This window comes from Arachis ipaensis, chromosome B9 (assembly GCF_059453495.1).
Source record: "Arachis ipaensis isolate K30076 ecotype BB chromosome B9, ASM5945349v1, whole genome shotgun sequence".
Classification (NCBI taxonomy): domain Eukaryota; kingdom Viridiplantae; phylum Streptophyta; class Magnoliopsida; order Fabales; family Fabaceae; genus Arachis; species Arachis ipaensis.
In genome coordinates, this window is record NC_142444.1 from 130,015,112 (window position 1) to 130,086,283 (window position 71,172).

Here is a 71,172-nt window from a genome sequence, read left to right on the forward strand (position 1 = left end):
ATGGTTCTAAAAATCGAACTGGACCAGCCGGTCCAACCGGTCTAATCTTGAACCGACAGCAATTACGGTTTAGTTAACCTTTAGAAATTATTTGTTAGAAAATCGTTGAAGAACCGCTAAACTGGACAAAATCTGGCCGGTTGGACCGGATTAGGAACCAGCCGGTTTGAAGTAAACGGTGTCGTTTACTCGTTTTTGGCTTAACACTCGAGCAGCTCTCTTCATCGATGTTCTAAAAACCAAACTGGACCGGTCAGTCAAACCGGTTCAACCGGGAACCGGCATGAAAAACGGTCCGGTCCTCCTCTTAAAATCACCATCCTCCAAACCGTTGGTTAACCGCTGATAGGGCTGGCAATTGGTAAGGTAGGGTAGGGTTTGGACTCTATCCTAACCCTACCTGCGGGTTGAAAATTTTATTAAAACTCTACCCTACCCTACCCGCGGGTTGAGAATCTCTCAACCCTAACCCTACCCGCACCCTAAAGTTCTAAACCCTACCCTACCCTACCATACCCGCAGAAATATCAAATTTTTTCAAAGTAAATATAAAATTCAATCATTTCAAATTTTATACATATTAATAATATAAAAAATAAAAAACTAATGTTCTAAATTATTAAATTAACTAACTAGTTTAGTGGTTGTTCACTTATTGTAAGTCATTACATAACTCTCACTTCCTTCACTATTTACCTAATTTTTATAAAATATGTGTTATATATGAGGTGCGGATAGGGTAGGGTAGAGTACACCCTAAACCCGTACCCTACCCTACCCGCAGGCATACCCGGACCGTACACTACCCTATCCGCTGCGGGTCGGGTAGCCTACCCTACCCGAACGGGTTGGACCGGGTTGGGTACTCGCGAGTAGGGTATAAATTGCCAGCCCTAACCGCTGAACCTTCCGATTATCGGCCGGTTGGACCGGGCCAGAAACCGACCGGTTCTTAAGAAACGCCGTCGTTTTCATTGTTTTAGAAAAAAAAAAAAAAAAAAAACCACCACCATTCCCCCACGCGAGTCCATCCCCACGACCCCACCTCCCAAACACCAAACACTCCTCGTTCGGAAAACACACTCAAGCCCTAAGGTTCCATACCTAAAACCCAGCTTCGTCAACGGAACCGCCGCCGCCGTCCGTGGTTGTCGGCGTCTTCGCGGCCTCCTCCTTCCCCTGTCCCAAAACCATACGGCCAGACCTTCTCTTTGTCTGCTCAGACGCGCTTCCGCCGCCGTTTGTTTGCCGTTCACGTTCGCCTCTTCGTTCAGTCGTCGTCTTCCTTCGCGTTCTTCGCCGTTCACGTTCGCTCGGTGTTAACCGTTCGCGTTCGCATTCGCATTCGCGTTCGTCTGGAAGCCACGTTGCTCTGCTTCAAACTCTGCGACCAACCCGCGCGCTCCACCTAGCCGTCGAACTGCTCTCTTTTGTCGCCGCCGTGAGTTCCCTAAACCCGCCACCAATACTCTACTTCAAACTCTGCAACTTCTGATTTCTATTACAATAAGTAACTATTTGATTTGGTAGTGGTTTGAATTTTTTTTTTCATAGATTATACAATTGCTATGTTCTTTTCTCTATCACATTGATATTAAGTTTTGAATTCTCTTATTTCGTTTTAATTTTACCGCACTCAACATGTTTGATGCAATGCTTTAACCATATTTCTGGTTGGTTTTATAATTTCTAGCTTTTAGAAACTTAGTAAGTTGATTTCATGTGAAATTAAGAATAATTGGATCTTAGTAATTAGGAAAGTTTAGGTGCACAAATAGCATCTTTGCAGAAAAGTGAGAAAACATATTAGCATGATGATTCCACTTGCATTAGTGTTCTTCTGCTAAATTTTAACTGTTATTGTGAACTTGTTAATTTGCTAATTGTTCTTGTGTTGTTGTTCTGTTGTTCTTCTGTTATCTTTAATTTTTTTGTTTTTGTTGTGATTTTCTGTTCTTTGTTTATGTTACTGATTCACTGTTCCTTCATTGCTTTTTTTTTGTTGTTAATCATTGTGACGAGCTTTGTTAAAATTGGGTTGAAAACTGTTAATCTTTCTTCATTTTTCACTGTTCTAACTTCTGTTCTTATTAAAAAATTTGCAATTGGTATCTGAAGTACCCGAACTGGTATTGTGCTGTGGCACTTGACCAAGCAGTTTGCTTGGAGGCTTTCATAGACCCTCCAGTTTATTGTCGAACATGGTACACTTGTAAAGTAGACTTGTCTACTTACTTTCTTTTAGGTTTTGTGTCATGTTTCAGGGATATGATTGGGTGGTTGAATTGTCCAGGCTTTACCTTCATCCCTGGCCAAGTCTAGTGAATCTCCTTTGGTTGGGGTTGATCACATCTTAACAGATCATCAGACCCTTATGGAACTAGCTGATGCTTCTGATTATGCACTGGCTCTGATGCCATCAGCTAAAGGACAGTTTTGAGCAAGTGATCCAAAATTTATTTGGCAGAAGCTTTGATCTAGAATGCAGTATCTGGGATTAAAAAAGGATACCACTCTACTCTAGCAGTAATGAAAAGCCCTCCCCTCCATTCTCCATTGCAGTATCTGATGCCATCAACACATGATTGATCTTTTGATTTATTATATGCTTTATGTTTTCATTGTTCTGTTCTTATGAAGAAAAAATTTGCAATTAGTGATTGTATGATTCATGTTTTGATTGTTCTGTTATATAAAAAAAATTCTGTTTTCATTGTTTTGTTCATTGTTTGGTTGCACTGTCCCTGTTCTTGATCTCCGCAGACTTGCTACCTCTCCTCCGTGTTGGATTCTTTTTGTTTCAGGTTCTGTTGTGTGTTTGTTGTGCAAAACTAGCGTTTGTTGTGCAAAACTATTATTTTTTGTTTTACTTTTTGACTCAGCTACATTAAGACAATATTTTCTATCTTTAACATGCGCATTGTAATTCAATCCAGCTATTTTTAATGAAAGTATAATTATGTTAATTGTCAACAAATTTGCAACAAGTTTTTGCATATTTAGGGTTTTAAATTTGAAAGATATTTAGGATGTTTATTTATAATTTATTTATTATTTTATTATGGAACGGTTTTTCCGGTTGAACCACGGTTAGACCGGTTGGACCAATAAATCAGTGAACCAGTGACTAGAACGGTTTGATGACCGGTCTGGTTTTTAGAACCTTGCTCTTCACATCTCACTCACTCACTCAAACTGCAGAACTCTGAACCATATCAGTCCCCCTTCTCCAACCCTAGCTGCTGCCGCCGCCGGTCCGTCGAGCTTGGTGGCCGTCCATGCTGTAGCCACTGCCCCCAAGTCTCCAACCCCTGCTCTCTTCTTCCGCGAGCTCTCGGCGCATCCCCTGCTCTCTTCATCTTCCTGCCGTCGTCTTCATCTTCTCGCCATCGTCTGGTCGGCGTCGTCCGTCAATCAAGGGCCTGTCGGCGTCGTCTTCGAAGGTCAGTGAATGTCTTGCTCGCTTGTTCTTCACTTGTTCAGTTGTTCTTCGTTTTTTTTTTTTTTTTTTTTTTACTTTTCTATGCTCTGTTTCTGTGATTAGCTCTGGTTTTGTGTGTTGTGATTTTATTGATTAGTGAATGTCTTGTGATTAGCTCTGGTTCTTTACTGATTTTGTATGTTGTGTTTTACTGTTTTGTTTTGTGATTTAATTGTATCTAGATTGTGACTGTGTTGATTATTTGATGGCAATTGTTCCACTATTTCTGACTGACTGCTTGTTTGATTTTAGATTTAATGAAACACCTTTTAGGAGAAGCCTTTAATCACCTTCAGGGTGGAAATCTCCTTGATTCATAAACACATTTCTGTCTAGCCCCAAGATTGATACCGAAATTACAATTGAGGAATTGTTAATTCTGTTGGATAATTAGTTAATTTGAGGTATTCTTTTTATGCTCTGTTCCTGTCTTTCGAAGGTCTGGTTGACTGGTTGTGTTGTTAATTTTTGTTGAACTATTATTGATTGTTGGTTTGCTCTGGTCTGCTGCTGTTTATTAATTATTGATTATTGATTATTTCGAAGGTCTGTGCTGCCGTTTTTGTGTTGTGATTTTAATTTACTGATTGTTGATTTTGAATGTCTTGTGATTGTTGATTAGGGATGTGTTGCTGACTTGTTGTGTTTGTTTGACTCTTTTGTGATTTACATGTGCTTGGATTGTAACTGTTTTGGTGATTTATTGAGTAACACGATGAAGGAGCATTAAAGTGTCAAGTTTAGCTCTGGGTTATTGTGAAATTCTTTTGCTTTTCCTGATTTGTTTTGAGTCTTCTCAAGTGAGTACAATTTTATTGTGAGAACGGAGGCACCTCTCTTGATTAGAAATTTGTGGTATGTTAGGTAGCAGGTTAGGTTAGATTCAGGTGGCGATAGCTTTGAGCCTGCAGCTATGGAAGTTTGACCAGTTGGATCAGCAGTTTGGTTCGGACAATTATGTGCATTAGTATGGACCATGGAGACAGTTGAGTCTTGACCCTGGAATTTAGGAAAGTCGAATCATGTTCATCTCTACTCGCGTTTTGCTCTGCCTTCATTCATCTGCTCGCTTCTACGAAGATCGTTGTTAGTGGCTTGGTGCTTCGTTCTGCCTCTTTCACTAACTTGCTCCTGCTCTCTCCATCTCGGGCTGACCCATGTGCCGGTGCTGCCGCTGCGTACTCACATCAGTTCAGGTAGGCGGCCTCTTCCTTCTGCTTTGTTATTCTGTTTCAGGATTTCTATTGTTCGCTGCCTATTTTTCCTACTTTGTTGTTTTGTTTAGTTTTTAACTTTTTATGTTCTAAATCTGTTAATCTTATCTCATTATTGTTTTATTGAATTATGTTTTTATAGTTTTCTTGTGAAAAGAAATGGTAGGGCACCTATGGCCTGTTGGTGGGGGTGGTGACTTGCAAATAGTCCCAAAAGAACTCGTTATTCTCCTTTTTCATATACTTTTCATATGATTCTAACTTTTAACTATAATAAATAATAATTGTATTTACATCAAGGTTCTGAGAACCGGACCGGTCATCAAACCGCTCTAGTCACTGGTTCACTGATTTACTGATCCAACCGGTTCAATCGGTAGTTCAACCGAAAAAACCGTTTTAGAATAAAATAATAAATAAATTACAAATAAACATCCTAAAATATAATTATAGTATAATATAAATCTTAAAATATCTTCCAAATTTAAAACACTACATAAAATATCATCAACCAAATCCATATGATCTTATCAAAGTACAATTTCAAAAATTAAATAGTAAAAAAAATATTTAAATATTAAATGCCAACATGAAGAACTTGTTTTAGTGTGTTAAACTATTTTGTAGAAGATTTAAAGACAATAAGCTAAAAAAATGGCACTCTAACTAAAATGTTACTAACAACACAATCACTCAGGAACTAAGTAAAATATCCCAGCAGTGTGATAGACTCGTACTCATAAAAGTGGCCGTCATTTTGTCTATTATCAACATACAATATTTTCAAACACTGGCAACTAATTGAGATAATTTCTAACCCATAAAAGGATGATGACAGGAACCACAACACCAGGTGGAATAATAAAACACTGATTAACCCATTTTCTGCTTGAAATGTAAAGCTTGGAAAATGGATTAGATTTCTTTACTGTGAATTTAAAAATAGAAAGTAGGACTATAAAACTGGAAGTACATAAAATATATATGACTTTAGTGAGGCCTTAGAGGAAACATTCCATCATTTGTATCTTGCTGATCCTGTTCACTACGGGTAGAAAAGGAGATGGATCTTAGAATAACAACATTTCTCCCAGGTACAGAATGGGACTTTGAAACCTTGGAACGACCATCTTTCTGCACAAAAGTTAACAACAGCCATTTGAAAATATAAAACAGCATTTGATTTGATTTTCATTTTTAGCATTCAGCAACAAATATTACAAAACGGCAACAAGTAATCCCTAATCACACTAAACCTGAAATTTCAACAGCAGCAAGTAATCCCTAATCACACTAAACCTAAAATTTCAACAAATATTACAAAACAAGTAATCCCTAATCCCGAAACAAAAATTCCAATAATGAAGGAAGATCAGCAGCACATAATCAGCAAAAATTAGCAATTTAACAATTTCACATTAAAAATCAGCAAACAGAGCATAAAAGGAAGAGAAGAACCAAAGAAGTGAAAGCAGTGCCACTAACCTTCGACGGAGACACGGACGGCTACCGAGGAGACGATGGCGAGCGGCGACACGGCGGTGAGCTACTCCAAGCCTCGAACAGAGAAGCCACGGAGGACGGGGACAGGGAGAAGGAGGACGCCGAGCTACAAGAGAGGGCTTGGGCTCGGGACAGCTGGAAGGAGGAAGCTGCGGAGGCGCCGACAGCACGGACGGCGGCGGCACTGCGGCAGATCCGTTGCAGGGAGAACCTAGGGTTTGGGTTTGGTGATTTTTAACTTTGCTTTAGAGGGTCACAGTGATTCACGAATAGGGGGGTTTGTGTTGGGGAAGAGCGGTGAGTGAGTGAGGCTGAACCATGGGTGTTTTTTTGTTTAAAAAAATCAAAACGGCACCATTTAATAAGAACCGGCCTGTTTCCGGTTCGGTCCAACCGGTCGGTCATTGGCCGGTTTGGCAGTTTTACAGCGGTTCATAAATAGACGGTTATTAGTAGCGGACCGGACCGTTTGCATCGCCGGTTCCCGGTTAAACCGGTTCGATCGGCCGGTCCGGTCCGTTTTTCAGAACATTGATTTACATTGTAAATAAATTACTTATTACTTATTAAAAAGGTATTTTTTTGGGAGGAATTAGTGATGAAAAATAATAAGGTTTATATAATATGGACCTGTAAGTGTAACACTTATCTTGACTTGTGAAATATCAAACATCTCTCTATTAGATTCTAAACCTGCATTATTCTCTGTAAATGTCCAAAATAGTACTATTTAATTAGAACAAATGTCCAGAATTCAAAAGGAAAAAATACAAAAAGGTACATATCTATATGTAGTGATAGATGAATAATATTATTGTTAATACCATCTAGATATAACTATGTGGGCGGCAATACAAATAAGCTAAGGAAGAGGGTATTGGTGATTGTGATGCATATTATATTGTACTATATGTGCTATATCTAGCCATACATTCTTGTTTCAAGGTGAAGGTTTTGCTTCTATCACCACTGGCCTTGCTTTTGCCCTGGCCATACCATGTCTGTCTCTCCAGCTTTGCTTTTCTTTGTTTCTTATATATATATATATTGTTAATGTCAATGAATTCTAATACGCTGATTGGGTGCATAGCAATGAGTCAGTTGAGGTTTGGGGTTTGAGTTGGCCACTCTTATGCAACCTCCAATTCATCTAATTCTTATTCATCTTCATTTCTTTTGATTATTGTTAAGTTTATTTGTGTTTGTTGTCTGTGAGTTATGGATCATTGGTGGCATCTTCCTGCAAGGTTTCATCCAAGTAACTATGCTGATTTGTTATATGGCTTCTTCTTGCAAGTTATGGCATATGGATCATAACTATTTTGTTTATTTGTAGGGACAAAGGTACATATCAACACCACTGTCCTACTATTAAAAAGAATGTATCAATTCAATAAGTGAGATTTATCAGCAATAATGTTATAATGATGAAAATTGAAAATGTTATTTCTTTATCATGTTGCTAGTTGTATTACTGAAAGTGTAATTCTTCATTTTAGAGGTGACGTAGAGTAAAAACTTATTGATGCTCTTGTGGTTTGCAAGTTTGTGAGTGGTACTAACTACTAAGTATACAATAGATATTAAGCTGGTCACGGTTTTATTGTTTTGCTGTTATGTGTCTACCCTTGAACATTATATGTTGGATGTCAATAAGCTCATAGAAAATTATCACAATGCAGTGATGATTCCTTGACCAGAATTTCTTGTATTGGCATGCCTATGATGAAGCATAGGTAGAGGTGTTAGAAGTATCCCGGTTAAGAAGGTAAGTCCTATTGTCTAGCAATGGATGGACTTACAGTCATTATTAACTTTTATTTATTTTTCAACCATGATTGATGTAACTAAACAATATGTATATTATTGGCTACAACAAGAATTTAATTCTTAGGTAGAAAGTGGGGTTTACGGACTTTAATTCAAATTAAGTCTTCTGCTTGGTGGAGAATTCACGGGGTGGTGTCAATGTTAATAATGTTAGGTATGTCTTGGTGTGCTATAGACTATTAAGAAGATGATGATGGAGGCAAAATGCACTGGTCAGCTTGGACAAAAGGACCTTACCATAACATGGGAAAAAGCTTATTAAGTTAAAGCTATAGTCACAAAAAGCTAAAATAAACAAATTAAGAGAGAGAGAGAGACCAACTGTTACATTGTATGCTTAAAGTGTTCATTATTGCTCATGCTAGAAGTATGTATGGAGCGAAGGTTCTATTGAGTGAAGTTATGAAGCCACTGCATCGAATTATCGAAGACAAGTTGATTTCCCTCTTACAATCATGTAGAACATCAAAACACATGTGTCAGATTCAAGCCCAAATAATTACCTATGGACTCCAACACAATCATTTCATCACTCCAAATTTCATCAATGTGTGTTTCAACCTCACTAAAATGGGTCATGCCCAGAAACTGTTTGACAAAATGTATGAACCGAACACTGCCTCATGGAATGCCATGTTCACAGGCTACTCTCATGTTGAGTTTTACCGGGACGTTGTTGTTTTGTTTGCCCGAATGAACCGGGAGGGTGCATTGCCCAATTGCTTTACCTTCCCTATGGTTGTCAAGTCTTGTGCAAAGGTGAATGCAGAAAGAGAAGGTAAACAAGTTCATTGTCTTGTGGTGAGATACGGTTTCATATCAAACTCCTTCGTGGGAACTTCATTGATTGACATGTATTCGTCATGGGGATCCGTTGGGGATGCTTACAAGGTGTTTGCTGAAATTCCTCAGAAGAATGTAGTTGCTTGGACTTGTATCATTGTTGCCTACATTTCATGTCATGACATGCTTTCTGCCCAGTGCTTGTTTGATGTGGCACCAGAGCGCGATGTGATCCTCTGGAACACTATGGTTTCAGGCTATATTGAGGTGGGAGATATGGTGGCTGCCAGAAAACTTTTCGATAAGATGCCGAATCGGGACATTCAGTCTTGGAACACCATGCTGAATGGTTATGCGAATAATAGAAATGTTGAATCATTTGAGAAAATATTCAAGGAGATGCCTGAAAGGAATGTGTTTTCTTGGAATGGGTTAATTGGAGGCTATGCTCGGAATGGCCTATTGTCTGATGTTTTGGAATCTTTTAAACACATGTTAGTTGAAGGTTATGTTCTGCCTAACAATGCCACGCTTGTCACAGTGTTGTCTACATGTTCAAGATTAGGTGCCCTTGATATGGGTAAGTGGGTGCATGTGTATGCAGAAAGGATTGGTTATAAGGGAGATCTGCATGTTGGAAATGCCCTAATTGACATGTATGCAAAATGTGGGGTTATTGAAAAAGCGATTAATGTGTTTAACCATCAGCATAAGAAGGATATAATTACTTGGAACACAATCATTAATGGCCTCGCCGTGCATGGGAATGCAGCTGATGCCTTGAGTATGTTTGATAGGATGAAGCATGGTGGAGTGAAACCAGATGAAGTTACTTTCGTGGGAATTCTGTCTGCTTGTACACATATGGGGTTAGTCAGGGATGGATTCACATATTTTCAATCCATGGTTGATAGTTATTCACTTGTGCCTCAAATTGAGCATTATGGGTGTATGGTTGATTTGCTTGGAAAAGCTGGTCTCTTAGAACAAGCTGTAAATTTTGTGAGAAAGATGCCGGTGAAACCAGATGCAGTTATATGGGCGGCATTGCTTGGGGCATGTAGAAAATACAAGAATGTTGAAATCGCAGAGCTGGCTCTTACACAACTCATCGAACTCGAACCTAAAAACACCGCAAACTTTGTCATGCTTTCAAACATATATAAAGACCTTGGAAGATGGGAAGATGTTGCCAAGTTGAAGGTTGCAATGAGAGATACTGGTTTCAAGAAAATGCCTGGATGTAGTGTTATTGAGGCCAATGATAGTGTGGTGGAGTTTTATTCTTTGGATGAAAGGCATCCGGAGACAGAGAATATATACAGGACATTGCGCGGATTGACAATTTTGATAAGATCGTATGGATATGTTCCAAATCCTGGTATTGTTGCTTGAGGCTGAATATGATTTTTATGGATTAATGCGACTGGATGCAGGTAATTTTATGCTTTATTTTATTTGACAAGATTGTGATTTTCTATGTATAATTTTCAAATAATACTAAGACAAGTAAATATCAATATCCTACGTTAAAAAATCACAATCAATATGATTAAGTAAAAATGAAATTTAGACCTTCATTTTTATGAGGTAATATGTATCTTTATATTTTGAAAATACTAAATTTAAAAGATTATTTTCTAAATATACTCTAATAAACTCAAATACACCATATACAAAAAGTAGATCAAAAGTAAACCTTTAATAATCTAACAACAACATTTAGCCATAAAATGAGGATGATGAGGCAAAAATTGTTAAATATAAACTATTAGTCTAAACATTTAATGTGGCATCAGCTCATTAGTCTATCATGTGTATATGTTAGTGAATGGCCATTAGATGTAAGCTATTAGTTTATTTGGATTTTCAAATCTTTTTGTATCTCGTGTTTGAGTACAATCTTTTGGTGCACTGACATGGAATACGACATGATATAGAACATGCAGACACACATTTAAAATTTTCATAAGACACGGGACACGACATGTATATAAAATATAAAATATTTTTTAGATAAATTGTAATAATATTTTGATATTTTATTGATATTAAAATATAAATTAAAATTTTAATTATTTTTAATGTCTTTTTTTAAATATATAAAATAATTAAAATATCTTTTATTTTAATAATTAATAATATATATTATTTCTAAACTCATTTTAAGAATACATGTTAAGAATAAGGCTGGACACGCTGACACGTGATGATATTTAGGTATATCCAAGTGTGTCCGGAAATTTTTATTTTTTATTAAGACATAGTTGGACATAGAAGACACGCGTGTCGAACGAGTGTCGTATTCAAAATGTGTCCGGAAAGTGGTTTGCTTCATAAGTACAATCTCATAAACCAAAATATAAAAAAAATAATCGAAATGAGAAGCAAATTTCAAAATTTAAATGTCTTAAATTTCAAATGGTGGAGCTATTTTCCCACCAAAATGCTTATATATATATATACATACATATATATACACATACAGAACAAGTTGAGCTTTCTTTTCAGCATAATAATGGAACTTTTTTTTTTTTCATGAAAGAAGGAATTGTTCAGTGGTTCCTGTCAAAGTTAAATAAAAATAAGATTCAAACATAACAATGTGAAGGTTAGTTTTTAGATTTTTTATTGATTGAAATAAATCATGTATGTATATGTATTTTTTACAATAATAAAATTAACATACTGACTTTAGTTTTGTAAAAAACAGGGGATTAATTCATGCTTCAACTCCTAGATCAGTGGTAAGTACTCCTTGAATCCAAATAGTTACTTTTTTTTACATTGCATCCATAATTTTCCTTTTCCCCTTCCATTAGAGTAGAAAATATTTTCTTAAACCAGATTTTTGAATTCTGATGTTGTTATTAATCTAATAATTATTATATTGTCCTAGCAACTACAATGTTCAAGGAAGAAAGGAAGAGAAGGGGAAATAGCAAGGATTCCTTCTCTACAAAAAACCATTTTTTTTCTGTTTCTTCTTTTTCTTCTATGCATATTTCAGCACTCTCCGAAGAACTATTATCAAAGCTTACAGGGACAAAAAAAAAAAAAAAACAGAATATAGGAGCAGAAAATGGTACCACAAAGGGGAGGGCTAGAGAGGATGATGGCGAAACCACTAAGCTCGGAAAAGAGGACAGCGGGTTGGCCGCGACACTGAGCAGATGAAGGCGGCGGTGCTTGAGATGGAGAGACGACAGAGCTTGAGGCGCGGTGAAACGCGAACGGCGGAGCTCCAGACATTGCAAACGGCAGAGCAGGAGCTTGAGGCGTTTTGAATGGTGGACGCTGTGAGACTTGAGTGTGTGGGAGAATACAAAAGTGATGAGTGATGAGTGCTGGATGATGAGAGTGATTGAGTGAATACATGCTTGATGCATACATTCATATTAAAAATAACAATTGGTAACAAAAAAGTTGATACCTACTGTGTTATTAGTGTTCAATATATTATTTGGTTCCTAGATTTTGATAAGGGTTCTTTGTGAAAATTGTGCAGAAAAAAACCCTACGGGCAAGGCCAAGGCCAAGGGCGGCTGTGGCTAAGTGTAGATCTAGTCAAGGGGAATGAAAGTGAGGTTAATGTATCTGCTGACTTGGTAGCAAAACGTTTTTACCAAAGAAATGCTCAACACAACAACAAAAAATTTAACATTCATGAGTCATTTTACAATATTATTTTTCACAAATATGAAGGACACATCTAAAATGTTCCAGTTAAAATAGTTTTCTAGCTTCAGTTAAAGGAAAGTATAGTTGCCTTTTTAATAGCCAACTTCAGTCCTCTAATTAGTAGTTGTAAATTTTATCCGTTTGGGGTAAATCATGTATGTATATGTATTTTTTCCAAAAATACTAACATCCTGACCTTGAAAGTTTTGTGAAAAAACAAACTAGGATGCATGGTTCAGCTCTTCAAGAAAATTGTGCAGAACAAGTACTCCTTGAATCCAAATAGTTATTTAATGGTTAATCAATGATATGCCAGATTTAGAAATTTCTTTAAAATGAGACTACCTCCTCTGCATTAACAATTTTTTCGCTTCCATTAGAGCAAGAAATGTTTCTTTAAACTAGATATAGAAGTCTAAAGGTAGCAAGAACATATGAAAACAAAACACAAATCCTGGAAAATGCAGATTACCAAGATGGTTGCTGGAAAAGGGCTGGATCATGAAGAGAACTTCAATCAATGAGTTACTACACCATACTTCTCTCTTTAATAACTGAGTAAGATTTTCAAGGCGGGAGCGGCAATCATTCCCGCTGTTGCATGTGCCACATAAAGTTTAATTTCCCTTGATTTGCATTCCTACATGATCTGGCAAAATTTATCGTAATATTTCCAATTATCATGACTTTACCACTTGATAATCAAAATGTCAAGTCATAAATTATACTTCAAAATAATCAGAATGTAAATCATTGGCAGCACAAGCAGATCATAGTATATCGAAAAAATTTGCATTAAACACACCATTTTGTATTCTATTAAATTTTTTATATTCTCCTCTATTAAATATTTTATATTTTCTGTTATTTATCAAAGGGAATCAAAGAGACATATTTAAGAAAGTTCTGGAGGCAATTTCACATACATGACCAAAAGTTTAAGGGAATGAATACAATTTGTTTGGGTAAAATTGCATATTGTAAAGTCAAGGAGTAGATTTGTCGACTTAGAAAAGTTTATGAACCAATTGGCAATATTTTTAAAGTATATATTACCTAAAGTTTCCAAAAATAAATTCGTGATATAAATGAATAAAGTATAAGATAATGTTAGAAAAAAAAAAAAAAAATCTAAATTTATCTTATTTAATATTTATTAATTTTAATAATAATTAATAAATATTAAATAAAAAAATTGTTGACTATTTTTTTTTATTATTACCAAATATTTCTGTAAAATATGCATGTACCTCCAAGATATCTCCATCGTTAATAATGAAGGCACTAAAACGGAGTTTAACAGGAACCTATATGCCATCTTAGTGTTTATTGTGGGCATGGAGAATGTAATAGAGTTGGTGAATTGTTGTCAGAATAGTCCATGTGACATACCATAACCTAAAGGTCTACTTGCTTTTCTAATACATGGTGCAGGCAAAAAATGTAGGAAGCTTTCAAAAGTTATAAACCTAATAAGGGGTGTAATAACGTGTTTAAATGATTTATAGTTTTTGAAATGTGAGGGGTATTGGGGGTGTTAGAAAAGTGGGTATGATTAAAAATTTTAAGAGAAAAAATAATGTGAATATATTAGACTTGATAGAGACAAAGAAAAATAAAATTATTAAATTTGACGTAATGCAAATTTGGAGAAATGATGTGGTGGATTGAGAATATGTGGGTTCTGAAGGAGTTTCTGGAGGTCTATTGTTAATGTAGGACAAAATGATTTTTAAGTTGAGTAACTGTTATAAAGGAGAGAGATGGCTGTGTGTGGAAGAGGTGGTGATGAGCAATAATTTTCATTGTATGTTTTGTATGGTGTATGGTGCGCATGTCAGGGAAGAAAAACTAATTGTGTGGAGGAGTTGAGTTTTATTGCTGGAGTATGCCAGGTCCCAATTTGTTATATGGGTGATTTTAATGAGGTTGTGAGAGTAGAAGAAAGGAAAGGAGCTAATGCTTTAACAGCATCAGCGAAAGATTTTAGAAACTGGATACGGGATATGGAGTTAGTGGATTTAGAACTGAATAATCACAAATTTACATGGTTCAGAGGCCAATCTTGCAGTCGCATTGATAGAGTATTCATTAGCCTGGAATGGCTTGAACAGATTCCTGAGATACGGCTTAAAGGTGGGTCAAGAGGTTTATCTGATCATTGTCCTTTGATAGTGGAGGACAGTAGATTAAGAGGGGGCCAAGGCCATTTCGAAGTCTGGATTCTTGGTTCACACATGACGGGTTTCTCAGAATGGTGAAGGAAGAATGGAGGGGTCTAGGAGAGGTTCAATTTATTGAAAAGTTGAAGGCTTTGACGATACCTTTGAGTAGATGGGACAAGGAGAAGTTTGGTGATATTGATTTGAAGGTACAGCAATTGGAGGATAAAATCAGAAAGTTGGATGATTTGGCTAGTGATGGAATTTATGATGTGACTATGGAGGAAAGAAGGAGAGCTCTAGTTAGCTTCTGTAAGTGTTGGTATGTCAGGAAGGAAATCCATTGGAAGCAGATGTCAAGGTCTCGACATGCTAAGTACATGGATAGGAACACTAGATATTTTCATAATTTAGCCTCAGTAAGAAGAAGAAGTAATCGGATTGATGCGTTGGTGATAAGTGGCAGATTAGTGAGGAATCAAGCCAGGATTAAAAGTGCAATAAGAGATTTTTACAAGAACTTGTATCGTCAGGAAGCATCACCTTTAGTAGGTTTTCGGGATGACCTAGTTAACAAGATACATGAAGAGGAGGCTACAGACTTGGAGATGATGCCTTCAGCTGATGAAATAAAGGAAGCAGTTTGGGATTGCGAGTTGTCTAAGGCCCCTGGCTGTGATGGCTACAATATGAACTTCATAAAGAAGTGTTGGGAAGAAATTGGTCCTGAATTTACTGCAGCTGTCATGGATTTCTTTCAGTCAGCTGAGCTACCAAGAGATTCTAATGTTACATGAGTGGCTCTGGCTCTGAAGTTTGTGGGAGCAAGGAATATTAAAGATCTTCGGCCGATTAGCATGGTAGGGTGTGTGTATAAGGTCATTTCGAAGGTGTTGGTGCGGAGAATGAGAATGGTAATGCCGGACTTAGTAGGGGAGACTCAAAGTGCGTTTGTGCAGGGGAGGAAGATCCATGATGGGACTTTGATTGCGTGTGAAACTGTGCAATGGTTAAAGCAAAGAAAGAAGAAATCGACAATAATCAAACTGGACTTTCAAAAAGCTTACGATAGAGTCAAGTGGAAGTTTGTGGATATTGTACTTCAGAAAATGGGCTTTGGGCAAAGATGGCGAGGGTGGATCAAGGAATTTGTGTGCATGGCGTCTATGTCGCTTTTGATAAATGGCTCGCCTTCTAAATCTTTTAAGATGGAACGGGGCTTACGACAAGGGGATCCTCTTTCTCCGTTTCTTTTTGTTCTTGTTGTTGAGGTCCTTCATAGGATGGTAGGAGAGACTGTAAGACATGGAATGATCTCTCCTTTGTTGATTGAAAAAGACAATATTGAGTTGTCTCACTTGCAATTTGCGGACGACACAATACTTTTTTGCCCCCCAGAGGAGGAGACTATTTGCAATTATAAGCGACTTCTATGGTGTTTTGAGATGATGTCTGGCTTGAGTATTAACTTGATAAATCTAGCTTGATTCCGGTTAATTGCGAGCGAGAGTGGTCACAAAGGATGTGTAGCTTGTTGGGGTGGAAGGAAGCAACAATGCCAGTCAAATATCTTGGTATTTCTTTGGGAGCGAATCCGAAATTGATCAAGACATGAAAATCTATTATAGACAAAGTAGAAGAGAAACTCAATCTGTGGAAAGCCAAAACGATTAATAAAGCTGGTAAGCTGGTACTCATCAAATCTGTGCTTAATAGTCTACTGGTTTACTATCTTAGCTTATATAAGATGCCCAGAGCAGTAGCAGATAAGTTGATATCTTTGCAGAGGAGGTTCTTGTGGAGTAATGAGGACGAAAAGGATGGGGTACCTTTGGTGAGGTGGGATATTGTGCAAGCTCCAAAACGCTTCGAGGGTTTGGGCATGGGCGATGCAGTGCTTTGGAATACAGCATTATTATTCAAGTGGTGGTGGCAGTTTTCAAAGGAGGATTGCCCATTATGGAAGAAAATTGTGTGCTCCTGCAATGACTTGAATCCAAATGTCCTTCTTTCTTGTCAGCCGGTTCCTAAAACAAAGGGTCCGTGGAGGGACATTTGTCAGTTGCAGATAAGAGAACAGCAAGCGAGAGATAAGATGGTCAGAGGGTTATCATTAGAGCTAGGAGATGGTAGAAGAATTCGTTTCTGGGAAGATAATTGGCTACCATGTGGTGTGTTGCAGGATGTATTCCCAAGGCTTTTCTCAGTTTCAAACCAAGTCGGATCTGTAATAGGGGACTGTGGGTTCTGGGATGGGCTGGAGTGGATATGGAACTTTCATTGGAGAAGGATACTATTCCAATGGGAGTTAGAATTAGTTAACCAACTTCATGGAGTTCTATAATCTATCAGGTTAACAAGTGAAAGGGAGGACAGAATAGTATGGAAATTTGATAGATCAGGAGTTTATTTTACTAGCTCATTTGTGTAGGTTTTGCAGGCTGAGACTCTCCCGGAGGACATTACGAGTTATACTTTCACTAGATATATATGGAGATGACTAGTACCACCAAGAGTTGAGCTATTCACCTGGTTTGTGTTAGTTGGTAGAGTCAATACTAAGGAAAGATTGATTAGATTAGGCATTATTAATCACAGGGATATGATTTGTGTTTTATGTAAAAAAGAAACTGAGAATGATTTTCACTTATTTATTGGCTGTGAGTTCACATGGCAAGTGTAGTGTGCTTGGTTATACGCCTATAATAAACTTTGGTCTATTCCAGGAACCATTAAGCATCACTTTGAGAGTTGGACAGGAGCTCCTGTAAGAAAAGACGAACGTAACAGGTGGCTGATTGACTTTTTTGCTATCATTTGGAATACGTGGTTGGAAAGGAATGCTAGGATTTTCAGGAATCAAAAAACAGGCATTGCGGATGTTATTACCAAGTCGATTAGGAGCTATAAAGAGTGGGTTGACTTTGTTCCGTCTAGTTGTTGACGGCAATACCAGAGATAACTACGGTTTCTTTTTTAGTGTTTGTATTGTAATTCTGGACCTTCTAAATGCTCCACCTTACTGTGTTGAGCTTTTTGTTTAAAAAAAAAGCTAATATCTCAACACACAATTTCCCTATATTAGAAACTAAGGTGAAGTATAGCTTGCACCAGGGAATATGAGGAAAAGGATGCTCTTCGTCCTTTCTGCAGTGCTGTCCCATTTCATAGAGTGCCACGTGTTGAAGATGAGCAACGAGGTGGTATTTGTCAAGGTTTATAGGGACCAGTGAATGGTGGGAGTGGTATATGGGTGAAATTTTATTTTAGCCCCCAATGGGGTATGGTTTGTAAATATTAAAAAATCATGGATAGGGGCTGAAACCCGATTTTGAGTGGACTGTCATTTTTGTTTTGGATTTTTTTTTTGTGATGTATACTGTGGTAAATTTTGTGGGCTTATTTTTTTAATCCAAAAAACATTAAATTACAAAGGTGAATGGGAAAAAATTTTCAAAAACGAAAATGACTTGCAAGAACCCAAACTTAAGAGAATATGTTGAAACCCTTAAAAAGCATGCACCAAATTTCGAATGGAGTTAAAATGTTATATATAGACGCATTCAGTTCATATTGTAAGAGTTCAGTCTGAAAGATAAGAGAAATGGAGGAGAATATGCAACGATTCTTATTCTTTGCTATTACAAAGATCATAAGTCCGGTGTACACACGAGTTGGGAGGAGGCGAACCAGCAAGTTGTAGATTTTACCTTTCCTGAGTTTCACGAATTCAATAGCTTTGAACATGCATGTTTGTGCTTCGAAGCGAGGATGTCATCCATTTGTTCTGAGAAAGGTGGTAGTGGTGAAACTGGCGGAGTCAGCTGCGATGGAGTCGGCGGGAAGAAAGCGGCTACCTCCGATGGAGGCAATCATTGTCAGCCAATCGTATCGTGTAAGTTTCGTGCAATTATTTTAATTTTTTATTAAGAAGTGTATTTATGAAATTATTCAATGTAGTAATTGAATGTGATTTTATTCAATTTGAAGATTTGTAAGTGTTGTTTATTCTGGACATTTATGTTTTATTATTATTCTTTTTAGGATTGAAAATTAATTTATTTTGGGATTTTTTGTGCCATGAATATGCAAAAGGGCTTCCTGTAATTCTGGCCGAGGAGCTTAATGCAGAGTTTGCAATTGTGAGCAGCATGGAGGAGTGGTTGCTGAAAGTTTGCCTGGATGCAGAGATTCCTTGCTCCTGTTTCTTCAAAGTGGAACGATTTGTCAGACACCAAGGGCCATTTTTTGGCTTCATGATTGTTATTCATGGGCATCCATTTGAGATAGAACTGCACGCAACTGGTTGTTTTGATAGTGGAAAAAGCTGCAAGAGAAGATGCTGCTTATGAGATGCTATGCGTCGTGCTTGATGTAACTGGAAAAGAGATTCGGGATTATAACTACACAAAGACGAAGCTTCTTAGCGACTCAAATAATGCGCTTCGGGCCAAGGTAAGTCAACTGGAAGAATATTACGAGAAGTTGGATGCCAATTACGAATTACTTGTAAGACGCCAAGGAGAAAAAGTGTGATCTGTGTGTTGTTTATGTGTTGTTAGTTTTGTTTTAATTGTTAAGTTATGTCGAGTAGGCATTGTGCATGTTTGTCTTTTACGTTGGTGATTAACGCGCAAAGAACTCTGTAATGCCTTTATTTTGTTGTTGAATGGCATGATTTAGTAGAGAATTTTTGAATTGCGTTAGCATGATTAATGAGCGTAGTTTATAATTAAATGAAGTGCCGTTGCTGTCGAAACCAATTTATTTTTCCCTGTATATTTTGTCATTAGTAGAGAATTTAAATGTTTTATCTTCTTCCTTCGATTGGACTGGACCTGTGGTTACAGAGCGTACAAATGAAATTTGTCCTTGGGTTGCTTTTGCAATGCATGTTCTCTAAGTGGCCAGGTGTCATAAATAGAGGATCAGGACCACTTCCACCCCACCCCTACCGTTTATGATGTAGATAAATGGATTAACGGCTGAAAGAACTAAAATTACCTTTAAATAATTATATAATACTGAGATTATGACAATTAAGCTGGAATAAGTATCTGATATTATGCATAAATTGAAGATTATGTAAGTTAATACAAGATATGATTAAAAACTTAACATACGAAGACATGAAAAAGTAAGCCTACTAAGCCTACTTCAATGCAGGTAAGACATTGTGGTAGGTGGTTTAAGCTTAATAGGCTACTTCCTAACCAAAGCTAAGTAAAGGACCAAAATGGTAATGAAAATTATAATACACGGGTACAGAATTTGTTGCCACCGCATTTGGTTAGGTCGGTTGGTTTGAAGGAAACTTGGGTGGTTGTCCGCAGGTTCATTCGGACGATCACCCTATATGTCTTTCTCCAAGGAGAATATTCGGTCAGCAACCAGCGGTGGGTTCTGTTGAATGGTTGGTGGTTGATTTTGATACAATAGAAGACCATTGTCGATGAGCTGATTCTAATGAGGTAATCGTCCAGCACCGAAAAATTATTCCCAAGCCAAAGAAGCTTCCTCGAACGTGTCGTAAGACTTATGGAGGTTTCTGCTGAATGCGTTAATTTGGTTATGCCAAGCTAGCCAGGTAGTATAAATATCAAAGACCCTCCCACGAAAAACAACATAGTATTTCTTGTTGGCCCTAGCCATTGTCAAATTTCAAATGAAAGCTGTGTTGTGTTTTGGCAAGATAAGAGGTTGTAAGTGGAGGTTTTTATGCCAAAGACGATGGGTCTTGTGATTTGAATAAGAAATTTGTTTTGTGTTAATTTTCCAACTGTTCAAAAGTATTTGAATGTAAGGTTGACAATGATAGTAGGTTAGGTGAAAGTGGGTTATGTGGAAGCAACTTGTACGGGTGGGTTGTATTTATTAAGTTGGAATGAAGCTTTGAGGGTTTTTTTATATTAGGCTTTATGTGACATGACGGTTTAGGATTTGGGTTCTAGGGTTAGGGTTTGTGTGACATGAAAAGGTGTAGGGCTAGAATTTAGGGTTTAGGGTTGAGGAATTAGGGTTTAGATTTTGGAGTTTAGGATTTAGGGTTTAGGGTTTATATAATGTTATAGGTTTTTAGGGTTTAGGGTTTAGAAGTTGTATGAAATTAGGGTGTAACATTTTACGGTAATTGGTTAGGGTTCAAGGTGGTGGGTTAGTATTTAGAGTTTATGGTACGTATGAAATTAGGGTTTAGGATTAAGGTAAAAAGATGTGGATGATATGAGGGTTTGTGGTTTAGGGGTTATGTAAGGTAATGTGATGTTTTAGGGTTGAGGATTTAGAGTCGTTGATAATGGTTTGGTATTAGGGTTTAGGCTTTAGGGTTTAGGAGTTAGAGGAAATCAGAGTTTAGGAGTTTTATGAAATTAGAGTGTAGCGAGCTAGGGTTAATGGTTTAGGGTTCGGGGTGGTGGGTTAGTATTTAGGGTTTATGGTATGTGTGAAAGTCTGGTTTAGGGTTAAGAGTAAATGATGTGGTTGAAATGAGGTTTTGTAGTTTAGCAATGTGATTGTCCAATGAGCCTAGCTAAAGGAACGTGACTATCCAGTGTGCACTGGATTCGAGAAGGTGAGAAGGCATGTCGTTTAGATATAAGTTTGTTGGGTGAAATAAATAGGCTGAACTCTGAAAAAAAAAAGAATCAAAGTGAATACATCCTGCACGAAAGAAATCTGAGTTATATAGTTACAACAGTGTCGACTCCCGACGTTGGTGATGGTAGCAGTGGTTCTGGAAGAAATGCGCCAGACGTCCTTCCCGGTGAGTTAGGTACGTCGTCGTAAATTATGTTTTTTTTTTGCCTTCATGCTTGTGGTGTGGTGTGGATGATCCTTTTTTTTTTTCGCTTGTGAACGTTTAGATGTTGTCCCCATGGTGGATCATAATGAGTTTGTCATGATTGAAGATTTGGAGCATATGCTGTTTAAGGCTTGTGCTCTGCTTCAGGTAGGACCTCCAGTGTTTTTGCCTCGTGATTGCGTCTATGTCCAAAGAGAGTGCTACTACGGCCATCTGGTGCATGTGAAAAGCACTCCTGATGGATTTAATTTTTTTATATCCGGGAGGTACTCAACCGACGAACGCTTGGCCAGGCAAGATGCCGCTTTTATATCTCTGGAGGCGCTTTTGGCAGAGACAAGGAAGAAGATATTTGACTTCAAGTACCAGGTGGCGCTTCGTTATAGGGAATAGGTCCTGGAGTTGCAGCAGGTCTCGAGGTTGTCTGTTTTGCTAAACTAGAGAAGGAGAATGCTGCACTGAAGGAGCGGCTATCCTCTTACGAAGCCATGTACCGCCATTGCTGAAGTTAAATTTCTTATGGTTTGTTTTAATTTTTTTTCTTGTGGGTTATCCGTCTGTAGTGACCGTTTTAAACTCGGTACTGCTTAGGCAGTACGTAATTGTTAATTTAATTTCGTTGCTTGATGATGTTACATCTATTTATTTGTATTGTTGACTGTTTAAGAAAAATTTAATCATGGTTATAATTTTGACATCGTTTCTTTCATGGTTATGTTATATTAGTAGTTCATTGTTTGAGGAATGGTTTACTGTTTAAGGTTTAGGTGTTTAGTTAAAAGTTCAGATGAATTAACGTTCGTGTTGGGGTTTAGGTGTGCAGGAATAAGATTTAAGGGTTTAGGGTTTAATTAGGGTTGAATCTTTATTGGTGTTTACACTTTAAGGTTTAAGGTTTAAGATGTACCTTGCAGGTTTTATAGTTTAGGGGTAAGGTGTAGTGTTTAGGATTTAAGGTTTAGGGTTGTGGGTTTAGTTTTATAATTATTTAAAAAAAATTAATTGTAAAATTTTATATTGTGTTCTCTTTCCAATTGGTTAGTTGATTTTTTTAAAATAGAATTTTATAAATCATATCTAATAAAAGACATTAAACTACTATCATGTTTGGTTTAGGGATTTACAAGATGGAAGATATACTTATGATGTGTTATAATTTGTACACCAAATTGTTCTCAAGTAAGAAATAAATAAACAAAAACATGAAAAGCTTGTTTTTGTCTGGAAATTATTTTCTATGCATCGGAATACTAAAGCTTTCAGGCTATTTAGTCGTGAAATTTTTTTAATTCTGTTTTACTTATATATTTAATTTACTATTGTTTTATTCGTTATAAGTCTTTTGAGTTTTAGATAAAGATATTTAAACATTCAATAATTATTATAAATTTTAGAGAAAATTTCATTTTTTTTTCTTAAGAGATATTAAAATGATACTCTCTTCTCCTTTATTTGTAAAAAATGTACATTCCCTTCCCTTATAAATTTTAAAAAACCTCCTCTTTAATCCGTTAAAATTTTTTTGTGTTACATACCATTAATTTTATCCATTTTTAAAGAATAAATAATTTTTTTTACAAAAATACTCTATAGCAAAAATTATATTTTTTGTGATATCATTTTGTTTACCAAAATACCCTTTAACAAATTATCCTTTTATTGATTAAATTGTATTTTTTTTAAAATATTATTAAAAAATATTTTTAATTGTTAAATTATTTTTTCCTAAGATACTCTTCAATAATTTTATAATTATTAAGGAATGAGATGTTAATTTTTTAAATTTTAGATAGGGGAAAGTGTTGAGATGGAGGGCTTAGAGTTAGGGTTTAGGACAAAAGGTCAAATAAAATTTATATTGAAATTAACTACAAAAGGCGACAAAAGTAATATCTGAAATACACTATGATAGATATTGCAATTGGAATGCATTTTTTTATGATGCAAGCCTACGAAAAAAGACAAAACAAATTACTAGTGTAGTTAAAGGCACCTTTTTATTGGTCACAAGTGCCATTTTGTAACGTTTGTAAAAAATATAGCGCCAAAAATTTCACTCTGGTTCGCTATAAATCATGGTAAGCAAGAAAGACTAATTAATGCGTGTTTGAGGACCACTTAACAAATCTTGAATACCCTCGCTGTCTTTCGATGAAGCCCATGAACCTATTCAATATTTCTAGTGCAAGTCAGCATCCTCCGAGTTTTTGGTAAGGAACTCTATATGGCAAAAACATTCAGTAGAATGCACGGTTCGAGGTAGGTATGTAAGAACCACAACTAATTTAACCATTTAATTAAATAATTAAATTGTCCAAAATAGGATCCAAAAATTTAGAATGTAAATTATTAAATTTAAATAGGATATTCGGACTCAGTAGATTTTTCTAGGTTGAAAAATATAATTTTCGGCAAAAAACCTAATAAAAACGCGAACCGGTAAATTAACCAGTAGTACCGACTTAAATCTGTCCGGTACTGTGTGAGAATGATAAAAACAATAGAAAATTTTAGGAAAACAATTAGAATTGAAAACCGAGCACTAATTTTAAAGGTTTGGCCCGAAATCGGGTCAAACAGGGCAAAAACGCTAACGAGTTGGACCAGGCCCAAGTTGGACCCAAACCCAACATATAAATATACTTAAAGAACTCATTTCAGCCACTTCCCACCTCATAACATAAACCCAACAGCAGCTGCAAGTGAGAAGAGACGGAGAAGAGAAAGCACTATTCATCCTCCACTTCCGGTGGCCATAACGCAAGCTACGGTACTCCTATTCGTGTGCCGTCAGTGGCTACGCGAAGCTCTCGCCAAGTCCGTTAGTTCTATTTAACTTGCGTAGGTAAAAACTTGAAATTTTCTCTCCTTCCTACTTCCCTAAGAAATTTGAAAATGTGAGTGTTAGTTTTGAGTGAAATTTTATGTTTTGATTGATTAGGCCCTTAAGGTTGGGCTATTGGTGGTTTGTACCCCAAATACCATCGAAGAAGGTAAAAAAACTCTTTACCTTGTAAATTTATGATTTTGATGAACCCTAGGTATTGATTGGTAATATATTATGTATGTCTAGCTAGAATTGTGAATTATTGGAGCTTTGGATTGATTGTTGGTGATTGGAAGCTTGGTGTGGACACAAATTTGGGTATAGCACATATTAGGATTCGACCAAGGTATAATTTTAGTTTTTTCTATGTAATATATAATATTTCTGGACACTTAGGCTAGTGAACTTTAGGATAGGATTGAATTGATTGTTGAAAAATTGTTGAATTTGATAATGTATGATGGTGTAATTGATTTTGATGAATTATGATATTGAACTTGGATGTTGTTGTTGATTATTGAAATGGAGAATGAAAATGATGAATTTGCCTGTTGATAATGAATTACAAGAATTATTGATATTGATAAATATTGGAAATGGAGGAGTGATGTTTTAGTGTAATCATTGAGAATTTGAGGAAGGTAAGTGAGAATTTTTGGATAAAATTAGTGAAATTGCATGTCAATAGGTTGTGGAATGAATTGGAAGGTGGATAGACATTATTTAGGTTCATTAAAACTATTTTGGTTGTAGGATATTTGGTTTTGGTTGTGAATTTGGGAAGTAGAGAACCTTAGTAACTTTTGGTAAAAATCAGTTTTTGGTGAACTTTGACGGATCATAACTTGAGCCTCAGTTTTTGAAAATTGTTGAAATTTATCTTAAATAAAATTTTTTTTTAAAGATCTTTACATTGATATAAAGTTTGATCAAAATGGATTTTTGTAGAGGAAATTATGACTGTTTAAAGTTTGGTGCCAAAAACTGAATTCTGAAACTTTGAAATTTTTCTGAGTCTGGTGAGAGTTGCGTAAGCGACAAGATGCACGCGACGCGACCAACCCATTCAGGTTAGGCATCTCACTTATGCGAGCCACTGCATGCGTACGTGAGCCAGCAGACTTTCAACTCTTGCGTACGCGACACAGTGCACGTGACGCGAGCAAACCATTCGGGTTGGGCACCTCGCATACGCGAGCTATTCAAAAATCAACCCTTGCGTACGCAAACTATAACACGCAACGCGAGCAACCCACTTGGGTTAGATATCTCGCGTACACGAGCAGGGAATTGCGTACGCGACCACCTTTTTTTTATAGCATGTGTACGCGAAGCATGGGCTTGCATACGCGAGACCCATGTTTTTCTGAAACATGATTTTTCTCTGTTTTCAAAGGTTCTCCAACTTTCCAAACTTCCTTAAATTGTAGTTTAAGAGTAATATCTTGTATTTAGGCCTAAGAACTAATAGAGGAGAATTAGTGACTTAATTAGGTGAAATTTACATGAACTTAGAAGACGGAGACTTAGGATTCTTGAGTACTGAGGGTGGATTAGTTTAGTGACGTGGTAGGGTACTGTAAAGATGACTGATATGATGAAATTGTGGAGTTGTGGAGATGATGATGCTTTGAGACGAGTCTAGGACTCAGGGTGGACTGTGTACTAAAAATTACTTTTGAAAATGAATGTAATACTATTTTATATTGAGAATGTTGAGACGCTATGCGCCTGGCAAGGACAGTTGGTTAATCCCGCTTGTCGAGGTCGTGGCAGCGGCATAAAGACGGTTGGTTTATCCCGCTTACGTTGAGATATGAGGTCCGTGGCAAGAGTATCCCGCTCGCATCCCTTCGGAATCACTAGAGTGTACAGGCACTATATCCTGGACTGTGTTCCAGGTACGATATCTCGGGGGTTCCCATTCTGAGACCGAAGGGCGACATCTCCATGGAGATGTGTCAGGTTGGCAGTTGAACTAACAATGTGATATCACAGCCAAATAGGACAGACATTCATTATGTGCATCTTCTATCTTTTTGCTTGCTTTGCCGACTTGAATTGCTTGTCTAATTGTATAACATGATTATTTGCTTCTTGAATTCCTTGATATATATGATATACTTGTGCTTTACTTGCATTGTTATTATTTGTGTTTTCTACTGGGATTGAGGAGGTTCGGAAGGTGGTGGCAATGGGATCTTATGGCGGTTAGTCTGGCAAAGGCTCTGGGACAGCGGTGAACTGATAGTTAGAAATCCCTTAAGATAGTTGTAACACCCTAACTATCAAACTGTCACGCTTCCGGTTGCGCCACTCTGATAGCTCGAGTATTACGATGACTCTTCTAATATTTAATACTAAAATATGAGCCTGTTTAAAACTTAGAACCGCATAACCTTTCATAAACACTTTTTCGTCGAAAATATAAACATACATAAACATACAAACTAGATACAATACATTAGGATATATATATATATATAACACTAGCTTACAAACATACATATCACAATTTCCTATCCCTCTTACAAACTTAATAAAGATAAAGGCGAGGGAAAATAATAGCTAAGATAATACAACAATACCGAATAAACAGAAAATAAACATAACTCTTATGAAGCTCCGTCGTCCATATCCTGAAAGGGAATAACCTGTAGGGGAGTGAAAACATCGTCCTCGCTTGTTCTCACTATAGGATTACAGAAATTGCTATAACAAGATACGTAAAATAAAACTATTTTTAGAATACAGTGATCATTGCTCGTCTTATGAGTCCTTCCAAAAACCTTGAGAACACACTCGAAATCCAGAAAATCCCTCTGAAGACTTGATAAATTTCTCGAATATTTTAAAACAAAACCTTTTTCCTTTCTTGCAAAAATCTGAAAAGTTTTTCCTAGACAGTATGAATGACCAACATGTCCCAAACATAGGTTCAATTAAGTCTATACTGTAAGAGTTTGATTTTTTATACTTTTCTAGACCGCAACCATGAAAGCAGTTACCTACGTGGTATAAATGATCATCCCATTACAAACATAGGTTCATTAAGTCTATGCTGAACCGGTCAGATACTTTATACAGAACTAGAACTCAATATACCAATCACGGCCTCAAGCCCATCCAATCCAACACGGCCCCTGGCCCAAACAACTCAATCATCAACCAATTCATCACAAACCAACCAATCAAACACAATCACAAATAATGTAGTTCAAACACAATCAATAGCAATTACAACAAATATAGCAGTTAGCAATTAACATAAGTATTCACATAGGCAAACCAATTACAATATGCACATCCAAACAATGTCACATAGATGCAAATGATGAATGTCTGCCCTACTGGCTGTGATATCACATTGTCGGTTCAATTGCCAACCTGACACATCTCCATGGAGATGTTGCCCTTCGGAATCATGGTGTGGGAACCCCCGAGATATAGTGCTCGGATCACTATCCAGGATTTTGTGCCTGTACGCTCTGATGATCCGAAGGGATGCGAGCGGGATCTATTGCCACCGACCTCACATCTAAGCGCAAGCGGGACGAACCACCGCCCTTACGCCGCCGCCGCTACCTCGACAAACGGGATCCAACCATAGCCCCTGCCGGGTGCATAGCGTCTCATAATCTCAATATCAATAGTCCAATGGTTTTTCAGAGGCATTTTCAACACATTAATCAGGCTCAATATCTTACTTCAAAATCATTCTTGGCCCATTTACTTTTAAATAACAACCGTATTCAATTCACATCTTGCCAAGAATGACTTTTCAAAACGGAGCCACTTTCCACATCTTTCCAACACTTCCAAACAATCTCAAAACCATGCCAAATTCAAAATCATCTTTCAAAAGATTCAAAATCATTCATTTCTAAATCAGGATTTTGGTCATAAGATTCCTTAGCGGAGTCTCAAGACTTCAGGGGAGAATAACCTAACTTATTTCTTAAATTCATTAAAAACCTCCGAAACCTTAACTTCTTGATTTGAATAAATAAAATTGAATTTAAACCAAAACTAAGTCATGTATCCAACTATTGCGAACCAATTTCAAAACCAACTTACTTAAACCAAAACCAAATCATTTAAACCGAAAACCAATTTTAGTTTCATTTCTTAAATCTGTTTCCAAAGGCTCGGGAATTATTTCAGTCTTACTAAGTCAAAGTTTCCTAAAATACTTCAAACTTTTCTTAAAACGTCGTAAAGGGAAATTAGTTCATCAAAATCCAAGTTCCTTTTAAATCCATTAAAACTCCTTTAAATTTGCTTATTTAATCAACTTCCAAAACATAATTATTTTCATCTTTAAATTGACTTTAAAACCTAATTCTTTTCTAAAATAGTTTACATTCAAAATATAAAAATTTTCTTAATAAAAGAGTTCAAACCAATTTCATATATCCGTAATCCAATTCAAGGCATAATTCATTCTCTTTTTAAAATTTGTTTCAATTAAAGTCTTGAATTTTATAGAAATTTCAGCAGCATCTCCCCTAAAACTTGGACTTTGCCACCCTTTCCGGGTCCCAACCAAACCAATCCTCAACTCTTTCCAACAGGTTCAAGACCAAATCAGTTTTCAATAAACAAAAACTCAAACTTTCAGATTATCAAAAATCATTTCAATTCAACCAAATCCAGGAATCTCCAATTTATCAAAGCAGACATTATCCCAATCAAACAGGCAACTATATTTATTCAGGACAAAATTAGACAATTCATAAGACTCACATAATCACCAGGAATATGTTTCACACAGCATATCTATTTATAACAATTTTTAATTTAAAATAAATTAGTTTGTATAAAAGCCCCTACCTCGACTCATCGAAACCATAACCCAAAATGCGTCACGAAACTTTTTCTCCTAACCAAATTCAATAGCAATCCACAAACTCACCCCCTGATCACCTTCGCAGCACTCACAGCAACTTAAAAGCAGTATTCAACATACAGAACTCGAACCTACGTTACCAGAACCTCAGAGTTTATAACCAAACATAGCAGAATACTAATGCAGGGTTTTCTGAAACATAATTACTTACCGAACTAAGAAAAAGAAACAGCGGCGGTAGCTGAACCAGTTTGGCGGCAGCCCCGGTAACCACGCACCTCGAGCAGCAGCGGTGACCAGAACTCCGCCGACGGCGACTGTAATAAACAAGCAATGATGACAAAGCTCCTAGAACTCATAAGAAACGAAGATCAACGTAAACCCTTACCGGCAAGGGAACTCAGTAGCGGCAGAGGCATTTTTTGGTGACAGAAGTTCGGTCATGGCGGCACAGCTCCCAGCGGCGGCAGAGGCAACAGCAAGGCACTAACGGCAGCGACAGAAACGGTGAGGAACAGCGGATCTGATGGCAACGCAAGCTCCCTCTCTTCTTCGCGAACGGCGACGGCGTCTGGCAGCAGGGAGGATGAATGGCGGCGGTGCAGGCAACGGGACGCGGCGGCGAACTCCTTCCCGCGGTGACTCCCTCACGAGTCCTCTCTCTCTCTGCCCAATCTCTCTCTCTCTCGTCGGCGTTGGGTTGCAACGGCGGGACAGGCTTCACAGACGGCGACTGGGCGGCGCAGTTCCCTCCTCCCGGTCTGGCTCGCACTCGCCTCTCTCTCTCTCTCCTGACTCCCTCCACGAACGCTTTCTCTCTCTTCGATTCTAACTCGCGATGGTGGCTCACGGCGGATCGGCAGCGATAGCTCAGAGAAGCGGCCTTCCTTCAAGGCTTGACGACGGCGCGATGGTGGCGGCAAGTCCCCGCGGCTCCGGCACGACTCCCTCCTCCCTTCTTCTCTGTTAGCAACGGCGGCGATGGTGGCAGTGACACCCACTGCACCGCCTTTCCTCCTCCTCCCTCACTCTGCTTCCGTGGAACCCCTCCCCTGCTTCCCCCTTCTTTCTTTCCTTCATTCAATTTGTAGCTGCTGCTGCTGTAGGGTTAGGTGCACTAGTATGTACTGAGTCAGGGGAACCGGGTAACCGTGTAGGGTTTTCAAGGTTAGAATTGTGTGTGTTGAGTTTTAGGATTAGGGTAAAATTTGGTACAAGGGTAATTTTGTAATTTCAAATAAAAATAGGGATAATATAGAAATTGAAACCCAATTTAAATCCAACACTAATTGTATAGAGAAAATACTATTTGCTCATCAATTTTACAAATTATTTTCAATAAAATGTCCAAATCAAGTAATTAGAAATAATATAATTAAATCCCTTATTTTCCTAAAACAGTAGTATCAATATTTTAGAATATTAATTGTTTAGTCCAAATCATATAAAAATCCTTATTATTTCACAACTACCAACTTTACAATTTAAATATATAAAATAACTCAATAATTATAAAATTAGATAAAATCTTAATTTAAATAGCCCAAACTCATTATTTTTGGATTTCTAGAACTTTAAGTTGTAAATAGAAAAATAATCCATAATTATAGAGTTTGGATGAAAACCTTAATTTATTTCAAATCCAATTAATCAAAACTACCTTTAATTACCTTCAATAAGATAATTTATAAAATTAAAATTGTAAATAAATATATAGTTTGAGATTAGTTCAAATAGAACTTTTCAAAAGTCTTGGGTCTTACAATAGTTACCCCGTTTCATAAAGGATTAGAGTTACGGTGTTAATTTTAATTATGTTTTAAGCTTGAACCTCATGATGGATATGAAGCTCTAGGATTGTCTCTGGCGTCCCAGGGTCTTATATCTTACATTACTGGGCATTGTTACCATACTGAGAACTTCCGGTTCTCATTTCATACTTTGTTGTTGTTTTTCAGATGCAGGTCGCAACCCACCCTGGTGAGTTGCTTGATGGTGACAGAGCGGAGGACCTTTATCATGTTTTGGAGTCTTTTGGCTATTTTTGTTTTAAGTTCTCTCACTTTTGTATTTATATTTGCCTTAGAGGCTTACTTTATGAGAGATATTCTGTATATGTTGTTTTAACATTCAAAACTCTATATGTTTGTATATAACTAGACGGCCTAAACTCCGCAGGTTGAGGCTAGTTCCTTATGATTATTATACTCTGTGATATACTCTTATATATCTATATATGTCTTGATATTTCATAGATTTATCTTGTACCTTTATACTTTTAGCTTCGTGTGAACGTTTGTGCCTCTATAACTCTGTTTTTTTTTAGCTTATTTCTCCATCGGGTTTCTAGAATTATTATTCCTTTCTATATATAATATGTATAAGCCTTAGAATTGTTGTGACCTCTGATTAACCTTTGCTTTATAGCATGAGGTAAGGCTTATGGTAATTAGGGTGTTATAGGTTACATGTGTAGAAACTTAATCGATATTGTCACCATTTATAGGGCGGAAGGTGTGAGCGGTGCTACATTCGTGGTACAAGCAAATCTTGTATTAATGAAAATTCAATTTTTTTCTCTCAAGAAAATCTACTGTTAATGTCAACAGTATTTTGTAATATCAAGAGAATATCTGAAGAAACTAATTTTAGTAGGATTCCATGTAAAAAATCAGTAGAGAAATCATTTATATGTTCAAATGCATCTTATGTCAAATGTATGTAAATTATCTCCGACCAACTTCCCCAAATAGCAATGACAACATGAGAATAGATGAATGAAAAAACAAAAATAAAAACAATAAAACACATTCATTTAAAATTACAAAAACCTAACAAGAACAAGTACAAGACAATAATCATGCATTTAAGCTCCGTATAAGACCAAATTGGAGAGTCTGAACAAGGTATGACTTACAAAACAAGGATGAATGCTTAGTAAATTATTTTATAAACACCTTAAGAATCAATGGCTACACATTAGAGTAAATAGTCAAATTTATCTCTGAAAAATTACGTATTCTCTAAATTGCTTTTCGAAATTTTTTTTGAATAAAATTCATTCTTCAAAGATTTTAAATTAATTACGTTGATCCTTTCGTCACTTTTTTTGTTGACAGCATCAAAATTTGCTGATATCACACATTAGATGATACTACACTACATATCTAAAAGTTTTAATTGACAACTAACAACACACATCTAGGAGTCTTAACTGACTACTAACATGATAAATTTATAAAATTAGATCAAAATTAGAACCTTATTGATGAGAGGGGACCTTAAGACATTAGAATCTCTTAACTTGGAGTTGATTTAATCTAATTTCATAAGCTTATTATATTAGTTTTCAATTAGGAGTACTAGGTGTATGTTGTAATGTCACGTAACATGCCATATCAACAAATTCTAATGTCGTTAGTAACGAAAGTGACAAAGGGACTAACATGACTAACATAAAATTTTTGAATAACGAATTTCATTAAAAAAATATTTTGGTGACCAATTTAAAAAATGAGTAATCTTTCAATTTGTTATCGCCATGCTTTCGCCTCCGTTTTTAGGGAGCTTTCGCGGCATTATTGTCGTGCTTTCTTCGCTGTTCAGCCCTCATCTGAGCTACCTTTCCATCACATGTTTGAACTCCAACATCATCTGTTTGAGTGTCAAAACATGTGAAAGGTGATTTCTTTTCCTCGTTCTTGTTATTTCTTGTATTTGGATTGCTATTCCAGTTCTTTCTTGTTGTTTTTTCTTAGTTTTAATTATTTTAATTGCTGTTGTGATGCTACTCTAAGTTCATGTTATTGACATTGTTAATCTGGCAGTTTGATAAATTATTGTTGAGGTGTTGTTCTTTGACCATGTGATTGTTAGGTTGTTATATTTTTGTCTAATTGTTGATTTAAACAATTATTTTGATCTTAGTTCATGTTCTTAATCTTGTTAATTAATTTGATAATTTGATTAATTGTTGTTGAGGTATTGTTTTTTGACCTTGTGATTATTAAGTTGCTGTATTTTTGTTCAATTATTAATTTAAACAATTATTTTTATTTTAATTCATGTTCTTGATCTTGTTAATTTGGTAATTTGATAAATTATTATTAAGGTGTTATACCCTATGATTGTTAAATTGTATTTTTACTTTGTTAGAAGTAAGAGATTAAACTGGAGAAAGAATTTGTATATTATTAAGTGTATTCAAGTTGTTTGGAATGATACAATATAAAAATGTATTTATAGGTGTTAAGAAAATCGTAATAATAAAGACGTAATATTCTAGAATAAATATTCAGATATACTAAATAATTCTAATAAATGCTAATTGATTCTAATATATTCTGACATCCTCCCTCAAACTTAAGTGACAATTTGAGTTTGAAACTTATTTAAAACAAAAAAAATAAAAAAAAATGCATAAACTGATGGAATGAATGCAGATGAAACTACCGAAAGGAAGCGCAGACAGAACCGCGCAGAAGGAATTGCAGATGAAACTGCCGCTGTCTGAAGAAAGTGCAAACGGAAATGCCGATGTCTGAAGGAAATGCATAAGAAACTGCATAAAAGATGGTAAACTGCTCGAAAAACTGCCAAAAAGTGGTAAACTCTGAAAAGGTGGTAAAATGCCAAAGGATGACAAACTATCGGAAGATGACAAAAAACATATGGTTCTACATGAGAATAAGTAAGTAGCGAATGAGCTAATCGGTGAGGTGAGAAAGCATCAAAGCATTGATCAACGAAAGAGAAGAAAAAAAATGGTACGGAAGAAAAGTATGAAAAGTACGGTGATTCATCAAAAGAAAATCAACCTATCTTCCTCAAGGATGATACCATGGCTCTGATACCATGTTAGAAGCAAAAGACTAAAATGGAGAAAGGATCTGTGTATTATTGAGTGTATTATTGAATGTATTCAAGTTGTTTGGAATGATACAATATAAAATGATATTTATAAGTGTTAAGAGAATTATAATAATGAAGACATAAGATTTTATAATAAATACTCAAATATACTAAATAATTCTAATAAATGATAATTGATCCTAACTCAACTATTAATTTAATAATTATTCTAATTTAATTTTATGTTCTTAAATTTGTTATTTTGATAAATTCTTATTGTTATAGTGCTGTTTTTTATATTATGATTGTTAATTTGTATAATTATTTTGATTTTTAATTGTTATGAATTTATATTTAGATGAGATTATAATATTATAATTAATATAGTATTTTTAATTTAAATAATATTTTAAAATTTATATTAAATTATACTTATATTTTAATATATTTATTTATTATTTTAATATAAAATAATTATTCTAATTAAATTGATTGATCTAATAAATTAATAAATTAGTAATTAAAGCAATTCCACTATGGATTCAGTTATCAAAACCTTGCTTTGAACTCATATGTTTCTTAGCACACAACATAGCTATAGCCTATACTAGAGAGTAGAGACAACCGATTTACCTACGCAGTGCTGAGGTCACCAGAGATATTGCCCATTTAGAGATACGAATACGATTACGGTTTTTTTTTTTTTTTTTTTAAGGAATTACTATGGTAATTTTTAGATAATGCCATTTTTAATAATATGTATCGCGTGATTTTATTGGACACTTTTGAGCTGTATGTAGGTGTGTATCGCGTGTTATTTTATGTTGACCAGTATATATATATTTTTTTTCTACCCAAAGCATTTGTTTTTTATAATTTATAACAGTCCAACAACATTGATTTGTAAAGATGGTAGCATTTAGCAGAATTTTAAGGATTTTTTCCCCTTTAAATTTGTGCAGCCTTAGCTCTGGTCCCTAGTAAACTGTGTATGAACAGCTGTTGCCTTGTAACCATGTCCATGTGCCTCTTCCTCGCCACGCTACTATTCTTACTACACACTACTGTATTATTTTCTTCTAATAACATAATAATAATAACTGATTCAATGGATTATTCTACAATTATAGTCATTTTCTAGATATATACTACGTGCAACACACATGTGCTGCACTGCTGCTAGTATAAAATACTAGTAAATGAAATATTGAAAATTGCATTACAAGGTAATAAAACTTAATTAAGTAATCAAGCTTGGAGACCAAGCCTTTGAATTGGAATTTTAAAGAGAGAAAAGTATTTTATTATTGTTTATGAAAAATATTAAAAGAAAATGATTAATGTTAGTCATATCTTACATTCAACCTAGAAATTGACAATGGTAGCAGTGGTAAACACAGCCTATTGTTGTCTGCGACTTTCTCATTACACAGTGGAACTGTTATTATGTTATAATATGACTGTTTCTAGGTAACAACTATCTCTACAGTGAACGCAACTTATCAAGAATAGATTTCTTGTAATGTGATTCACCTAAGATTCAATTTATACATTCTTCAAGCGTAGCCATATGCATACTTGCACGCAATTAAAAGGGTATTTATTCACCTAACTAAATGGACTCAACTAGCTGCTAGTGCTTCTGTGCACGTAATTTATGTAGTCGTCATAGCTTCCATCAATAAGATTGGATTAACTGATTGAATGAATTTTACCTTTCTCATTTAAATATCATATATAGTTTAGTCTATTCAATATATATCATCTAAGGTAATTTCGTATCTGGCAAGAGTTATTACCCCTACTTCAAGTATGTATGTTATGTTACTATTACAAATACAAACAAATGTATTTGTTCAACGTTCAGGGACGAGTATTGCTTCAGCCAAAGGCATAATTTTGATCAACATGAGAAAGTATATTCAATAATAAGGCAAGCAAAATTACACTTGTATGATTGGGTCTACCAAAGAAACTAAATACCCTGTTGGATAGTAAGATAATCAGGACCTCACCCATGATTAGTTTAGTTAACTTTGACTGGTTTATGTGTCTATTTGCATAATGGGTTTTGTAGGGCGCTTTTTAATTTTGACATTATTTCAGTAGTATATTTTTTAGTAGAGAAATATAGAGAAACAATGTTTTTTTTAATAAACTAAACCATACGTTAAAAAAAAATTAATTTTAATTTTTAATTTTAATTTTAATCGTAACTACTCTCTCGCAATCATGTGTCACTGCTGCCGCTGTTGTATCGCGACCCCGATTTCCTGTCCTCCGCTGTTTCGTTACTTATTTTTTATCAACTAAGTCGGATGTTCATTTTACTATATATATGGATGGTTCTTTTCATTCTAAAGTAGATGTTTATTTGAGTATACCATTGGTATTTTACTTAATTTACTTGATTCTACATGCACATGTTTTGCAGGATGTTTATTTTACTATATATGTGGATGATTTTTTTCACTAAGATATAAATGTTTATTTAGGCCGTACCATTTGGGTGAACAAAGACGAGGACAAAATAGAGACATGTCGTGTGCGGCTGTACGAAGAGCGACCATCTTTCTCGGCAAAATACGTGTCACAGGAGAAGAGTAGAACGGTGTGACTATACCGCTATACGCGATGCAGTGGGACAATAGACGGCTTTCTCACTCGCCAGGAACGTGCAACTATTGGAAACAGAGGCACGGTGCCACTGTGGAGTTACTTGTTTCTATTTTAAATTTTTCAAACATATAAATTTGATCTAAAGATTTATTGTTTTAGTATTTAAAATTTTTTAAATGTGCTAGTCAGACCTCCTATTTTATTTTACGATAAAATAAAAAAAATTACTTTAACACAAGTTAAACTTTCTGATTTATGTACCTTAAAATATGATCATCATATTTTTTTTATAAATTTTATTACTCCTTAAATCTAAAAGTTAGATTTGTTAATTGTACAAGATGTCTCTGGTACGGGTTGAGGGATGGATCGGAAACTTGCGGGTTGAGGCGGATGCCGGGTCGTTTGACTGGAGCAATGGGGGAGGTACCTGCAAAGACACTCCGACGCTCAAGTCAGAATGGATCTGAGAGGTGTATGATGTGAGGAATGAATGAATACCAGGAGGGACCTGGGTCCTCTATTTATAGGTAGCGGTAGTTATCTTATCTTATCTTGTTTGGCTAAGATAAGGGAGACGTTTGAATTCGAAAGTTGGTTAAGAGTCTTTAGAGGGCCGGTTTCAGGCCTTCTAGAGGAGCGAGGCGGGTCGAACTCGGACAACCAGGTTTGGGTTTGATCCCGAGTCATGGATCCGTGGGCCGGATCCGTAACAGTTGTCCCCGCAGCGGGAGAGCGAGTGAGGTCGGTCTGTCGCTGGGAGATGTGGTTTCGACCGTGAGCTGGGTCGGTTTGTTGCTGGGAGATGTGGTTTCGACCGCGAGTTAGGTCGGTTTGTCGTTTGGGAGATGTGGTTTCGACCGTGAGCTGAGGTCTTCGGTTCTTCTCGGTCGTTTGATTCCTTTTGAGGGGAGGTCGGCGTATCGGCCCTGGTCTTTTAAGGTCGTGGCAAAGTTTTGCCTGGCCGTTTTTGGTCTAACGCGACTCTTCTGTATCCAATGTGCCTGTTGCGTTTTCCTCTGTTCTTCCTTGTTTTTATTCTTGTGATGTTTCGTTGTTCTTTATTTTTGCCATGCATTGTTCTGCCATTTTCTTTTTGTACTGCGTTTTGTGCTTTGGGTGGTGGTAAAAGGGGTTGAGCACCGCTGTGTTGGGCTAGTAGTGGTAGTAAGTTTTTGGTTGTCTTCCTTGCTTCTGCGTAGGGTTAGTAGGCTGATGGTGGTGCTCCTCCCTATTTTAGGTATGCAACGGCGGAGGAGTGAGGGTGTGGGTACTCCGATAGCCCCTTCCAGGGGCGTCCCCGCTCGCTATACTTGGGTGACTAGCGATGTGTGGGGCGTTCCGTCGCGGATGACGGAGGCCGATCTTCAACGCCTCCGTGATCAGGGGGCAATTTGTGGTGGTGGCGATATGGAGCGGCAGTATGAGCTTGCCCTTCCGGACGCCGATGAGCGCGTTTGTTATTTGAACCTCGATTCGCCCACTGTTCCAGACTGGATGTGGGTTTACGAATCGATGTTTACTCAGCTCGCGTGCGACTTCCTTTTTTGCCATTTGTTCAGGATCTGCTGAGTCGGTGTTCTGTGGCGCCGTCTCAGCTTCACCCGAATAGCTGGGCAGCCGTTCGGTCTTTTGAACTTGTGTGTCAGTACCTTGATCTTCCGATTTCTGTTCCTGTCTTCCTTTTTCTTTTCTTATGTACTCTTCCGTCTAAAGAGGGGAAGCATAAGAAAGGTTATATGTCGTTCCGGGCTCAGCCTCATCGCCACATTTTTGGTTTGTTTGAAGATTCTTTTCACGGTTTTAAGAGAGAGTATTTTAAGGTGCGCCCTGTCCAGGGGCATCATCCATTTTGGTTGTCGTTAGAGGGCGAGCGCCGGTTCCCGACCTATTGGAATTTCCGTGCCGGGCCGTCGGTTTTGACTAAGGTCACCTATGATGGTTTGTCTTCGGAGGATAAGGACGTCGCCAATGTCTTGTGGCATTTGTTCGGGGAGCGTCCGTTAAATCCTCGAGACGTTATGGGGGATCCTGTGGCCTGTCGGACGTATATTGGTGTGTGGCTTGTTACTTTTCTTGTTCATGTTTGTCTTTCCGATTTTGTAACTTGATGTTTTTTCCTTTGATTTCTTTCAGTTGAGATGGCTGGTGGTTTGACTTCCCTGGCGCAGTTGAAGGCAGCGATGGATCGGGAGGAGGGGTCATCGGCGTCTCCTGCTACCCCTGTTTCCAACCCTGCTGCGAATTCTCGAGCTGTTTCTCAGGAGGTGGTTTCGTCGGGGGGTGAGGGCTGGTGCTCGTGCTTCACCTGGCCCTGTGAGCTCGCCTAAGGTTGTCGTGGTGACGGCTGTCGAGGCTTCTCGAAAAAGAAAGAGGCCTGAGGAGCCTAGTAGCGAGACCTTTAGGGAGGAGGGTGTTGTGCCTACTGTGATGGACCGCCGTTTTGATGCTTCGGGGTTCATAGATCAGCACTTGATGCCTAGAACGGAGCCATTTTTTGATGAGTGTGATGTTTCGTTCCAAGCTAAGTCGGTGTACTGTGCCCTCCTTCGGTCTGCTGTCATTGTCCAGAAGGCTGAGCCAGTGATGGCTCAGGTTGGTTTGTTGGACAAGAAGCTCCGCCATTCCCAGGCTGAGGTGGCTAAGTTGAAAGAGCAGTTCAAAGCTGCCGAGGTGGCGAGAGAGAAGGCAGTGAAGTCATCCGAGGAAGCTGGGGCGGAGATTCTCCGCCTTTCCGAGGTCGAGACTTCACTTCTTTCTCAACTGAGTGTGGAGCGGCAACGGGCTTCCGATGCGGGTTCTCAGGCTGCCGTGATTCTGGGCGAGCTGGAGGTTTTGAAGGCCGAAGTTGCTGCGCTAAAGAAGGAGAAGGCGGAGTTGCTGGCAGATGCGAAGGGAGCGATTGTGGCCACCGAGAAAACGATGAGGGCTCAAGCTTCGGTGCTGGCTCCGGGTGTGGACTGTCTCTAATGGGGGCTTTCAAGACCGTCCGTGATGGTCAAATTATTGACCTTGAATAGTTTTATTGTAATTTGTTATTTTGGTTTGTTTCAAAATTTGTTTTATTTTGGATATTTGGTTGGCCATGGGCCGTGTTGTTTTGAACTCTGGGTTATGCCATCGTGGCTACTTATGACTTGCTTTCTTTTTAATGACTCATGTGGCCGTTTGGGCTTTTTTATTTTGAGCCGTTTATGCGTTTAAGCCGTTGTGACTTGGGACCTTTGGTAGGCCGTTAGTGTTTGGGGATATCCGTGTGTTAGGCCCCGAGGGTGATCAGCTCTCGGTGTTTGTGGCCGTATCTCTATTCCGTTTTGGGGGATAGAAGGGAAAAAGGTAAAACATAATGGAATTTATTTGGGCCTCGTTAAAACCCTCCGTTATGGCGGGAAAGAGTACCCGTGCTTAATACTTTAAATGTAAAGATGGTAAAACAAATGTAGTTCAGAAGTAAGATCTAAGTTAAAAAGGAATTAAAAAAGACAAGGGAGGACCTAGGGTGGTCATTCTAAGTGTAATAGCGCCGTAAGTTGGCGGCGTTCCATGTCCTCGGGATTTCGTCGCCGTTAAGTCGTTCGAGCTTGTATGCTCCCCTTCCGATTGTGGCTTTGATTCTGTATGGTCCTTCCCAATTGGGGGTGAGTTTCCCTTCCCCTGGGGTCGAGGCTCCAATGTCATTTTATCGTAGAACGAGGTCGTCGGGTGCGAATTCTCGCTTGATGACGCCGTTGTTGTACCTTAAGCTGATTCTTTGTTTTAGGGCTAGCTCTCTGACATGAGCTATGCTTCTTTCTTCGTCGATGAGGTCTCGTTCCGCTACCTCGTCGTTGCCTCCGACCGTTTTTCTGGGGCTTGGGTCTCCTATCTCCACTGGGATGACGGCCTCCACACCGTACGTTAATCGAAAAGGTGTTTCCCCTGTTGTCGTTTGGGGTGTTGTTCGGTATGACCATAGGACCGACCCGAGTTCGTCGGCCCATAGTCCTTTGGCTTCGTCGAGCCGCTTCTTGAGTCCTTTGACGATTATTTTGTTTGCGGATTTCCACCTGTCCGTTTGTTTGGGGGTGTTCTACCGACTTAAAACGGTAGGATATACGTAGTCCTTCTAGGAATTCTCTGAATTTTTTGTCAGCAAATTGGGTTCTGTTGTCCGAGATGACGATCTCAGGGATCCCGAATCGGGTGATAATCTGTCGCTAGAGAAATTTTCGGCATTGGGTTGCCGTGATGGAAGCCAGGGGCTCGGCCTCAATCCACTTAGTGTAATAATCTATAGCAACGATGAGATATCGGAGTTGACCGGGTGCCGTAGGAAAGGGTCCGACAAGGTCGATCCCCCAGGTGCCGAATGGCCGTTCTGCCGATTTGATGCTGAGCTGGTGCGGATAACCGTGGGCCAGAAGTAGCCGGCCCGGATGACTTTCTGGGCGAGGGTTTTACCTCCGATATGGTGGCCACAACAACCTTCGTGGATTTTGCGGAGTATGTACTCCGTGTCCCCGGGTTCGACGCATTTGAGCAGAGGTTGCGAGAATCCGCGTTTGTATAGTTGTCTTGCGACAACCGTGCAGTTGGCGGCTTCCCTTTTTGTCCATTTTTCCTCTTTGGAATCTTCCGGTAGTATTCCGTCGAGGAGGTATTGTAGGATAGGGTAGGTCCATGATCCTCGGCTGGAGAGTGTCAGGCAAGCATCAGCCGTTGTGGATATGGACGGTGATTTAACGACTTCCTGAATTAGCGATTTATTGTCGTGTCCTGGTTTGGTGCTGGCTAGTTTGGAGAGGAGATCTGCTCTGGTATTTTGTTCTCTGGGAATGTGCCGTATGGTGATGTGGTTGAACCCTTCTTTCAGTTCGTTCACCTTGGCGAGGTATTGTTGGAGTAAAGGGTCTTGCGTCTGGTAGTCTCCGTTGATTTGGGAGCTGACTACCTGTGAATCGGTGCTTACTTCCAGGACTTTTGCTCCGACGTCCTTGGCTAGGGCTAGGCCTGCCAGGAGAGCCTCATATTCTACTTGATTATTAGAAACTGGGAATTCGTATCGTATTGACTATTCGATTACGACCTTGTTTTGGCTTTCGAGTATGACCTCGGCACCTCCGGAGGTGACGTTTGATGAGCCGTCGACGTGCAGCTTCCATGACTCGGGAGTGGGGTTTCCCGGAGTCATCTCCGCGATGAAGTCGGCCATGGCTTGTGCTTTGATTGCGTTTCGGGACTCGAACTTGATTTGGAACTGGGACAGCTCGATGGACCATGCTAGCATTCTTCCTGCTGGGTCGGGCTTTTGTAGTACTTGTTTGACCGCTTGGTCGGTCCGGACCGTTACGGGATGCGCTTGAAAATATTGTCGTAAGCGCTGGGAGGCCGTGAGGAGCGCGAAGGCTAGCTTTTCTAGGCGTGAGTAGCGAGTTTCTGTGTCTTGTAGGACCTTGCTTATGAAGTATATGGGCTTTTATTCTTTTTTCTCGCTTTCGCGGATGAGTGCTGCTGCGAGTGCCTCTTCCGTTATGGAAAGGTATAAGTAGAGGGTCTCCCCTGTTTGGGGTTTGGCGAGAATTGGTGGTTCTGCTAGGACCCTTTTGAAGTGTTGGAATGCTTCCTCGCATTTTGTTTCCCATCTGAAGGGGGCTCCTTTCTTCATTAGTTTGAAGAAGGGGATTGCTTTTTGTGCTGATGCTCCGAGGAAACGAGATAATGCTGTGAGCCGGCCAGTAAGCTTTTGGATGTCGTGAAGGTTTTTTGGGTTTGTCATATCGAGGATGGCACGACATTTCTCCAGGTTACTTCGACTCCGCGTTGCGTGATCATGAAGCCGAGGAACTTTCCTGCCTCCATTCCGAAGGCGCATTTTGTTGGGTTGAGCCACATTCGATGCTTTCGTAGTGTGTTCATTATGAGTCTGAGGTCACTGATGAGTTGCTCGCCTGATTCGGTTTTGGCAAGCATGTCGTCGATGTAGACTTCTAATTTGGACCCGGAGAGGTTCTGGAATATCTTGTTGACTAGTCTTTGGTAGGTGGCTCCGGCGTTCTTTAGGCCGAAAGGCATGACTGTGTAGCAGTACGTTCCGTCGGGGGTGATGAATGTTGTTTTTTCCTCGTCGGGTCGGTGCATCGGTATTTGATTGTAGCCGGAGTATGCGTCCATGAAGCTAAGGTATCGGTGGCCGGACGCGGCGTCTACCAATCCGTCTATGTTTGGTAGGGGAAAGGCGTCTTTTGGACAGGCTTTGTTGAGGTCCGTGTAGTCGACGCACATTCGCCACTTCCCGTTGGCCTGTTTTTACTAGCACGACGTTTGCTAACCACGTTGTGTAGGGTAGTTCTCTGATGAAGTTTGCTTCGAGTAGGGCTTTTACTTGTCTTTTGACTTCGGCTGCCCGGTCTGATGATATTTTTCGTCTCCTCTGTGCTACGGGTTTGGCGTTGGGGTCCACGGCTAACCGGTGAGACATTAAGTCGGGGTCAATCCCAGGCATGTCGGCTGGTGTGAAAGCGAACAAGTCTCTATTTTGTTTTAGGAATTGGGAGAGGTCTTCTTTAAGGTCGTATGGGAGGTTCCTGTTGATGAAGGTGTATTCGTCTTTGGTTCGCCCTACTTGTAGTTTTTCCATGTCGCCTTCTGGTTCTGGCCTAGGTTGGCCGTCTTGTCAGGCGTCCAGGTCGGCTAGGAATATTCCAGCCGCGTCGCGGGACTTTTTCCGTAAGGCCAGGCTGGTGTTGTCATATTCTGCCGCGACTTCCCGGTCTCCGTGGATAGTCCCGACGGAGCCGTCTTCCGTTATGAATTTCATTAGAATGTATTTGGTGAAGATGATGGCAGAGAAGTCATTGATTGTTTTTCTTCCGAGGATGACGTTGTAGGCGGTGGAGTCTTTTAGGACCACGAATTCGGATAGAATTGTCATTCTTTGGTTGCATGTTCCTATGGTGAGGGGAGGGTGATGAAGCCGTCTAGTTTGAGAAAGTTGTCCCCAAGTCCCGTGACACCGTTGCGGTGTGTTTGGAGATTTTCGTTGCGGAGTCCGAGCTTGTCGAAGGCTCCTCGGAAAAGGATGTTGGAGTCTGCGCCGGTGTCCACCAGTATTCTTCGAACTAGTCCCGTTCCGATTCTCGCTGAGATGACGAAAGGTGCGTCTTCGGCTGAGGTGCCGTGCTGGCAGTCCTCGGATAAGAAAGTTATCATTTTGTCGGCCGTGGTGATTGGAGCTTGGTCTCTGACGGCCAGGACTTTGAGGTCCTTTTTTAGTGTTGATTTCGACTTGCCTGACACATCTTTGCCTGTGATGACGTTTACTATTATGGTTAGGTCGTCTTCCGGACTTTCCCTGGGGGGTTATTTTTGCGTTCTCGGGTTGCGTCCTTCTCTTTCTGGCGACCTGTCTATTGCCGCGCGTTTTGGTTCTCTGATGATTTTGGTGAACTCTGGGAGCTTGCCGTCTCTTATGGCTTGTTCGAGGGCGTCTTTAAGGTCAAAACAGTCTTGTGTTCTGTGCCCGTAACCTCGGTGGTAGTCGCAGTAAAGGGTTTTGTTGCCACTCGTTCTTTCTTTGAGTTGCCGGGCTTTTGGGATAATACCTTGATCCGCTATCTGGTGATATATCTCGGTAATTGGGGCTGTTAAGGGTGTGTAATTAGAGAACTTGTTGATTCTGGGCGGTCGGTTCGTGCTTGTTGGTTTAGGGTGGTCCCTCTGATTTTCTCTAGGCGGTGGGTTGTGTCGGGGCGCCGTGTTGCCGTGTTGGGCATTGCTGTGTTACCGTTTATTGGCGGCGACGACCTGGCTAACCTCCTCGTCGTTGATGTAATCTCTGGCGACGTTCTGGATCTCGTGCATGGTCCAAACTGGTTTGGTAGTGAGGTGTTTGCGAAAATCTTCGTTCATGAGACCGTTGGTTAAACAGAGGCTTGCGACAAAATCCGTGAGTCCGTCGACCGTTAGGCATTCATCATTGAAGCGGTCGAGGTATTTTCTTGTGGATTCGTCTTGTTTCTGTGTGACCCCTAGTAGGCTGATGGGGTGTTTAGCTTTAGTGATTTTGGTTGTAAATTGGGCCATGAACTTTCGCGAGATGTCGTGGAAGTTGGTTATGGATCCGTTTGGGAGGGCGTTGAACCATTTGATTGCCGGCCCCGCTAGGGTTACCGGAAAAGCTCTGCACCGGACTGCGTCGGCGGCCCCTTCTAGGTTCATTCTGTCTTCGAAGGCCGTTAGATGTTCTTGGGGATCTTTGGTCCCGTCATACTTCATGTCCGTGGGTTTATCGAAACCTTTGGGGAGTTTTGCTTTTAAGATCCTTTCTGTGAAGGGAGTAGCTCCCATTATTGTGTGGTCGTTTCTCGTGCGCTTGGTTTCTCGGTGTCGTCGGTCCTCATCCGTGTGAACGGGGTCGCGGGAGATACTACGGTTGTATCTTTTGGCGTGTCGCCATTCTGGCGACCTGCCGTGTTTTTGGTTGCGCGAGGTGCTTCTATCATGTCTTTTGGCGTGTCGCCGTTCTGGCGACCTGCCGAGGCAGGATCTGGAATTGGAGGTCGCGTGACTTCCGTCTTCGATGCTGTGTTTTTCCTTGGTGGCAATCCGGCCTTCGAGTTCCTGGACTCGGTGGCAGAGTTCTTGGATTATTTGGGCTGACCTGTTTTCCGGTATCTCGGGATTCCGGGTTTTTGTGATGATAGTGGCGTCTTCTTTGTTATGGACGGCGCTTGCTATCCTTCCGTGGGGCATGGTTCCTTGGTGTTCTGGGGTAGGGTTCTGTGTTCTGGAGTCGTCTTGGTGACTGACGGAATGATCTTCCAGTTCGTCCGCCATTCTGACTCAACCGGCGTTGTTCCCCACAGACGGCGCCAATGTACAAGATGTCTCTGGTACGTGTTGAGGGATGGATCGGGAACTTGAGGGTTGAGGCGGATGCCGGGTCGTTTGACTGGAGCAATGGGGGGAGGTACCTGCAAAAACACTCCGACGCTCAAGTCAGAATGGATCTGAGAGGTGTATGATGTGAGGAATGAATGAATACCTGGAGGGACCTGGGTCCTCTATTTATAGGTAGCGGTAGTTATCTTATCTTATCTTGCTTAGCTAAGATAAGGGAGACGTTTGAATTCGAAAGTTTGTTGGGAGTCTTTAGAGGGCCGGTTTCGGGCCTTCTAGAGGAGCGAGGCGGGTTGAACCCGGACAACCGAGTTTGGGTTTGATCCCGGGTCATGGATCCGTGGACCGGATCCGTAACATTAATTAAAATCTTTTTAAAAAAAAGTATATATATTAAAAAATATATACCAACTAACTATTATACGGGATTATACATATTTTTTTTTATTTCTATAAAAAGTAGCCTTTGTAGGAAAGTAACTTTTTTTAACAAAAAAATAATTATAAAATAGTTAATGAATAAAGATTAAAAAAAATTTAAAGAAAAGAAATTAAAATATTAATTGAAAATTGATTCTTAATCTTTTCTTTTCTCTTTTTATAAGTTGGAACGTATATTTTGTGCGTTTATAGTCAAATTTTTTCTCTATGAGGAAATGAGTGTCAAACACACGACTTTAATTTAATTTCAAATGAGATATAGAGAAATTGATTTAATGATTGAGTTGTGGACTTAATTGCTTTTTAATAAGAATCTAAAGGAGAAGTGCTATATACTGGGAAAAGATATAATTAAGATTTTGTCGAAGAATAAGAAGAATATCATCTTATATTAATAATTTATTTAAAAAGAAGGAACAAGCATTTATTGACTTATATAGTTTTGGTTCTATATTTGCTAGACTGCTAGTATTATCAAGTATGGAAAGTGACTGAGATTTTCCATTTTTCAAAGGGGTTGGAAATTTTAGTCCAAAAGTTGTGGGATGTTTCTTCTGGAAAACGCCATAAGAGGCCCTACTCACACTTTGACTAATGTGTGAAACACTTTTTGAAAACTCCCATATCAAAGTGCTCACTGTATATGTATTTTTCTGCAATTATGCTAGATGTGTTCAATTAAATCAGTCATCAAAATAAATTATTAATATAAAATATATTTTAAAATAATAAAATATAAATTTAAATCTTAAAACATAAATTTAAAATAAATTAAATTATATATTTATAATTTTATACACAAATATATTTTTTCTAAAGATATGAAGACTCGAACCCGCAACTTCTTAGATGAGTATGAGGAATTTATGCCATTTAAGCTATTACTCATTGGCTATACACAAATATATAAAGATTGAATTTAGCATATAAATAATATTTTTTATTTTTCTTACCTACGTTGATCACTACTTAATTGGTCTCTTTTCATGTGTCAACAAGCCAATTAAAAATATATGTGCTCTTGTTCTGTCGGTCCTCTACTATTTTTAATATCTCTTATTAAAAATATATATATTTGTATTTTGACTATTTTTATTTTATTATTATTATTATTAAGTAAAGTATAAGATTCACATATAATAAATGGTATGTTATTTTATTAAATTTTTTTAAATATATCGGTATACTAATATTTTAATAAATTTTAATTGTGGTTCTTTTATATTATATATATTTTTATAATTAAAATTAATAATTAAAAATTATTAAAATATTAATATATCAGTACATTTAAAAGTTTTTTATTTTATTTAACAATAAAAAAATATGTCTATAATTAGAGTGTGAACGGTAATACACTAATAGTAATAACAAATAAACATAGTATCTATTTACATGTAGCACTGCACACGGATTTGACTTTGCTACAAAGCACTGTTTTCATGAGTATAAATCAAGAGACCCCACTACAATATTTTATCCTTTAATACTCCATTTTGTGGCCATGGCTTTTCAAACAAGATAGGCGGTGGTGGCAAAAGGGCAAAAATGCTGTGCAGATGCCAAATATTGATCAGAGTCAAACACCTTTTATCAACGGTCACGCCCTTTGATTAAGGATTCAATATTTCAATTCTGGGCTGCACCTGCATGTGGGGTTCTCAATTTTTTTTCTTTTAATTTTTAATTTTGGTTTTTTATGATTGAGAGAGTGTACTATATGATTGGAAGCTCAATGCTCCTTCATTATTATTGCTTACAAGTGTACTAATTCGTGGATGAAAATCATCAATTAAATAAACATATAAAACGAATTTATGTGCATAAATTAACTAAATGAAAGAAGATAGTAATGAATTTATTGCTGAATATAATGGCCTAAAGTAAAACACACTTTAATCAGAAACATGATACCTCACCAAATTGAGTGGATGACAAAATTGATTTTTAGCATATTATTGGATTGGATTAGATGAATGAATAATTAGATCATTTGGGTCTTCAATTATATTACTATGTTGGGTTAATTATCATAACTTTTTTTTCTTCTTGTAATTAATTTTCACCTTTATAGACTAAATCCTACTCTAGCAATTTAGTAGTATTATTTAAGTTAATGATGGCTTTGGAGCTTTTTGAATTTATGACCCGTGGATCATTAAAGCCTTAGAAAAACCATCATTAATGTTATGATCATTGGCTCTATTCCAAGTGTTCTTTTCCCTTGTGGGGACAATTTATCTTCATTCATCCATAATATGCAGGGGTCACACACACTACATAATTTTACCCTTTTTTTTTATCATTTGAGAAAAAAGACTCAACCACTCAAATAGAGTGGAGAGGATTTTGGCTCAAGACCTACAAAAACAATAGAAAAACACAAAACACAAACTAGTAGTATAACACAAGTAATAATTGTTAATATTGCAAGTGTTAGAAGTATACGAAGTTAGTCTCATATAACAAAAAATAAAAAAGAATGAGAAGTTTATAAAATAAAAAATTTATTAATTTATTATTTTAAAATTTTAAATTGGACAAAAACTCTCCCCAATAGTCCAAAATAATAGCTCACAAATACACCAATCAAATAAATCTAATATACTCACAATAACTTCGTCTTCGAACTCTATATCCCTTCTTTTACCGCATAGTCTCGTCCTAAACTGGCCTCACTTTTATTTTTTATTTTTTTTATGATTCTTTTTATTTCTAAACTATTCACCTTTGATTACTTAATTATTCTTCAAGCGTTTACATAGTTTTACTCCATGGGTCATCATAATAAACACAGAATAAAAGTATAAAACATTTACAGGATTGACTTGCTAGTGATAATAATCGTGACTATCTTTTTCTTTTTCTTTTTTCATATCCAAAACTCCAATTTATTTCCATCATGTCACACGTGAGCATATCTGTATATGTTAGTATTTGAGCCAACATTGCTACCCTCTTATTCATTTGAAAATGTACTGTGACTGATTTTGCCCTTCAAAATAGGTTATGCCCTTCAATGGGATCATTTATGTTATCCGCTCCTCATCAATAGTTAATAATGTGAAATTGTAAATCACTCAGATATTAGAATAATTATTATGCATTGGACCACAAAGTTCATATTTAGATTTCAATATATAAATTTAAAAATGCTACACCGAATTAAGATATACTAAGCTTTGCCATTTTATTCAGTGATTTTATGTTGGGTCTTGACTTGACAATGAAAAATATTTACACTGAAAAGGTGACTACAATTTATTGAGTTAAATTTTTATTAAAAAATATGCATTCTCTAGTAGCAGTGACGAAGACAAAAGGTATTTTATAATTCAATATACATTTATGAGGTAATGGCAATAACCACATGGTACATTGGTTAGGCCTTGGCCATTATTGTGTAAACGCTAACCACTACCATTCTTGCTGGACCGCCACCCACTGTATAAATTCTCCAATATTTTAATTGGACCATACTACTCCATATTATGTATGTCACATAATAAAATAAAATATTCCAAGTGTGAGTGTGTGACCGAGACACTTCAACAATATTTCTAGCTAGCCAAACCCTTCCTCAGAAATTCACCAACTACGTTCTCTGGTCTAATAAGACCCACCCTCCAACCTTAATTAATTAAATAAACAAAAAAATCATATTTTTTTTTCATGATTCTTAATTAATAAGCCCTTTAATTTCTTGTCCCCCCCTCATCACCACCCTCATTTATATACCACCTGGGTTTCGCTTTTCTTCTCCCTTCTCCACATACTCCTGAATCCTCCATTTTTTTTTTCTCTTCTATTGAATCAAAATCAGGTTCTTCTTCTTCTTCTTTCTTTCTAGTTGAACAACAACCACGTACTTGAACCATTAATTTAGTCCTTACTCATATTCTTTCTTTCTTTCTTTCCCTCACTAGCTACTTGACCAAAATCCATTGGCCTATAAGGCTATAAATCATAGGTACAAATGCTACACATTTTCTAGGAAAGAGCCATTTCTTTTCCCTCTAAACACTTTCCATTGGTGGGGTATGTATGCTACCTATTAATTAATGTCGTGTTTTAATGTTCAAGATCTGAGAGAAGAAGAAGAACACATTACCCTGCATTCTCTCTACTAACATCTGAATCTGAATATGGATCTTGTAATGAGAAGACACATGATTTATGTGTCATTGTCAGAGTCAGAATCTATTTCTCCAAATCCAGGGACTGATCATGCGCATTCATCTTCAGGAACAAGCTTTCCAATCATAGCAATTGCCATAATAGGAATAATGGCCACAGCGTTCTTGCTAGTAAGCTACTACATCTTTGTCATCAAATGCTGCCTCAATTGGCACCGAATCGATATCTTGCGGCGGTTCTCTCCTTCCAGAAGGCGCCGCGGCGGCGACGATCCAGCCTTAGCAGTATACTCAAGCGGAATACAAGCAGAGCCTCGGGGGCTGGACGAGGCGGTTATAAGGCTAATTCCGGTGATTGGATACAAGAATTCGCAGCACAGCAGCTGCGAATGCGCGGTTTGTTTGAATGAATTTCAAGAACATGACAAGCTAAGGATTATTCCAAATTGTAGCCATGTTTTTCACATTGATTGCATTGATGTTTGGCTTCAGAACAATGCAAATTGCCCTCTTTGTAGGACAAGCATTTCTTTAACAAGTAGGTTCAGCATTCATCAGCTTCTAACGCCTCCAACAACTTCTTCTTCTCCTCCTCCTTCTTCTTCTTCTTCATCTTCATCACCACAACAATTGATTGAAGATGAAGACTTTGTTGTTATTGAATTGGGTGATGAGCGTGTTCGTGGTTTGGAATCATCACCATTACCAAGAACATGTTCTGTTGTTAGTTCTTCACCAAGGAAGAAAGGAATGAAGCTGAAGAAAGTGACAAGCATGGGGGATGAGTGCATTGACATGAGAGGCAATAAAGATGAGAACTTTTCAGTGCAACCAATCAGAAGATCTTTCTCTATGGATTCTTCAGGGGATAGGAAATTCTATTTGGCAGTTCAAGAAGCTTTGAAGCAGCAGCAACAACAACAGCAGCAGCAGCACAACAACACCATTGAAGGCTGCAGTGGTGGAAGTGCAAGTGGAAGAGCTAAGAGATCATTCTTTTCATTTGGATATGGAAGTGGCAGATCCAGAAGTTCCGTGCTACCTGTTCTTTTGGACTCATAAGCAAATTTTCCTTTCCTTTTTTTTTTTTTTTTCTTTTTTCCTTGTGTTTGCAACTTGCAGCAACTATATTAGGATTCTTTTCTTAGTTTTCTTTCTTTCTTTTTTAATTTTGTGAGATAGAGATGTTAGATGTATGAATAGGTCATAGGATTTTATGACATGCAAATGCAAAGATTCAATTATTGATTTAATCTTAATTTGAAACCATGATTCTTCTTTTTTTTTTTTTTTCTATCAGGTTGGTTTTATTTTATTAAAGTCACTCCCGGTGTTTATAAAGTGCATATTTTTATATCAAGATATATACGAAGAATATTAGAGACTCACCGAAATTTATTATTTTTAGTTATTAGGTAATTATTAATATTTAAAAATATATGATATTAGATTATTAAACTAAAAAAATTAAATTAAGGGTTAACCATCGAAAACTTTTTCGAATTATTCAAACGCTGACAAAAATACATTTGAATTTTACTATCGACAAAAATGCCTTTAAATAATTTAAAAATACAACAACAATACCCAACAGTAAATATATATTTTCAAAAAATACCTTAGAGATTGAATTTTGATGTAATTTTTCGCAAGCATGATTATAAAAATAATATATTATTATACATAAAAATTGGTAATTTTTTGTTAAGTATATAATTTTTTTTAAGTATATAATTTTTTTATAATTATTTTTGTTAACAACCAATAATACTTTTAAAAAATTACAAAATAATATATACTTAACAAAAAATCACCAAATTTTAAGAATAATAATATCTCATTTTTTTAATTATTCTTGTAAAAAATTACATCAAAATTCAATCTCTAATGTATATTTTGAGAAATACATATTTAATGTTAGTTTTTTTGTAAGATTATCTAACATTAAATTTGTATTTTTCAAAAAATATATTAAAGATTGAATTTTGATACAATTTTTTGCTAGCATGATTAAGAAAATAAGATATTAGTATCCTTAAAATTTGGTGATTTTTCGTTGTGTATATATTTTTTTTGTTAACAACTAATAATACTTTTAAAAACTCACAAAAAAATATATACTTAGAAAAAAATATCAAATTTTAAAAATAATAATATCTCATTTTTTAATTATTCTTATAAAAAATCACATCAAAATTCAATCTCTAAGAAATTTTTTGAAAATATATATTTACCGTTGGGTATTGTTGTTATGTTTTTAAATTATTTAAAGATATTTTTGTCGATAGTAAAAGTCGGGTGTATTTCTGTCAGCGTTTGAATAATTCGGGAACATTTTTTATGGTTAACCCTTAAATTAATAACTAAATAATAATTAAAAACAATAAATTTTCATGACGACCACTTCTCATGTCTATATTTCACTCAATAAAATCAAATATAATGAAATGTAGTCACAAAAAAATATATATGTATAATGAGATGAGTCTCACTTCTATCAACATACATTCGATAATTTCACCTTAATTAACTTACATTTCATTTCTGTAGATACCATCGAAAAATTTCTCTTATGTTAAATATGGTTTTAAAAGTTATAAGAAAATAAAGTTATACACTTTTTTTAACTATTATAACATAATAATTTCTATTTTCTTCAAAAGGGCATGGAACTATGATAATGAGCATCATTGCTGAAATCATCACATTTTTTACCTTTCTTAGGCAAAACGTTTCCACACCACATATGGATCAATTAATTTATTCCTTATGTTATTCTAGAAATATCAAAAAAGTTACACAGGGAAATCTGGCTTTTATTTCTATACAGAAAAGTACCACTGTACTAGTTGGAAATGAAACAAAATAAATGGGGGAAAAAAAAAAAGAAGGCAACAATTTGCCAAAAAGGAGAATCCAAAGGGTGAATAAAGTAGATAGATAAAGCTATTCCTATCTATCCCACAGAATTGATTATAAATAGAGATGGGTCCTTTTCATTTTGATATTGATAAATAGTATATAGTTTAGTAATAATATAATACAACCACCAAAATTATGTGCATACTGGTTGTGTCTGTGTGTTATGGTACTGCTGGTAGATAGAAGGAAGGGTTTCATCATATTTGGTTGGTCTGTTGGGTGATTCCTTTTTCTTGTTCCACAATTTTAATCTGCTTCCAGCTTGTATGAATCAATCATTAATTTGTGGTTGAAATATTTTATATAACTAACCAAACAACAGCCAAAATTATTATAGGTTAGTAGTAAGGTAGCGTTTGTTTTGAGGTACTGAGATGAGATAGAGACTGAAAGACTGAGACTTAGTATCGTGTTTGTTAGTTCAGAGACTGGTACTAAAATTTCTGTCTCTGTCTCTAAAATTTCAGTATTTTAGTACCTCCAAAAAGTAAGGACACAGGGGATTGAAATTTTTAGAGATTGAGACTGAAACTTTAATAACATTTTATACCTAAAATACTTTTATTTCAATTAAATAATTTCAATTTTACCCTTTGTGCAAATTAAATTAGAGTTTCATTCTTGTTTCAATTCCTGTCTCCCATTTTGTACCAAACAGAATACTGAGATTTATTTCAATCCCTGTCTCTTAGTCTCTGTCTCTCAGTCTCAGTATTTCCGTCTCTGTCTCTCCACCAAACGCTACCTAATAGTACATTAGTAGTAGCTCATCATTATTGTCAATGGTCAATAATAATAATAATAATAATAATTTCTAAAAAAAATATTCAGTTTGGTTCCTAAAATTACATTCGAGTCTCAATTTAGTATTTAAAATTTTAATTGTCTCAATTGAGTCTCTAAACTTTTTAATTGACTCTGTGACGGAAATTCTTGCAGGAATTAACATGATTAAAATTTGAAAAGTTTAAGGACTAAATTGAAACAATTAAAACTAGAAGAAGTAACTTCAGGACAAACTAAATATTTTCTCAATAATTTCTCCACAACCCAAAATTTGTCATACAATTGCAAAAACACACTAATTAATTCTTTCAAGTATTGTGACATAGCCAACTCTTTAATTTTTCTTTTTCCCATGCTATCTTCCAATCCACTAAGATAAGAACTAATCTATCATAATTCAGAATTTTATTTAAGAATTTAATATTAACCAATGAATTAATACATATACAATGCTAATACTTGATTTTAATTAGAGCAATTTGTGTAATCTTCTTAGAACCACTTATTGTTGTTTCCATAATAGGGTTGTTCCTTCACAAATTTGGCATGTGCAATTTGTGAACATGTGAACATAAGCATGGGCATAGGCTACAAGATCTGTTGCACATTTCGGCAAACCCGTGAGATGTTGGCTTCATCACTGTCAAAAGGTAATGGGTAAGAACGAACACTACAAAAAGGAGGTTCAATTGAATCTGAATCTTGATCCCCCAAACCAGGAACGAATCATCTTTACTGAAAATGGCCCTTGCCTTATGTCTTGTTTATATATGAACCATGAACACAATTTGATTTAAAAAGGTTTATCTTCTCGGATCAAATAATATTAATAACAACTCCGCTAATTTACTTGTCTAGTAGCTGACGTATCAAAATAAAATTAAATCAACAAAATTATTAGAATTAATATAATTCATACTTAATTAATATAGAAAGTTCTACACACTAAAGTATAAAATATGTAATTTTTATTGTGATGATACGTAATTTAAAAACAACCATATTACGTCAACACTAAAAACTAGTCACTAAATCAATTATTTATATAAAATACACTAAAAATAAATTAAATAATACATATCTTTATATATAAATACATGAACTAATTTAATTATTAATTTTTAATATACTCGTAGCATTTTTATTAACAAATATATTCATCTCATTCGACCCCAAATCTTATCAAGGTTCCATGATAATACTTATATTGCTTAATGCATGTCTTGTTTTCTGCTTTATACTCTCCGGACACATTCTCCAGAGAAAAAAATTATATCCTTTAATTGTTCCTGGAATAGAGAAGATAGGGGATGCAAAATTTGAACAAAATAAAAATAGAGAGAGAGAGAAAACTATTCAAAGTTTTAATGGGGAATATTACAAGGACTTTTTTGGATTCATATAATCTCATAAGGACTGGAAAAACATATATTGGAAAATTTATTCAATATATGTTTGGGCCTGTTGGGTTAGATTTTTGGCCTTACATTGATTGAGTTACATTGAACCGAGATATTAAGTCCATATATCATGCGAGATTTATATTAACTTTGTCATTATGATTTATATTAACTTCTATGGGAGGAGCTCAATACTTTGTCATTTTTATTGATGATTATTCATGCTTTACTTGGGTTTATTTGATGACTAATCACCATGAGCTACCTCAGATTTATATTAACTTTGCCACTATGATTAAAACTCAGTTTTCCAAGGTCATTAAGGATTTTTATGCGATAATGCTATAGAATACCGTTCTTACAGAACAAGGTACTTTGTCTGAGTTTTCTTGCCCTAGTACGTCTCAACAAAATGGACGAGCTAAACGCAAATACCATCACATTCTTGACTCTGTTCGTGCAATGATTCTTTCTTCTTCGTGTCCTAAGCATACTTGGGGTGAAGCTGTTTTTACTGCTATTCATGTTATCAATAGACTTTCTTCTTTTGTCCTTGGTAACGTTACTCCCTTTGAGCATCTTTATCATACCTATCCAGATTACGGTTTTCTTCGAGTTTTTAGTTGTGTCTATTTTGTTATTTTTTAGCCTCATGAACATAGTAAGCTTGAACCTCGAGCTCGCATGTGTTGTTTCCTTGGTTATGGCACTGAATACAAGGATTATCATTGTTGGGATCCTCTCTCTAAATGTATTCATATATCTCGTCATGTTGTATTCTGGGAGCATCACATGTTTTCTCGGTTCTCCTCTTTTGAGTCCATTCCTCCTACTCAGTCACCTTTTTTCACTAACCTCAATGTTGATCTTTTTCCTAGTGATGATTCTACATGTTTTATCTTGAGTCAACCTCTATAGCCTCCTACTCTTCTTCCTTCTCCATCTCCCAATGATTCCAGCCCGAACGATGATCCTGCTCCTGCCGTCATGCCTCCTCCTTCCACTCGTTCTTCTAGGGTAAGAAATCCACCTCCTCATCTTCTTGATTATCATTGTTTTTCTACTATTCTTCATCAACATGAACCTAAGTCATTCAGAGAAGCCTCCACAAATCCAAACTAGCAGCAAGTAATGCAGGAAGAAATTCAGGCACTTGAAAAAGCACACACTTGAAGGTTGCTCAAGGTTGTACGCAAGAGTATGGTATTGACTATGAAGAGAGTTTTGTTCTTGTTGCTCATCTCACATATGTTCGAGCTCTCCTTGCCATTGCTGTGGTAAAAAAATAGTCTCTCAGTCAAATAGACGTGAAGAATATATTTCTTAATGGGATTTGAAAAAGAAAGTCTATATGAAACCACCTCTGCGTTATCCTTGTTCTTCTAGCAAAGTTTCTCTCCTTCGCAAGGCACTTTATGGTCTTAAGCAAGCTCCTCGTGAATTGTTTGACAAGTTCAGAACCGCTATATGCAATCTCGATTTCACTTGTAGTCCTCATGAGAATGCTCTCTGTATTCGTAAAGTGAACGTAGAGTTGTTCTTCTGCTTTTGTATGTTGATGACATGATCATTACTGGAGATGATGTTGATGGTATCTCTGATCTCAAAGCCTCCCTTCATCATACATTTGGGATGAAAGATCTTGGTTCTCTCATTTATTTTCTTGGTCTCGAGGTCATGTCCACAAATGATGGTATTTATCTCTCTCAAACTAAGTATGCTTTAGATCTTCTTGCTCGCACTAGGATTACAGATAGTCACACTGAATCTACTCTCCTTGAGCCTAATGTTCGATTTACACCTATGGATGGCACTATTTTGGATAATCCTACTCTTTATCAACAGTTAGTTGGAGGTCTCGTCTACTTGACTATCACCCAACCAGACATCGCCTATCCAGTTCATGTTCTTAGCCAGTTCTTGTCAGCTCCTCGTACTACTCATTATGCGGCAGTTCTTCGAATTCTCCGCTACATCAAAGGCACCCTATTTCATGGCCTTTATTTTTTCTGCCCATTCATCTTTATCTCTTTAGGCGTACTCAGATGCTGATTGGGTTGGTGATCCCACTGATCATCGTTCTACTACTTGTTATTGTTTGTTTCTTGGCGACGCTCTCATTTCTTGGCGAGCTAAGAAGTAAACATTCACTGCTCGATCAAGCATAAAAGATGAATACCGTGCTCTCACTGCTACCACTGCTGAGGTTGTCTCAATTCGTTGGCTTCTCGCAGACTTGGGTGCTCCTCAGTCATCCCCAACCGATATTTTTTGTGACAATCGCAGTGCTATTCAGATTGCGCATAATGATGTGTTTCATGACCGCACCAAACACATTGAGATTGATTGTCACTTTTTCCGGCAACATCTCCTTATTGATGTTGTTATCCTCATCGCTGTTGGAACTCTGGATCAAACTGCTGATATCTTCATGAATGCTCATCATCCTACTCGTTTTCGAACTCTAGTATCCAAACTCAAGATGGTATCCTTAACTCCCATTTTAATTTGAGGGGAATATTAGAGAAAAATTAGAATCAGTTTAGATTAATTAGTATCATTTATATTTATATAGAATATCTGTATATTAATTATAAGATTGTATGCTTTTATTACTTTGATTCTTCTAGTACCTATATATACCGTACCTTTGGTGATACACTCAATAATACACCATACTTTTTTCTAATTTAGTCTCTTATTTCTAACAAAATATAATAACATTGAGCATGTTCTTTTGATCGAAAAAAATGTCAAATAATTATTAATTTATATATCTTAATAAAATACATTATGGAGCATATTCTTATAAATTTATATATTATAATAGTTAATTAGTCAAACAAACAAAATATTTACTAGTTTCATTATATCTTAATTTTTAAGATTTTATTTTTATTTAAAAAACCGATGCATTCTATTTCTTTTAATTTCAATATATATTTAATTTAAATTAAATGTATTCTATATAATATCTTAAAAATAAGTACAAGTTATTATATAAGCAAAAAAATTATTATCTAATATTATCAATTTAATAATATTTTTATGCCTAATTTTTTTTTGGTTATGAACATAAATATACTTTTAGTATATATTTAATTTATATTAAATATAATATATTAATATTTTAAACATAGATAATCTATCATAATAACAAAAAAAATTAAATAAATGTTAAAAAACGTACAAATCAACGATAGCCTAATCCACAAATACACTAAAATACGGGAAGAGCTTAATCCTTTAGTGATAGAAAAATTAAATTAACATTTGTTCTAAAAAAAAGTAAAATTTTTCGAGAAAATAAAAGAAAAGGTAAGAAAAAAAAAAAAGAAATAAAGACTCTTAAATCTAAATAAAATAATAAATTGAAGTGTTAATCCTAAATTGTATTCATATCATCACATATAACACCACACATAAGAAATGCAGCATGATGTGTCACTACATGGAGCACTATCAGGGGAGAGTGGATCCTTTCAATCTTTATGCTTTATTTATTTGGTAAAGTGTGATTTCTCACAATTTAATATCTTCTCTTACATGTTTTCTCTTGACCTCACTTAAAAAATGTAAGGTGAGATATCATACTTTATCAAATAATTGAGGAAAAAAATTGAGAGGATTTATTTCTCTATCAAGGAGGCTAGAAAATGCAGATTTATTGTTGCCGCATCGTTAAAGATTTATCGTTGCTGCAGTGTGCCATATCGGACCATGTTATTCCAAATTCACCTCACGTCCTTTCGTTGTTCTAATCTGTCGTTGCTGCATCGTTCCAAGTCCATTGTCATCGCTCCCCCACTTTTATGGGGTTTCTTTAGTATTTATTTTGTTTAACTATTTCTAAGTTTGAATTGTTTAAGATTGAAGAGCGCGGATGGTGAAGGGACGATAGCGGGACCAAGGCGATGAGAAGGATTGACTTAGGGTTTGTCATTTTTGTTCTTTGAGACTTGAGAGAGTGGCAGTAAAAAGAAGTAAGAGTGAGGAGATTCGTTTCTTTTTCCATTTTAAATTCAGCTTAAAAAAAAAAAAAGAACCCTCAACCTCAAATGAGGTCATTTTGGGTGAGGATCTTTTCTTCTATTCTTTAAAAAAAATGAGTCTTGATTCAATATGACCAATTGATTTTTGGTCGGTTTAGCAATTTGACATTGATTTCTCTCCAAGCGAATTTGCATTTTAAACCGAACCGCATAAACTAGCAGTTTGATGCATGAGCATCTCTATTATCTTTTCTTAGTAATTTGCATGTGAATTTGCTACATTATTATGAGATTTAGGTGTTTTAAGCCACCATGAATGCTACTTTGAGTTGTTTTGTTATTTGATTTATTATAGGTAGCATTTAGACAAGTTTGGCAGAGTTTGAAAAAGAGAAAAGACCAAGAATTGAAGACAAGTGCAAAAAGAATTCGTGGATATTGTCAACCCTGACCTCTTCACACTCCAACGAGCATAACTTAAACTATAGAGGTCCAAATGATTTGGTTCTAGCAACACTAGAAAGCTAACTTCCAAAACTTTTCAAATAGTCTATGCTTATTCTCTGGATTTAGAGCATAAGGTGGCGCCAAACGCCACATCACAGTGTTTGGCACCGTGATCAGCGCCATATACATCACAAATCTCAAGTAGAGTGCCTGGAATGCCAAGTTGAATGCCATCATCACAAGCCATCTCAAGTATGGTGCCATACTTACTCACTAAGTTGAACTCGAGGACTCCCATGCCAAACACCATGAACTCAAGTGATGCTCAAGTTAGGCGCCACTCCATCCAAGTATGGCGCCACCAATTGCACCCAGGATGTGGTCCCACATGTATTTAAATTATATTTTAATTTATTTTTAATTAAAAAAGATATTAATTATTTAGGTTTTTGAATTTAATTTCTAAATCAATTAGGATCAGATATAAAAGAGAAGATATCTCAGCCCTGTGGGCACACTTTTTCTATTCCGCACTTTACAGAATTTTTGAATCCTTGTTTTCTCTGAATTATGAACAACTAAATCTCCATTGTTAAGGTTAGGAGCTCTGTTTATTTGGATGAATTAATAACTATTAGTTTCTACTTCTGATTCATGCATTGATTTATATTCAAGAATCTATTTCGTTCTTCATCCTACGGATTGGAGTGTATTGGAAAATAACTCTTTTCTAACTTGATTTCTTGTTGAATCTTGAAAAAATTATATCACTTGAATAACAGCTTGAAATTGAATTCTCATAACTCTCTAATTATCTAGATTTAATGTGATACGTGACATATAATCATATCATCTTTGGATTTTTAGGGTTTTGGTATGGCTTATAAACTAGGATTTGAACTTAAACCCTCTAATTATATTAAGTGACCAAAGAATTGGCGGTTAATTGAGTTAGAGGAAGATTAAATTACCAAAGAATTGGAGTCTAATCATTTAAATTTTGATGTGAATTGAATCTTTACATAATCAAAGTAGTTAATAAGAATTGTTAATCCCGAATTTTGAACATCTCCAAAACCTTAATTATTTTCTCACATTATTTCTCACAACCAATTTACTGTTTGCTTTTTTCACTTTTCTGAATTACTGTTTAATGCAATTTGAACCCAAAACACTTCTTTTTTCTTGTCTGACTAAGTAAATCACCCAATTATTGTTTGATCCATCAATTCTCTTGGAATCAACCCTCACTTACCTGAGGTATTACTTGGTATGATCTGGTGCACTTGCCGGTTAGTTTGTAATTTTCAGAATCTACACAAAATTTTTGACGCCGTTGCCGGTGATTGACTGTGATTGGCAACTACTCATTGTTTGATTATCTAAATTAGATAATTTTTTATTTTCAATTAGTTATCTTTTATTATTACTTTTTTATTTTCATTTTCTATTTCTTTTATTCCTTCAATTTTGTTCCCCTCCCCTGTTTTTCTTTTTTTATTTTATTTTATTATTATTTAGTTTTAATTTTATATTAAAAAAACAAAAAAAAAAAAACAAAACGTTCGTTCTATTTTTTCATAATTATATTCCTTTTAATTTTTTATTTTCTTTTATTTTTTTCCTTCAATAGAACCTCCCATTTTTGTTCTTTACTTTCTTTTTTCTTAATTTTAATTCTTCCTTTTTTTCAATTTTTCGTTTCTTCCGTTTACCTTTTTTTTATTTTATTGTCGGCTTTTACTTTATCAATTGTTTAGTTGTATTTTATTTTATTTACTAGTTGTCTCATTCGAATTCTTTTTACTGTGATGTTGAGGATTCACATTTTTCTTTTTTTTTTTATTATTTATGCAGAAGAACAGGGATAAAAAACTTTTTTTTGACTTTGATCATGAGATTGAGAGGACTTTAAAAAAACGTTTATAACAGACTAAAACTTATAAAATTGCTGAAAATCTCAAAAATAATTTTAAAAACGAAGCTAAAAAAAATTACTATAGAACTAAACAACAATAATGTTATCATTTCTAATGTTTCTAATAATTCTAACACTACAAAAAAAAAATAGTTTAAAATGATATTTACATTACAACAATTTTAAAAAATTGCCATAATATTATAGTATTTTTTGATGCTGCCATAATTAATTAGCATAAAATGGCGGCATTCGGTGATTTTGGCGGTTAAAACCGCCATTATCGGAGCTGATTGTTAAAATTAAAAAGGGCCTAAACGAAGGAAAACCCATAAGGCTTGGAAAACCCAAATATCTTAAATCGAATGTGTCCCAAGAAGGAAAACCCTAACGCGCGTTGCCACCATTGTCAAACCCGAAAACAACGATTTGTGCTCTGCTCCGGCGATGATCTGCACCAGCGACTGCTCCGACGACGATCTGCTCCAGCGACGATTTTCTTGGCATTCTCCTCCGACGAGATTGTGTGCTGGGAACTGAAAGGATCTCTCCTGCGACCTCCAGCGACGATCTCCTCTGGAAATGTTCTCCTCTGGCGGCGCGTTCTCCTCCTTCAGCGAGCTTCTATGATTTGGCTTCGATATGAAGATTTGTCGCCACTCATCTCATCGCCATCATTCATCTCTGCGCCATCGTAAGCAACACCGTTGTCGCTATCTTCTTCGATCTGGTTTTCAATCTGGCTCATCTCCTCGCCGTGGCAAGCAACACCGCTGTTGCTACCTTCAGCAAGCTTCCACAATTTGGTTTTGCCATCTCTATCACTTCTAATAGGTAACTCTTTGTTCTTTTAGATCTACTTCATGCCCTAGTAGGAAGAAACAAAGAATGCTGGTTCTGTTTTTATTATTGTGTATTTTAACTTTCATTGATCTTTTGTGATGTTGTTGTTGTTAGCTTGTTACTGCTGCATTTTCTATTGTGTTGTTTTTTTGCTTCTAATTTTATTTAGTTTGAGATCTAATCTGTTCTATTAAACTGATTAATCTGCATCATTTGTCCAAAATTAATTAGCTCAATCATTTTATTTTTCTGAATAATTTTAGCTGCTAAACCTTTGTTTGCGTATCTGATTGTTGCGCATGGTGCTTTTTTTTTTTAAACAGTTGTTGCTTTGAGCTAATCGTTGTTTGTTGCAATTCTGGTGGTTAAAGCTTTGCAATTTTCTATTTTCATGCTGCTTAACTTTCTCTTAGTGGGATTTGGTTTGGTGTTGTTGCAGGAGAACACTAAAACAAAGCATCCTTAATTGCTTTATGAGGCCAAGCTTTACAACATTCTCCAAGGAGGAAGTATGTTTTTTTTTTTTCCTTTTTTTGGAAATATTAAGCTATTTTCTGAGTGAAGAAAAACAAAAGAATTGACTTTTGACTTTTGAGATTTTATTTTCTTAATATGTGGGCGGCATTCCTAGCATAAGATGGTCTGGTGTAGATGGGGAGGATAATGTTCTTGTGATGGATTTGCTGGGGCCTAGTCTTGAGGATCCCTTTGTGTATTGTGGAAGGAAGTTCTCATTGAAGACAGTATTGATGTTGGCTGATCAAATGGTGACCTTGCTTTGCTTTCACTTCTTTTATTTTATTTTTTGGTTATAAGGGTAACCACTGTGCCAGAAAATTAACCACTTACCTGTTTTATTTTTGTTCATTTTTTTCCAGATGAAACAGATGAATTGTTTTAGCACTCTTTATCTTCTATACAGTTCTGCTGAAAATTTTGTCATATGCATCAGTATTATAAATCTTGTTGTGTGTTATGTGTTCTGATGCTAAGAGCGCATTTGGTACTGACTCTTTCTTAATTTTGTTGGGATGCAGATGACTAGAATAGAATATGTGCATTTCAAAGGTTTTCTACATAGAGATATAAAGCCTGACAACTTCCTCATGGGACTTGGTCGGAAAGCAAACCAGGTAGCTACACGGTTACAGCTGCAACGCTGTTTCGCGTTAGTTAGGTTTTAGCAATTGAGTGGCACTTTTGTTCTTCAGCTTTGTTAGTGTTAAGGCACCATGCATGCATAATGAAATTGTTCTACTTGTCAGGTTTACATAATTGATTTTGGGCTTGCAAAACGATATCGGGACTCTACAACTAATCGCCACATCCCTTACAGGTTTCTATAATTCTTCCATTGACTTGGTTCTGTTCTCTTTTCCCTTCTACTTTTCAAGTTTGGTTTGATGTGAAATTGTCACTCATCTGGCTATAAGTTAGCAGCTTTCTTGAAGATTGTTTAATATTTTTGTGTGCATCTGTTTTCTTCTGCATCTCTCTTCTCATCCATCATTATCCCATTCAGGGAGAACAAAAACTTAACGGGGACTGCATGCTATGCAAGTTGCAATACACATCTTGGGATTGGTAAGTCTGACGTCAGAAGTTATTTAATTGCTTCATTGCAAATAAGCTGAATTAACTACTTTTTTAGTGTTATGGCAAGATTTTGCTACTAGTAATGTCTTTCCTCCCTGCTACTTCCATTTGTAACTACTTTAATTACTTTAAGGATCATATGGTATAAATAAAAATAATACGATGGTCGGTGTTACTACTTCTTCATTGATTGAAATCTATCCTATAAAGTATATAAAAAAAGTATATGCTAGTCAAAATTAAAGGCATTATATATAAAATAATTTTAAGCAAAGCAAATAGTTATCTATTAAGAGTAGATGTTTGTTAGTTAATTATATAATCATCATCAATTAAAACATCATGCTTATTTTTCTCATTTTCTGTCCATCACGGGGTTAAAACATCAATATTGGCATGAATATTTTTGGTTAAGGAGCTCAAGAGGTTTATATGTACTCTGGATCTAAAATTCACAACTTTCCAATCCAAAAATCTTGTCCTGTTTTTGTTCTTTTTGTGTTCAGCTTCATTCTTTTCTTTGTTTCAAGTACATGATCCGTAAATGAAGGATGAAACTTTTGAGAGCAAGAATGTCTAAATATATGAGTGGAAATCAAAATTGAATTTTTCCTAATGAGGGTTTTCAATGTTGAGATTCTGCATATATGGAATAAATTCTGGTAAAGAAAGTGGTGGTTTGTTGTGATTTTGTTTTTGGAAGTTCGAGATTAACAAGAGTATATACTAAATTCTCAACTAGGGGACCACAGCCTCACTTAACTTGTTTCTCTATCAAAATGAATAACTATACATCACTTTTGACAGAAGAATATATTTCTATGAACGGCAGTTGATAAATTCTAGAATTATTCTATTGAAAATTAAGCATAAAATGCATGGTTGAGTTTGAGTAGTAACCTATGTAAGGAAACCTGTGATTTCCTGAATTTGAGTTTGTTTTGTTTGCAGCTCATCTCAGCTCCTGGAATCTCTTCCACTTCCAAATGTAAGAATATTTATTCCTTCACTCCATTTGAGACTTTCTTAGTTGCTTCACTCCATTTTGTTGGACTAAGTGGCTGGCTTCCAGGCTCAAGGTATATTATTATAATATTATTTGAATCAAGAACAATAATATCTTCTTTTTGTGGTTGAAAGTTGAAACTTGTTATTTGTCACTGTAGGAGCTTAAGGAACAAAATAGAAGTTTCACATGAATCAAGAAGGCGAGCTGCTTCATTACCCATGTTGCTGTGTCATGGAATATGTAAGTATCATTATTGACTATAATTCTAGAGGTTCAAGTAAAAGCAAATGTGTGCATCATTAAATTTCATTTTGTAGGTGATGATGTAGTTCCATACAAATACGGAGAGAAATCAGCCCAATGCTTATGTTCATCAGGATTTCGATATGTTGCATTCAAAAGCTATGATGGATAAGTTGATTTTATAGCAAAATGAGACACAACACAACTTTGAGTTTTAAGTTGATTTCAATTGTAATCCTTATTTTTCTCCTTAACCGCTTGAGCTCCTTATTTCTTTATATTCATGCCAATATTGTGACATCATCATGAAACTAATATACTGTGGTCATAACATGACCCGGTAATGCAAATTTGGATGTATTTTCACCTAAAAAAATCGATTTATAGGTTTAAATCGGTTTTACAATGGTAAAAAAAGAAAAACTGATTTTTTGAAGTGTCAAAAATGATTTACATGCTCAAATTGATCTTGTATAAAATTGATTTTTGAACGGAAAAAATTGTTATTGATTTTGTAACCGGTTTTTTTTCATTTAAAACCAATTAGGTATATTGACCTGAATCAAACTTTTAGTTAACCAAAATCAAGGTTGTATTTTTTTTAATTAACCTTAACCAGGTTCAGTCCTTCTAATATCCGGTGGACATTCTATATTATTATTATTATTATTATTATATTATTATTATTATTGCATCCTTAGCTGAAATCGTGTGAATATGCATATCATTTGAAGTAATTTTTAGGTATTATAATTCTCTATTTCTTATTTAGACTCGTATCTTATTTTGAATAAGCTCTTAAATTATGTATGAACATATTCATGCGTCCTGCGGATTCCTGCTTACATATCATATTATCATGATTATTGGAGGTCATAGAGAAATACTTTGTTTTACTTCTTACATCATAACTGCTCTTCTAGGATTGATTTTTAAGACGTCTTGTAAATCAAGGATAATGAAGTTGGAGTGTTGGAGCAACAAAGATGTTGGAGCAAGTTCTTGGGATGGAACTCACAAGAGACCAAGAAATTAAGGCAGACTTGTTTTAAAGCTAATTACAAAAGGAGGAAACTTTTGGCCTCCAAATTTTATTCATCATCACTTAGTTAAGCTCCTTGTCTTGTATATTCATATTCTAAGTAGTAAAAACAACACTTATTAGATGGTTTAAATACATTATTAGATATTAAGATAGTTTAGGAAACTGGATGGTAGATTTGACTGATTAGTGCTTATTGCAATGCTTGTATTTTGGTAAGTTTAGGAAGACAAATTTTTGTATAGGAGTTATTACTTTTGATTTTTAATAATAAAAAATTATATATTACATTAATACTTTGTTTGAGTTATAATATTTTATTTATGTATTATGACTTTTTGCAATTGTGAAATTTTAATCACAATTTATTTAACACGATAAAAACGACGGGTTTTTTAAACGATAAAAAATGTCACTTTTAATTGGTAAAAATGCCGTTTTAACCAATAAAAATGTCACTGTCAGGGTAAAACGGTGGTTCAAAAATGCCATTTAACCAACCAAAATGCTACTGTCAGGGTAAAAATAGCGGTTCAAAAACGTCGTTTTAATTAACCAAAACGCCACTATGTCAGGGTAATAATGGCGGTTCAAACTGCCGTTTTAACCTATCTAAAAATCGCCATTTTAATCCTGGAAATAACGGCGGTTTAAACCAGTGTTGTCAGAACTGGACCGACCCGGCCGGTCGGACCGGAAAACCGGCGAACCGGTGCTATAACCGGTCCGGGTGAGTCATCCAACCGAAGAAGGAACTGAACCGGCGAGACCCGCATTGAACCGGCCGGATTTTATCAGAACCGGTGAACCGGCGGGTTTCGTTTAACCCGGACCGGTTCGAAATTTTTTTTTTTTGCGATTTAAAACGACGTCGTTTCTTTAAAAAAAAAAAAAAAAAAACAAAAGCGCAGAGCTGCTGCGTTTTGTAACCCTAGCCTCCATCCCCTTCCCCTGTTTCCCCCTTTCCCTTCGCATGCTCCCATACCCAAACGTTTTGAGTTGAGACTTGAGAGTTGAGAGTTGAGAGACCACCATCACCATCACCATGGCGCCATGACTCCATCCCCTGCTACTCGCCTACTCTGCTTCAGCTTCAAGCTTTCAGCCACTTCGTCACCCCGTCGGCCCGTCACCTTCAAGCCTTCAACCACGCGGCACTCACCTCACCACCGCATCCAGAGCAGTGCGCGACTCACCCCATCCATCAAAGATTGAACATTGAAGTCGCCTCCTCGTCGCTCCTCGCTCCAGGTCTCCCTCAGTCCCTCTTCTCTACTCGACGCTCGTCGCTGATCCATCCGTGCAGGTAAGTTTTTTTAATTTTTTAATTTTTTGAAGTTAATTGATTAATGATTATGGTATGCGGGCAGATAAGAACATGTTTGATAGTTTACATATGTTTGAACTTTGAAGTTAATTTTTTAATTGGTGGTTCACATATGTTTGAATGTTTGATAGTTTGATTTCTGTTTGATTTTGGTATGTGGGCAGATGAGAATTGTTGTTTGGTATGTTTGGTATGTTTGATTTCTGTTCGATTTTGGTATGTGGGCAGATGAGAATTGTTGTTTGGTATGTTTGATTTCTGTTTTATTTCAGTTCAGTACTTCAGTTTGTTGATTGTGAATTGTTGGTTGCTGTTGGATATTATTGTTAGTAGTTAGTGGATTGTTGTTGTGTATTGTTAGTCATTTAGTCCTGGACCCTGGTTGATTAGGAATTTAGGATGGCTTCATCAAATACACCATCAGAAACACCAACACCAACTTCTCAAGAACAAGGATCAACTCCTGATCCAACAATTGGAACCCAAAAAAATAGTAACAGAGGAAAAACTGATCCTGCATGGGGCCATTGTAAACAAGTTTTGGATAAAGGAAAAACTGCTCTGGTATGTATTTATTGCGAGAAGCATATTAGGGGTGGAGGAATTAACCGGGTTAAGCATCATTTGGCTGGAAAAGGTGGAGATATTGAGGCATGTCGAAAGGTGCCAGCTGCGGTGAGACACCAATTCTCCCAAAACATTGAAGATCTTCGAACCAAGAAAAGAAAAACTCAAGAAGAATATGCAGAAAGTTATGGTGCTTGTGATGACGAATTTGATGAGATTGAACGTAATGAGATGCGACAACAACAAGCATCAAGAATTCCAGCACCTAGCTCTAGAAAGGGAGTTGGAAAACAACTCAAGGGACTACAATCCTTTTTTCCACCGGCAGCAACACCTGGTGCTCAACCAAGTATTAAAAGTGTTCTCCAAAGCAAAGAAATTGTGGAGAAGTGTGATATTGCTATTGCAAGATGGATGATGGATGCCTCTGTGCCATTCAATGCGGTTAATTCAGCTTATTATCAGCCGATGATCGATGCTATCGCAAATATGGGTGCAGGGTATAAAGGGCCAAATTACCAAAGAGTTCGTGGATATTTGTTGAGTAAATTGGTTGAAGATGTAAAGAAGATGATTGAAGGTTATCGTGTGATTTGGAAACAAACTGGATGTACTATCATGGCTGATGGATGGACTGATCGTTGTAGGCGTACTTTAATTAATTTCTTGGTTTATTGTCCTAAAGGAACTGTTTTCCTAAAGTCAGTTGATGCTTCTCATATCTCGAAAACTGCTGAGGCTTTGTTTAAGTTGCTTAGGGATGTTGTGTTATTTGTTGGTCCTGAGAATGTTGTACATGTAGTGACGGATAATGCTGCAAATTACGTTGCTGCTGGAAGGTTGTTGGAATCAGAGTTTCCTAGATTGTATTGGTCTCCTTGTGCGGCACATTGTATTAATCTGATGTTGCAGGATATTGGAAAGTTTGTGGAAGTGACTGAAACTGTGTCACAAGCTTCAATGATTACGAAGTATATCTATAATCACTGCCATCCTTTGTACTTGATGAGGCAGTTCACAGGCGGCCGAGAAATACTTCGTCCAGCTCCAACTCGATTCGCCACTAATTTCATTGCTTTGCAAAGTATTTTGGCTCAAAAGGATGCATTGAGAGCTATGGTGGCATCTAGAGAATGGACAAGTTCAGCTTACTCTAAAGAAGCCAAAGCAAAAAAGTTTGTGGATCAAGTCTTAGATTCTAAATTTTGGAATCAATGCACTGATATTGTTAAGCTTACGGAGCCACTTGTTCATGTATTGCGTATTGTGGATAGTGAAGATAGAGCTGCAATGGGTTTCCTTTATCAAGCTATGTATAAGGCTAGGGAAGACATGGTGAAGAGGTTTCAAAAAAGAAAGAGGGTTGTTGAACCTTATTTGAAGATTTTAGATTCACGTTGGGATTTACAACTTAAAAGAAACCTTCATGCTGCTGGTTATTGGTTAAATCCAGCTTTTCGATTTAATTCTGCAGAATTTGACAAGCACAAAGAAACAATTTCTGGCCTATTAGATGTGATTGAGAGATATGCTTACGGTGATGCTGATTTGATTACTAAATTGACAAGTGAGAAGAGAATCTTTAAGAATGCTGAAGGAGACTTTGGGAGACAGTCTGCAATACGTGAGCGAAGCACAGTGATGCCTGGTAAATTTTGTATTAAAATTAGTTTTTTATGATTGTGATATGTTTAAGATTTGATATTTATGATTGTGATTGTTTTCTTTTTATGTTAAGATCAATGGTGGGAATCTTATGGATGTGGAGCACCAAACCTGCAAAAGTTAGCAATTCGTGTTTTGAGTCAAACTTGCAGTTCTTCAGGTTGTGAGCGTAACTGGAGCATTTTTGAACACATTCACTCAAAGAAAAGGAATCGGTTAGAGCATCAAAAGCTTAATGATCTTGTTTATGTTCATTACAACTTAAGGCTACAACAAAGGTACTTTTTATTATTCTTTCTTGAAGGCATTATTTAAAATTTTTAGTCATAATAAGAATAATCAAGTTACTTGATAACATAGGAACCGAATGAGAAAGCAAAGTTATGATCCAATTTGTCTTGATGCATTTGAGGATCATTCGGAATGGATAATGGAAGATTCACCACCATTTTTAACTCCTGAAGAAGTTGATGCTTTACGGAATGATCTTGCAAATATGTCTCTTCAATCAGCTTTAGATGATTTGGGTATGTTGTTGTTAGGGATATTTTGTAATGCTTTAACCAAATATTTTGCCTTATTATTGATTATGATTTGTGAAACATTATTGAAATGCTAGATGAATTGAATCTGGAAGAAGATCGAGATGATGGTGAAGCTAATAATACTTCTGTGGAAAATACAAATCAGAATGAAACCAATCAACATGTAGCTCCAGATTTGTCAGATGAAGATAGATATCCAGACTTTGAAGTTACTCCTTGGATATAATCTATGAATTGTTATTTTCATTATGTTAAATTGAGTTGTTCATGTAATAGACTAATAGAACTAAATTTTATGTTTATTCTCGGATTACTACTTATTTTTAGGATTTGAGATTTAATGTTTATTAAAATGTTATTGGAGATATATTTTTTAACTGTTAATTTTTAAGTTTTTAGGCTTTTAGCTATTTTATACATTTTACTTGTGTGGGACCGGGTTAACCGGTTCAACCAGTGACCCACCGGTTGAACCAGTGACCCAGTGACCCAGTAGTCTGACCGGTTTGATCACCGGTTCGGTTCTGACAACTATGGTTTAAACCGCTGTTTTAACCGACAAGAAAATGTCTTTATTTGGAAATAATGGTGGTTTGAACCGCCGTTTTAACCTATTCAAAAATCACTGTTTCAATCCAAGAAATTGTGGCGGTTTACAAAAAATCGCCGTAATAACCAGAATGGCACCCAGAATTACGTCACTTTACGAAACGCCATTCTTGGTAATGATGGCGGTTCAAACCGCCGTAAATATAAAAAAAAACCGCCGTTTAGGCCCCGGTAAAGGCCAAACCAAACAATCTCCACGGGCGCT

General features: G+C 36.5%; 6 protein-coding genes and 1 pseudogene across 36 annotated transcripts; 5 read left to right on the forward strand and 2 right to left on the reverse strand.

Moving 5' to 3' along the window:
* The first annotated feature begins 1,035 nt into the window (after nt 1-1,035).
* On the forward strand, nt 1,036-12,478 carry LOC107617770 (Tetratricopeptide repeat (TPR)-like superfamily protein). 31 transcript variants are annotated; one of them, XR_015899858.1, is made up of 9 exons: nt 1,044-1,441; nt 2,246-2,526; nt 3,202-3,443; nt 4,346-4,677; nt 7,881-7,966; nt 8,204-10,247; nt 11,360-11,422; nt 11,525-11,558; nt 12,320-12,478. XR_015899858.1 is itself a non-coding variant. In XM_088499766.1 (7 exons), the coding sequence occupies exon 6, from the start codon at nt 8,362-8,364 to the stop codon at nt 10,204-10,206; it is 1,845 nt and encodes a 614-aa protein (XP_088355892.1). In that variant the 5' UTR covers nt 1,044-1,441; nt 2,246-2,526; nt 3,202-3,443; nt 4,346-4,677; nt 7,881-7,966; nt 8,204-8,361; the 3' UTR covers nt 10,207-10,247; nt 11,525-12,478. The 31 variants fall into 31 exon arrangements, 7 of the variants coding, with proteins under 7 accessions (XP_088355895.1, XP_088355892.1, XP_088355897.1 ...); XR_015899854.1 differs by lacking the exon at nt 11,360-11,422 and adding an exon at nt 11,711-12,225; XR_015899855.1 differs by lacking the exon at nt 12,320-12,478 and adding an exon at nt 11,711-12,295 and having other exon boundaries at nt 11,357-11,422.
* Nucleotides 12,479-14,402: 1,924 nt separating this feature from the next.
* Nucleotides 14,403-15,451, forward strand: LOC148546306 (uncharacterized). Its single transcript, XM_088499183.1, has 2 exons — nt 14,403-14,708; nt 14,756-15,451. The coding sequence occupies exons 1-2, from the start codon at nt 14,403-14,405 to the stop codon at nt 15,449-15,451; spliced, it is 1,002 nt and encodes a 333-aa protein (XP_088355309.1).
* Nucleotides 15,452-40,872: 25,421 nt separating this feature from the next.
* On the reverse strand, nt 40,873-41,868 carry LOC148546307 (uncharacterized). Its single transcript, XM_088499184.1, has 2 exons — nt 41,700-41,868; nt 40,873-41,591 (listed from the first exon to the last, which is right to left on the reverse strand). Exons 1-2 carry the CDS (start codon nt 41,866-41,868, stop codon nt 40,873-40,875), a joined length of 888 nt encoding a protein of 295 aa, XP_088355310.1.
* A 2,072-nt stretch (nt 41,869-43,940) lies between these two features.
* LOC148546308 (uncharacterized) lies at nt 43,941-45,416 on the reverse strand (annotated as a pseudogene).
* A 4,239-nt stretch (nt 45,417-49,655) lies between these two features.
* Nucleotides 49,656-51,343, forward strand: LOC107619750 (RING/U-box superfamily protein). The gene has a single exon (XM_016322039.3). The coding sequence runs from the start codon at nt 50,066-50,068 to the stop codon at nt 51,116-51,118; it is 1,053 nt and encodes a 350-aa protein (XP_016177525.1). The 5' UTR covers nt 49,656-50,065; the 3' UTR covers nt 51,119-51,343.
* Nucleotides 51,344-61,854: 10,511 nt separating this feature from the next.
* LOC107618904 (casein kinase 1-like protein 4) lies at nt 61,855-65,490 on the forward strand. The gene is made up of 9 exons (XM_021112512.2): nt 61,855-62,355; nt 62,804-62,873; nt 62,996-63,131; nt 63,402-63,497; nt 63,630-63,700; nt 63,887-63,948; nt 64,912-64,948; nt 65,127-65,209; nt 65,287-65,490. The coding sequence occupies exons 3-9, from the start codon at nt 63,039-63,041 to the stop codon at nt 65,382-65,384; spliced, it is 540 nt and encodes a 179-aa protein (XP_020968171.1). The 5' UTR covers nt 61,855-62,355; nt 62,804-62,873; nt 62,996-63,038; the 3' UTR covers nt 65,385-65,490.
* A 2,490-nt stretch (nt 65,491-67,980) lies between these two features.
* Nucleotides 67,981-70,584, forward strand: LOC148546309 (uncharacterized). Its single transcript, XM_088499185.1, has 4 exons — nt 67,981-69,796; nt 69,887-70,091; nt 70,174-70,340; nt 70,433-70,584. Exons 1-4 carry the CDS (start codon nt 67,981-67,983, stop codon nt 70,582-70,584), a joined length of 2,340 nt encoding a protein of 779 aa, XP_088355311.1.
* Nucleotides 70,585-71,172: the final 588 nt, after the last annotated feature.

Coding starts and splice junctions, on each gene's coding strand:
- LOC107617770 (XM_088499766.1), top strand. CDS start 8,362: ATGCTTAAAGTGTTCATTATTGCTCATGCTAGAAGTATGTATGGAGCG.
- LOC148546306 (XM_088499183.1), top strand. CDS start 14,403: ATGGGTGATTTTAATGAGGTTGTGAGAGTAGAAGAAAGGAAAGGAGCT. Junction 14,709..14,755: donor GGGGCCAAGGCCATTTCGAA/GTCTGGATTCTT, acceptor AGAATGGTGAAG/GAAGAATGGAGGGGTCTAGG.
- LOC148546307 (XM_088499184.1), bottom strand. CDS start 41,868: ATGCTAGCATGGTCCATCGAGCTGTCCCAGTTCCAAATCAAGTTCGAG. Junction 41,592..41,699: donor ATCAAACGTCACCTCCGGAG/GTGCCGAGGTCA, acceptor CTCTCCTGGCAG/GCCTAGCCCTAGCCAAGGAC.
- LOC107619750 (XM_016322039.3), top strand. CDS start 50,066: ATGGATCTTGTAATGAGAAGACACATGATTTATGTGTCATTGTCAGAG.
- LOC107618904 (XM_021112512.2), top strand. CDS start 63,039: ATGGATTTGCTGGGGCCTAGTCTTGAGGATCCCTTTGTGTATTGTGGA. Junction 63,132..63,401: donor TGATGTTGGCTGATCAAATG/GTGACCTTGCTT, acceptor GTTGGGATGCAG/ATGACTAGAATAGAATATGT. Junction 63,949..64,911: donor CAATACACATCTTGGGATTG/GTAAGTCTGACG, acceptor TTTTGTTTGCAG/CTCATCTCAGCTCCTGGAAT.
- LOC148546309 (XM_088499185.1), top strand. CDS start 67,981: ATGGCTTCATCAAATACACCATCAGAAACACCAACACCAACTTCTCAA. Junction 69,797..69,886: donor GCGAAGCACAGTGATGCCTG/GTAAATTTTGTA, acceptor TTTTATGTTAAG/ATCAATGGTGGGAATCTTAT. Junction 70,341..70,432: donor ATCAGCTTTAGATGATTTGG/GTATGTTGTTGT, acceptor TTGAAATGCTAG/ATGAATTGAATCTGGAAGAA.